Raw genomic sequence first — 72,089 nt, 5'->3', positions numbered from 1 at the left:
AAGACTTGCTCGTTTGACGAATCCTCCACAACTTGAATACAGAAGTCCTTCTCCTTTGCAATTCAAAGAATACACATTTAACGAGCAAGGGAAGATGATCTATTCTTCTGAGGAGTCCACATCACCTACACCTACTCCATCTCCACCTTCACATACACCCTCACCTTTGGTTTCGTCCAACTGTACACCACCTCATTCACCACCACCTGAAGAAGACAAGGAAGAGAAAATGACATCTATTAGGGAACTCTCCACATCAGTAGTCCAAGGAGGACTCCCTACGAGCATTATATACCCTGCCCCTGTAGAAGGAAGACATGCAGAGTTTGAGTTAAAGAGTGGATTATTGCACAAGCTCCCTATGTTCCATGGCCTTAATATGGAGGACGCTAACAAGCATATCCGAGAATTCCAGTCTGTGTGTACAAACATGCAACCACAAGGAGCAGATGAAAACATTCTTAAGATGAAGGCATTTCCTTTCTCCTTAGCTGACAGAGCCAAACATTGGCTATATGAGCTTCCTGCTGGACGTATCACTTCATGGGACACAATGATGAAGGCCTTCTTGGAAAAGTACTTCCTAGCTTCGAAGGTGATAACACTCAGAAAGAAGATCAGTGGAATCGAGCAAGCCCAAGATGAGTCCTATGCTACCTACTATGAGAGGTTCCATTCCTTACTTGCACAATGTCCTCAACATCAGATGAAGGATGAGAACCTACTTACATGCTTTTACGAAGGACTCCTACCCTTAGAAAGGCAAATGCTTGATGCCGCAGCTGGAGGAGCTTTTGTGGATAAGTCACCTACTGCTGGGAAAGAACTTATAGCGAACCGTGCCCTAAACACACAACAATATGAGGGTATAGGACACCCTATTCGTATGGTACATGAAGTGAGCAAGAATACTGCCATTGAAGACCAACTGAATAAGCTCACCCTCCTTATGAACCAAGTTGTAAGTTCTAAGGGGCCAGGTGCCACAATAGCTTGTGGGGTATGCTCTATGCAAGGGCATGTTACAGATCAATGCCCTCAACTCATTGACAATGGAGGATGGGAGTCTTTAAATGCCATTGGAGGATATCAAGGGGGACCTCAACGTCCTAGGTATGACCCTTATTCAAATACCTACAACCCTGGATGGAGGGACCATCCCAACTTCAAGTGGACCAACAATGAAAACGTTCAGAATCCTCTTGGTGGGAATTTCCAACGCCCTCAAGGGCCTTCCTTTCAAAGGCCTTACATGCCTCCTCAACAGAACTCAGGGAATTCAATGTCTCACTATGATACAACGTTAGAAGCCTTGACTAGTTCTACACAAGCATTGACAAACTCTACACAGGCTTTGATTCAAGGACAACAGACCCATACCAAGGATATTGCAGACCTTAAGAAGCAAACGGGCCAAATTGTGGACTTCATGGGCAAGATTCACGAGACTGGGAAGCTCCCTAGTAACACAATACCTAACCCTAAGGGTAATGTGGAGAATGCTTCAGTTGTTACTACAAGGAGTGGAAGAACATTCGTGGATCAACCTAAACGAACCAAAGATGCCCAAGCAAGCATTGAGATTGAGGAAGAACAAGAGCCCACCAAGTTGGGAATTGAGAAAGACCCTGCAACGTCCAGGGTAGAGGTTAGGACGTCTTCACCTCCTAAGGCAATTCCGGAAAATAAAGGTAACACTTCTAACTTGTCCAATTCGGTTATTGCTAATACATCTTTTCCTTGCATGCCCTTCCCACGCAGGTTTGCCCAATCTAAGAAGGATGAGAGTGACCAAGCTATCTTGGAAACTTTCAAGAAGGTGCAAGTGAATTTACCCCTCATAGAGGCCATCAAGCAAGTCCCCAAGTATGCCAAGTTCCTAAAAGAACTTTGCACCACTAGGAGGAAAAACCGAGAAAAGGAGGTGGTAAAGGTAAGTGAGAACGTCTCTACCTTGATTCAGAGGAAAATTCCTCCCAAGTGTAAGGATCCTGAAAGTTTCACTATTCCATGTACTATTGGTAATTCCAGATTTAAGAATGCCATGTTAAACCTAGGGGCGTCCGTTAATGTTATGCCCTACTCTGTTTATGCAACCCTAGGTTTAGGAGAACTTAAATTTGATAATGTTATCATTCAGTTAGCTGACAGGTCCAATGCATACCCTAGAGGTTTGTTGGAAGATGTGCTTGTGCAGGTTAACCATCTTATCTTCCCAGCTGACTTCTATGTCTTGGAAATGGAGGACTCTCCTGTGAGTTCTACACCACTACTTTTGGGTCGCCCTTTCCTAAGGACGGCTAGAACAAAGATCGATGTGTACGAAGGATCTCTCACCATGGAATTTGATGGTGACATTATTGGCTTCAACATCTTTGAAGCCATGAGGTATCCCCTTGATGTTCATGACTGTTTTTCTATTGATATCTTGGATGATCTTGCACAGAAAATGTTTGATATCATGAATGAGGATACCCTAGCCACTACACTTGAACAAGGAGTAGGGTACACTTTTAATGGCGCCTCCATTCAAGAGGACATGCTTAGGGACACTTGTGAGGACAAAATCATTGAAAACGTGTCCTTCCTTGAGGCATCACCCTTCATAGGTAAGTCTAATTCTTCCTTGTCCATTCAGTTATCCTCTAACAAGACTTTACCTTCAGTGGTCCAGGCCCCAGAACTTGAGCTTAAAATTCTTCCAGACCATTTGAAGTATGTCTACTTAGGAGACAAGGAGACCTTACCAGTGATTGTCTCTTTTACACTTACGGTTTCACAAGAAGAGAGGTTGGTGGAAATGCTGAAGCAACACAAGACCGCCATAGGATGGACATTGGCGGATATCAAGGGAATTAGCCCTACAACTTGCGTCCATAGGATACTTCTTGAGGAGGGGTCTAAACCCACTAGAGAGGCTCAACGTCGTCTCAACCCTCCAATGATGGAAGTTGTGAAGAAGGAGGTTATCAAACTCCTAGATTGTGGGGTGATCTACCCCATTTCAGATTCTAAATGGGTGTCCCCAGTTCAGGTTGTGCCCAAGAAGTCTGGGGTAACTGTTGTGAAAAATGCTGAGAACGAGTTGGTACCCCAGAGGACAGTCACAGGTCACAGAGTATGTATTGATTATAGGAAGCTCAATGCAACCACAAGGAAAGATCACTTTCCTCTTCCATTCATTGATCAGATGCTTGAGCGCCTAGCTGGACATGATTACTACTGTTTCTTGGATGGATACTCAGGCTACAATCAGATTGCCATAGCCAATGAGGATCAAGAGAAGACGACGTTCACCTGCCCCTTTGGGACGTTTGCGTATCGTCGTATGCCTTTTGGACTTTGCAACGCACCAGGTACCTTTCAGAGGTGTATGGTAAGTATTTTTTCAGATTATATTGAGAAAATCATAGAGGTATTCATGGATGATTTTTCTGTTTTCGGAAAAAGTTTTGATGATTGTCTTAATAATCTGGAAGTAATTCTTCAACATTGCATGGAAACTAACCTTGTACTAAACTGGGAAAAATGCCATTTTATGGTTAGGCAAGGGATCGTTCTAGGACATATTATCTCTTCTAGGGGTATAGAGGTTGACAAAGCTAAGGTAGACCTTGTGCGTTATCTTATATTGTAAATCTTAGTTGCTTTTGTGAGAATCGTTTGATTAAATTTGCTTAATAGATATCTTTTGTATTTCAATCTTATGTGGTTCGAAACACTTAGGGTTTTTATATGAATGAGGCTAGATTTAATAACATGAATCAACTTTTTGTTTTGTGTAACTTGAATCGAAAGGTAGTAAAGGTTTTGTGCAAAAACCGAATTTAATTAAAGAGGATTGCAATTAGGTGGACTTTTTCATACTAACTTGCACACTTGAGTTGATAGCCTTTCTATGTGTTTCATGCGTCTAACATGTTATGATTGTCTAGCTTTCTAGAGCTTGAATGCATGTTTGATAGGATTAGTCTTTGTGCTTTCACTTAGGCTAATTAGCGTTGAAAAGTAAAACATGGGAAATTATTTGTTTTGAATATTTCACATGATCAACTCCTTTCTCATGACTTAGATGAACAATATTAGGGTTGAATCGAATTTGATTGTAATTTCAGTTTTGATCTTTGTTTCTCTCATTTCATCCTTGTGTTTGTGTTTGTATAGTTTTCTTTGTTTTCTTTACTTAGTTAATTTTCGAAAACCTAAATCCAAAAACCCCCCTTTTTCGTAAATCTGTTTATACTTTGTTTTATTTCTTTGTAAATAATTGTCTTTGTATTTTTATTGACAGGTGTACCCTCAATCCCCGGATTAGATCGATCCCTATTTACTGTGTACTAACGATGACATTTCAGGGTTAAATTATGCGCTTGCTTTTAGCGTATCATCAGACGACATAAAACAATACTTATGTTGTTTGAAGGCCTTTTTGGCATAGTGAAGCCTTAATGAGCATGTCAAATTAACTGGATCCCAATTACAATCTTCAACACAAACAACCAAATTATGAAAAATTTAACCTTTATGTGAAACATCTACATCCCTAACCATCTATCAATTCACAACATCGCTTGAAAATTTTTTTAGAACAAGCTAAAATATGAAGAGCAATGCAATAGTTCTGGGTGGTGGTATAAAACCTCATTAGAACTAGACATCGAACATTGTCTACTTAAGTTGATATTTTAGAGAAGTTGTTCAAATAACTAAATACCAGTACATTGATTATAAAACCTGTAATCGAAAAATAGTTTTATATATTGAAATATGTTTCAGTTTGAATTTTAAATTGTATGGTTATTAGTTTTAATCCAATCAGACAAGGATCAGAAAGTTATGCAACAATTTCTTTATGGATGGAACTGCTTAACTGTTTTCTTTGATATAAAGATGATTGCAGTGCCTACAATGATCCCTGTTAGAACACCAAACATAAAAAAAAATTGTCCCATTAACAATATGAGATTGAGGGTGGAGAATAAAAATGGATCCTGGCAATGGAACTTATTAGTTTTCTATGCTCTCTTATTTCTGATGTTGTAGTTCAAATTCGTCTGCCACAATATCAATCGCTTTGCATATGTTCATAGTTATTTGTATTCATATATACATGTGTTATGTAATTGAATTCTAATAATTGGTATCAGAGCCAACTATGCTCAAATTACGATTGATACATGTTAATTTTGATAAAGATCCATATGAACACACTTATGATATTGTTGCATATGAATTACATACTCTCTTACTGTGAAACTCACCTTTTTGATCTACTAAATGGTATTTGCATTCTTGTTTCTGTGTGGTTCCACCAGTAGATGTGTGCTTGAGAATTCACCGAGTTGCCTATTTACCGATAGTCCCGTCACCTGTTACGAAAGCCAAGGTTAGGACCGGGGTTATCGGCTATAACCCTCCAATGCCCAAGTCAGTAAATTAATAATGGTACGGAGTAGGGAAAAGAAAGTACTTACTGATTAGGCTAAAATTAGCCTCACAATTTAACCTTTGCAAGAGTATCATATTGTAGTATAGAATAACTGGGGATCGTTCAAGGCCGGGGATTGAGGGTACACATTTACATACCGAAAAATAAGCTAACTAAAATTAGCCTCACAATTTAACCCTACAAGAATGTCAGATTGTAGTATAGAATAACTAGGGATCGTTCAAGGCCGGGAATTTAGGGTACACATTTACATCCCGAAAAATAAGCTAACTAAAATACAAAACAAAAATAAAAGAAAACAAAGTTTGGGGGTTTTTGAAGTTAACGAAAATTAAAGTAAACAAATAAAGAAAATCGATTTAGGGTTTTGAAAAGTCAAGATAAGAAAACGTTAGAAGCTCAGTTATTCACCACCAACTATGACCAAGACAAGTTATGCTTCCTAGTTTATAGAAATCAATCAAGAAACAAGTCGGAGCAGACCGTGTCCCTTATTATTACTTCCCTTTAATTACTTAGTCTACGTGAACGCACAATAGCTAAACCTATCAAACATACAGTCAAGGTATAGAACGCTATCCTATCAAAGACACAATTAATGCCAATTAACATGTTTAAAGCATTAAGATCTTCTGGGAGTTTGATTGATTATAGAGTTGCATTCTAGTGTGGAACGCATACCTGCATGCTCTTCTAATTGTTTGAAACATAAACTTTTGTTCAAAGCCTTGACTACTTGTGAACAAAGAATACAAGATGATTAGGTGAATTGTTTTCTAAGTCCTAGCTCCAATTACATGCTCATATCCTAAGTATGCATTCAAAGAATATAAACGTATAAAACTTCTCAATCATACAGAATCAAACAATCAATCTCAACAACCAAAATTTCAAAACTAAGATAGCAAAACAATAAAATTAAAAACATAGAATATAAATAAAGAAAAGGAAAAAGATGAAAAAGATGGTGGCGAACGAACAAGAAAGAGGGATAGAAGAGAAGGTGAAATGTGTGGTGATCTTGAATTGTGTTGTAGAGGCGTCTATTTGTAGGAATGTCATGCCTTATTTCCTTATTCAACTCTGCTTGCAATTCACTTCTCTAGTTGCTTGAGGTTTCCTTTGATTGTTGTACAAAATCAAGCCGTAATCTTGTACGATTCTTCCAAGACATTTCCTTGATTATTATGGTGTCTTGAACCTTCAAAATTCGAAAGGCATAGCAGCCCTAAAGATTCAACGCCAGCTTCCCTTTGTTGGAATAGGATTCGATTTCTGTTTTTGAAGCATCATTCTTGGATTAGGGTTGACTTGCTATTGCTATGTGTTTCTGTATGGTTCTTGATTTCTCTATGCTCTATGACGTCATTTCTTCTATAATGATCAATCACATTCGAGAAAACTCCAAATAAGTCTCCAAAAAAGATCTCCCAAAAAGTTTCATGAAAAGCTGACAGTTCCTACATTCTCGGGAAGCTTGATTTGAGCATTAATTCCCGCTGCCTTGATGACGTTTCTGACCAGCTTTTGGGCTCATGTTTTAGTACAACATCATGTCTCTAAGGAATGCCAGCCCTTTCTGCAAGATTTCACTTGGAAGGTTGTAAGCAAACTTGTACTGCAAAGCTGATTCTGGAAGGTTGGACTTCCCTTGTAATTTCTGGCCAAAGGAATGATCAAACTGCATTGTTACATCTGTAATTTATGGTTTCTCTTGAATTGCTTCACAAAGTATCTAAAAAGATAACAAAGTTATAACATACTTTTGAAAGGAATTAGCTAAGTAAAATGTAAAGGATTACACATTGTAATCATCGCATTTTATGCTCATGTCACTTACCTAATTTGGAGGTATGTGAGCCTTTATATAGCAATCACCGGGAGTCGTGTCCAGTGGTTTCCGATGTGGGAAGGTTTGCTTCCCCATAGAAAGGTAGTTTGTACCCATGTTAGGCCAATCTCCAAGGGAGGATCCGATGTGTTTGGCCGTCGGTGATCTATTCTGGCATGCTATTCTCGACTCCAGTTAGTCCTTCGAACTTGTGCTTTCGGAGTTTGTGTACCATATGTACGTGGTATGAACAAGTACCTCAAGTCCTTAATATGAGCATTTTATGCGACATTTATATTGTTAGTCTCTGTATTAATCTTTGTTTATTTTCTTTATTTTCTCTTTATTTGTTTACTTTTGTGTTTATTAGGTATTTTGGAGCAAATATATGAAAAGAAGATAATGTTAGTCTCCAGTTAGTCCTTCGAACTTGTGCTTTCGGAGTTTGTGTACCATATGTACATGGTATGAACAAGTACCTCAAGTCCTTAATATGAGCATTTTATGCGACATTTATATTGTTAGTCTCTGTATTAATCTTTGTTAATTTTCTTTATTTTCTCTTTATTTGTTTACTTTTGTGTTTATTAGGTATTTTGGAGCAAATATATGAAAAGAAGATAATGTTAGTCTCCAGTTAGTCCTTCGAACTTGTACTTTCGGAGTTTGTGTACCATATGTACATGGTATGAACAAGTACCTCAAGTCCTTAATATGAGCATTTTATGCGACATTTATATTGTTAGTCTCTGTATTAATCTTTGTTAATTTTCTTTATTTTCTCTTTATTTGTTTACTTTTGTGTTTATTAGGTATTTTGGAGCAAATATATGAAAAGAAGATAATAAAGGGAAAAAGAGGCCTAAATAAGGTAAAGTCCTGGCCCGAGAAAGTGACCTTGATGGATCGAGGAGCCCAATTCATGGAGATTACGCAACAATTAAAGAAGATATTCTCATAGATATTGATGATGACGTGGCGTATTTTCATTGGACAAGTTACGTGGAGAAGCAATTGATTTCGATGAATCCCAAACTTGATTTTAGTATTTTTCTGCTTTCTTTTTCTTCTATGAAACTCTTTGTGCTTTCATTCAAACAATGAGGAACTAATTTCTTAGTAGTTGGGGGCTGTTGAAGCCTCAATCGTGATTGTCTTGCTATGCTATGACTTTTAGTTAGTTTTATTTGTTTAATTGATGAAAACCTAATTTCTATATTCACTTTTCATTCATCATCCCATCATAAAACCGGTTATGCAATTAAGACCAATATTTGCATGCATCTATCATTTAAGCACTCTAAACTACCCTCATTGTTCCACTGGCTTTGATTCTCGTTACTCGTTACTCGTTACTCCTCATACTTTTGCATGAAAAACAGTTTAGTCCAAAATTTTAAAATTAAACAGTTTAGTCCTTATTCTTTCTAATTCTCACACAACATGTCCTAAAATGACTATTATACCCCTCATTTTTTATTTTTTTATTTTTCTCTGTTTTTATTTTTTATTTTTTATTTTTTCTGCCTCTCTCTCTACACACACACACACACACACATATATATATATATATATATATATATATATATATATATAGTGTGTGTGTGTGTGTATATATATATATATATATATATATATATATATATATATGTGTGTGTGTGTGTGTAGAGAGAGAGAAAAAAAAAGTGAGGGGTATAATAGTCATTGTAGGACATGTTGTGTGAGAATTAGAAAGAATAAGGACTAAACTGTTTAATTTTAAAATTTTGGACTAAACTGTTTTTCATGCAAAAGTATGAGGAGTAATGAGTATTTAATCATTTGTTCTCTACCCCTCTCATCCCAATATGATGATCATCACTCTTTATTGAAAAAGAGAGAAAAGTAGTCCTCGCTAAAAGCACAATCGTTAAAATGGTGTAAGAACCCAGTTTTGATGACAAATGCAACAATACCTGCATGAGTGCAAGACTAGCAGAGTAACCAACCACATAAACCTAAAGAAATGTAACAGAGAGTACATTCATTACCATGGCGAGAACAAACAAACAAACAAAAAAAGAGTAATCCACACTTTGTTACACCAATCACCAAGTTCAAAAATCAATCTATTAAGCAAGAACGAGTCAACAAACCAGGAAGGAAAAAAAAATTTATTCAGCTATAAAGGCAGCTGTAACACTGTTATGGAAGTCTTCTCATGGACAGAAAAGCGCCAAAACATTAGGTGCTAAGAATTTTAGATGAGTCAATAAATACGACAGTTCACTTGCCTTAAAAAAAAAAAAAAGAAAAAAAAAAAAGGTAATGTGTTGTAAGTAGATGGACTTGATTTGTGGCTCAAATGGAGTAAAAAACAAAAAACCGAACCAGAACGATTCAGTTCCGTTTTGAACTCTTAAACTCAGAAAACCAAAACCAAAATTCAGATTATGTACAATTCTCGATTTAGGCTAGAAACCGAACTGAAAACAACCGAACCCCCCAAAGCAAGTATGCAGAAATAGAGCACTTGCACATGGTCATAAAGCAAATATTCCAGCTAAAAGAAAAACCGATATATGCTATCAATTGACTCAAACCAGCAGACTAACTGAAACTAGTGCAAAGCTTAGACGTGTTAAATGAATCACCTACTTTCATTACCTCCTCATAATAATATATTATAAGAAATCGAAAAACAAGTCTGGAAATTACATTTGCTCAGAAACTGAAGAATTTGTAAAATAACAAAGAGATAAATTTTTTTTTACAGGAATGAAGATGGAATTCCAGCAAATCATGAAACACAAATCACCTTTCCTTTCCTGATCATCCACAACTGATACAGCATAATGGGAAACAAAAGTAGGGAAGCATGAACAGAGACCAGTTTTAACATGCATGAAGAAGAAATAGAACTGTATAAGAATGTTTCGAGGAACAGAAATAGGGCGGTATAAGAATGCTTCGAGGAACATTGGCCTGTATCCCTCTCACCAAAAAGCTTAACTTGACAAGCTCAATTACGAAACTCTTATACCATTGCAATCCTACTATATATACCGACAACAAGCCAACCTCATATGATCATCATCATCATGCAAAATAAATTTATTAGGGTCTAATAAAAAACAAAGACAGCACCAAAGAACATAAGGTCCAGAAATCCTCCCTGGATATTCTTGTAATATGGTTACTAACAGATTATTTGATTCAGCATTGTAATATAGGCCAAGCATTACAACAGCAACACTAAAAAAGACACTAGCAGTAGATATAATGAGCAGTAAACGAAAATTTTCAAAATTTCCAATTGAGAATGCATCGATTTCATTATATTGTTTAAGCAAAGCAGATGGATACTAAACACCAAACCACCGCATCATATAAAACACAAAAAATGGAAGCATATTGCGATAATACCCAAGTATTTAAACAGAGAAGGTTGTTATACTAGAGTAGGCATCATAAGAAATCCATAATCAGTACGAAATAGATTTAAAGCTACAAATGGCCAACACTGACAATTCCTCAGTCTTAGACATACTCACTGGCAATTGCCGCAAGCACACCACAGTTCCTCAGTCTCCGACGCAATGTTTCCAGCAGCAGAAGCAGCGGCGTTCTTGTGTTTGATCTCCAACACGCGCTTGCAGACCTCACGGTTGTAGGTCTTACGGATCTTCATCTTGACAGCGAGGAAGGCTTCTTGCTCGATGAAGGGAGCCAGGGCTTTGGCCTCGTCGGTGGAGAAGGTGCCGAAGTGTGTCAAGGGAGAGGAGGGACTGCTGAGATTCTTGATAATAAGGCCCATGAAGGGCTTAGGCCTGCCATCATCCGGCAACAACATGGTGCCCTTTCCAGCAGCAGAAGCGCCGGTGTTCTTAGCCTTGAGGACCTCCACCATGCGATCGCTGATCTCCTCGGAGTAGATCGTTCGGATCATCATTCTGGTGGCGGCGAAGGCGTCTTTCTCGATGAGGCGAGCCTCGACTTGGGCCTCGTCGGAAGTGGTGAGGAACTTGATCAGAAGGTTCACGGCGATGTTGCGGACGCCCATGGGCGGCAATAATGGGCTGTAGGTGGAGTCAGAGCTCGGCTTCCGATCCTGTGACTCCTGGACTTGCATGGTTGAGCTTGAATTTCAAAGAGAAAATGTTGGGAGTATTCAGATGTGAGAGAGAAATCCAGTGTGTGCTGTTGTTTCACCGTCTTTCTTCTGATTTTATCTACACCTTCAAAATTAGGGTTTTTTAATGCAATTTCAAAGCCTCCTCCTTTCTTAGAGTTTTGTTCATATGGAAGGGTTCCATTATTTCTTTTTAAGCCCGCCAGTGCTATAAGCCCAATTTTAATCAAATTTAATGATCAAATTGCCCTCGGTCGTGATCAGATCAGCACTTGCTGGAACCTCTCAACTGCTCGCCAGTTCATCAAGCTCCCCCTAGGCTTTGCAAACTCCATCATGACGAACTCGCGCGGAGCTGAATTAGACCGAGTTGCTTCATGCGAATCGATCTGTTCTAGAACTATTCATCCAGTTCAGTACTCACCGGCGGAGTTAGAGAGATAGGCATGTTGTTGTGGAGGAGTACAGATGATATATGGGTGAGAAGAGATTGGGGGAGCTAGCTAGTGATTGTTGATCTCGTTGTCCACGCTCTCATTCACATCGTCATGCTCGTCTTCTCAAAACGGTGGAGGCTGAGAATTGAAGCGAGTGGAACAATGAGGGGTAGTTTAAACGGCAGACGCAAAGATTGGCCTTGCCAAACCGGTTTTATGATGGGATGATGAATGAAAAGTGAAAATAGAAATTAGGTTTTCATCCATTAAACAAATAAAACCAACTAACTAAAAGTCATAGCATAGCAATACAATCACGATTGAGGCTTCAAACAGCTCCCAACTACTAATTAAGAAATTAGTTACTCATTGTTTGAATGAAAGCACAAAGAGTTTCATAGAAGAAAAAGAAAGCAGAAAAATCCTAAAATCAAGTTTGGGATTCATCGAAATCAATTGCTTCTCCACGTAACTTGTCTAATGAAAATACGCCACGTCATCATCAATATCTATGAGAATATCTTTTTTTGCATAATCTCCATGAATTGGGCTCCTCGATCCATCAAGGTCTCTTTCTCGGGCCAGGATTACTAGCTTTACCTTATTTACGCCTCTTTTTCCGTTTATTATCTTCTTTTCATATATTTGCTCCAAAATACCTAATAAACACAAAAGTAAACAAATAAAGAGAAAATTAACAAAGATTAATATAGGGACTAACAACATAAATGTCACATAAAATGCTCATATCAAGGACTTGGGGTACTTGTTCATACTATTTCTGGTGACTTCCCCGAATTGTCAGACAGAATGCTATACCTACTAGCGGGTACCAAGATAACTCTGTGACCCTGTCAAGGAGAACACACAACGTCAGAGGTATAAACCGTACCGGATGGTTTATGCCTCTCCGATGTTGAAGTCAGATCCTATTAGTAATTTGACAGAGTAACAGTAATGAAGAAGAAGTTATTACCCTTTTGAAGGTGGTTGAGTTTGACTTATATACTTGAGCATGGGAAAGGTGTTTCCCATTTCTTTGATGTGGGATGCAACCCATTCCTTTGTAGTTATAGCAGGGTCTGGTGTGTACTTTGAAGAGTTCTACCGGGCAAGCCCGAGGACTTCGTCACCCAAGGTGTTGCCTATTACGAGCACCATCATGGTGGGTACTGGACCCGGCCCATGATGTAGCACTTGGGCGGCCCTGCGGGCCCTGATGATGGTATGAAATCTTGTGGCAGTATGTACTAATATGTACAAGTCCCCCAAGTTCCCGTTCAAGATGTTTCTTGGGTGGGGACTTGAATAAGCTCTGGCACAAGGTTTCAGGGTTCACCGTGCCCATATGGAGTTCCCCAAGTTCCCGATGAAGGAATATATTGGTCGGGTAGTTTTGAATTAGGTCACTGTAGGTAGCTAAGCTACAGTGGTATGAGGGCTTGAGCCTCTTGTACCCGATGGGGTAAAATAAGGGAGGGCTTGAGCCTCTTGTACCCGATGGGGTAAAATAAGGGAGGGCTTGAGCCTCTTGTACCCGATTAGGTAAAATAAGGCTTGAGCCTCTTGTACCCGATTAGGTAAAATAAGGGAGGGCTTGAGCCTCTTGTACCCGATGGGGTAGAGTGAGGGCTTGAGCCTCTTGTACCCGATGGAGTAGAGTGAGGGCTTGAGCCTCTTGTACCAAATTGGGTAAAATGAGGGCTTGAGCCTCTTGCACCTGATGGGATGTTATTAGGACTTGATGCCCTAGTACCCAATGAGATAAACACTTATGCATGCAAGCTACCTGTCGCGTGGGTTCCCGAGAAGATAATAAATGCTTGACTTTTCAATTGTTTGACGGTTGCGTGTGAGGGAAGTGGAAAGAGCGTGTGGGATATCTGACAGTTGGGGGCGTTTAGCCTTCGATGGTTATGATATATATGTCTACCCTTGAATTTAAGAGGGAAAGAGAACAGTTTTCTTTGTCTTTTCTCTTGCTTTCGTTTCAGTCGCTCTTGCCTTCGTTTCTCTATAAACTCGTGGTTTGTGTCTAACGAGTGTGTCGTGGCAGGAGTTGGAGAGTTGGTGTGCGAAAGGAGGCGCAATCATTGAAGAGCGCTTGTTAGGTATGTGTTTCTGCCTGTACTCCTTGTTGAACTCTTGTACATGTTCCATGTTTCTGGGTTTAGGTTCTGGTTTTGTTGTGTTTGTTGTTTTTGCATTATGCGATAGCGAAATTTTCTAGCGTTTCTGGGTTTTCTGGGTTTAAAGTTGAAGTGGGGAGTGATCCGAACTTCACTAAAGCCCTAGATCCAAATACTTAGGCTGACTCCTATGCCCTTTGTTTCTGACTCCAGATAACGGTGCATAATTCAACGAAATTTTGTTTGTAGGCTATAATGGAATTAGGAACAAACACCGAGGCTGGGGGTGCGAGATCTTCTCATTAAGCCTCTGCAAGGAAAGTTGAGGTAGATATAGACCGGTACCTAGAAAGGACCGTTGCATAGATCTAGGGCTGAGGATACGGCGTCTTCTACAGGGATGATGTCAGTCAGTACCGGAAGTAGTAGTGGCTCAGAGAGTGAGGGAAGTTCGGATTCTGGAGATATGGAGGTGACGGTTGCTATACCAGAGGGGAAACCTAAGCCAAGATACACGTTGGTAGACAGGACCGTCTGTGATGAACCCGGTAGGAGCATGACGATGAAGGAGATCAATTTGATGAGGCGGAGATGGGGAATACCTGATCAGGTGAAGCTAAGACCCCTACATCACGGTAAGATGGCCTCCAACCCTCCCCCCGGATGGGTCGCGCTCCACGAGAAATAATTTTATCAAGGGTTGTCGCTACCGCTACCCCGGTGCCTGCAATACCTACTCAGGATGCTGAACTTGTCGCCGGGGCAGTTGACACCAAATGCGTGGAGGCAGATCTTAAGTATGATAGCGACGTGGGATCTCTGCGACATGGGCCAAGGTACCATGACTTTTACAGCCCGAGACTATGATCCCTTGGTTACTGACTTGCCCAGCTCCCAGAGTAAGAAGTGGAGGAATAAGGTGTTCCTTGCTAGAGGCCAGTGGCAGATAAAGAACAGTAAGTGGCGCTTAACGGGAACGTTTCAAGCCATCGGGGATCAGGCTTACACGCTATCTGAAGTTGAGAGAAAACGAATAGCAAGAGTGTATGCTGCATGGAACGTCGACCCAGAAGAAAGAAGCCCTTATATGTTCATCCGGTACTTCATACTTGATAGACTGGGGATGGGAAGAGTACCCGGTGAGATGGGCATGCATGGATTCCAAAAATAAAAATAAAATTTTTTTTTTTTTTTTTTTGGTGGATCCCCTAACATTGATCTCTTTGCAGTGAAAGTACCGAAGAAGAAACCTTGAAAGGGAAAACCTGAGGACAGAATGGAAGACGTCAAGTTGATGGATATGCTGAACAACCAAGGGGAAGACTCCCTTCACATTGATGTTGATCTGGTCAACAAGAAGACTGGGCGATCCATTGAAGAGCTGCTATTGGAGATACCGGACGAAGGATTTGGGGACCCAGACCCTGATGCTCCGATCATCAGGAAAGAGGATGCCCCAGCAAGTACGGTTGTTACAATTGTGGCCCCGGAGAAAGGGAAGGCTAAGGCGACGGGGTCACAGGTTTCCCGCTCGAATGGGTCCTTGGAAAGTAGAGAGGGCCTCCTCCCTGGGGACAAAAGGAAAAGGCAGCACCGCTATCGTCACTGGTGCAGGGACAAGGAAGAGGTGACGTATACTGGCAGAGATGTTATGGGCACAGGTGTGAAGAAACCGCGAAAGAGCTAAGTGATCCAGGAGCCGTCCCCCTCGCTAAGCATGTTGTCTCCTGTTGTCCCCCTTATGCCCAAGAAACAATTAAGCAGCTGTTGAGCGAGTACAGGGTTGCAGATGAAAAGTTCGTGCGCTCTATGCTCGGGGACTTAAAGGATATTGATTTAGACCGGGTACGGGCCAAAGACAACACCCCCCAGGAAAACCATCGGTTGGCCGGGGAGTCGATGATGCAGGTAAATCTTCATACTTGCTCATTTCATAAGTTCATTGCTAGTTTGTTTGCCTCTTACTCATGATAGTTTCACAGGCCTTGTTTAATGTCTATACAATCGATGCCAGTGAGGAGGACAGGCAGCTGAAAGAGGAGGTGAGCAACTTGTCGGGGCGCAGGTGAAGTATCTGCTGAGGAGAAAGGCAAGTTGGAGAAAGAGCAGGACTCCCTGAGGCAGAAGGTTAACTCCTTGACCTTGAAAGTGAACGAGCTAGAGGAGACAGAGAAGTGAATCCCAGAGTTGGAAGGCATGGTCGATGGGCTGAAGAATGAGCTAGAATCTCTCTGGGATGTAGAGGAGAGGGCCATCTCCTGGAGAGCCAAGGTTGAGTACCTGGAAGGCCATGTTCCCGAGGTGTGTCGGGAGGCAGCCTATGAGTACAAAGGCTCCCAAGAGTTGGTCAACATGCTCGTAGCTGCCCAAGACAAGTCGATGATCCTTAAGTACTGGAGTGGGTGGCCGCCGGGTACATGGACGAAGAAAAGTTCAAGCGGGGACTCTTGGAGAAGAAGAAAAGGCATTAGGAAGCTGAGGTAGCTAAAGGCAAAGGTGATGCCTTCGGGAGCCACACCGAGGCCCAGGAGTAGGGTTTTTTTAGTTAGTGTTTACTCATATTTTGAACAATTAATGGCCTTGAGCCGGTATTGGGGTACTCCCTTCTATTATTTCCTTTGCTTGGGAGTCCAAGCTTTTGGTGATGGTTCCATGATTTTTTGTTACTTAAATGGAAATGTAGAAAGAGATTAAAATTGTTTCCATTTGTGCCTTGTTTCATCTTTTTATGTTTAAATACTTAATGTTGGAATAAAGTAGTTAACATTGTAGCCAATGGTATCCGAGGTGCCCAGTCGCTAAGTTAAATGTAAGCAATGGTCTGAATAATTCCTTTTTCCATTTAAGTACGACATGATGGCTGATACAAAATAAGTACCCAATGAGTAGCTTGCCATAGCTTAGATGATCAAAAAGCTAGGATAAGATGCTCCGGGAGCTACTTGTAATAGTATCTTAAACGTTAAGTGTTCCATGGGTGGTGGGACCTGATCTTATCCATGTCCCCGATGTAGAAAGTGGCTGGACTAACTTCCTCGATGATCTCATAGGGACCTACCCAGGAAGGGTTCAGTCCCCGTGGTTTCGAGTACACTTGTTTCATAACCCAGTCCCCCAGTTTTAGCGTACGGCACTAGACTTTAGCATCATATATCGAGCTATTCTTCTCTTGTTTGCCAGGTTGCACATGTGAGCTACGTCTCGGAGCTCCTCCAGTAAGTCTGTGTCCAGTTAGAGGCCCTCAGCATTAGTACCCTCATCGAAATGCTCGATTATTCTGCTAGGTATGTTTGTCTCAATGGGGAGGACTGCCTCTGTGCCGAAAGCCATGAAGAAAGGTGTCTCACCGATGGCCTCTGTTGTCGTTGTCCTGATGGCTCATAATGTCTCCGGAGCTTGGAGGCGCAAAGGCCCCTGGCGTCCTCCAATTTATTCTTTAGAATATCCTTGATTATTTTGTTGACAGCCTTGACCTGGCCATTTGTTTGTGGATGTGCCAGCGAGGCATACAGGATCTTAGTGCCCATGTTCTCGGTGTATGCCCATAGTTCGTCGTTATCGAATTATGCCCCCTTGTCCTTGACAATAGTATCCAGGACTCCAAATCGACAATAGATATTTCTCCACAAGAAGTTCTTGACTTTCTCTGTTGTAGTGGCTATTAGGGGTTCTGATAGGAGCATTTTAATGCGACGTTTTAACTGCATTTCCTTACATTTCTTGCGTCATTTCCTTAGTAAAACTCTGTTTAGGAAAGTTTCCATTCTTTGATTGGGAAAGTTCCTATTTGTAGAAAGTTTCCATTTTTCTTAGTTTCTATTTTCCATTTTTAGAAAGTTTCTATTCTTGTAGTTTTCATTTCTCATTTCTGGCAAGTTTCTATTTTTCATTTTTAGTAACTTTCTATTTTTCATTTTTAGTAAGTTTCTATTTTTCAAATTAGGAAAGTTTCTATTTCTCATACTAGTTTCTATTTTCAGGACCTCCGAGCTAAAAAGTGGAAATGAACGCACGAATGGAAAGAGGAGCCTGCGAACATCAAGACGAACAAATATGAGAGATAACGGTCCACACATTTGAGCAGAAATGAAGAAACAAGCTTTCCTAGTGCAACCAGGAAACCCTGCGAAATGGAGGAGAGCTTACCAATGAAGTTTCCAACGCAACTATGAAAAGAAATGAAGAAAATGAAGTGTTTTGCGTTGGAAAATAAGAAGGCTTGAAGATGAAGCAACGAAGCCCAAGAGCACTTTGAATTTTCGGCAAAATGGATCATGGCCCATCATGGCCCAAGAGATTAGGGTTTGTGACGCATGAAGAAACCCTAGGAGAGTTTTGCCGTCCAAAATGAAGAGAGAAACAAGGAGTTGGCGTCCAAAAATCAGAAATTAAAAGGAGATATTCTAGGGAGATTTTCTAGGGCTATTTTTATGGAAATACATCAAGAGATAAACCCTAGAAGATCTTTTGCCGTCCAAGCCAAGAGGAAAAGAAGGAATTGCCGTGATATTCATGAAGAAACCCTAGAGAATTCGGCAAGGAGAGATTCTAGGGGAGAGTTTTAAGGAAAGCCAAAGTGTGGAGACCAAGAAACGGCCAAAAAGGAGTCTAGGTTCGTTCCCTATATTCTCTAAGGAAGTTTGGCCGAAATTGAACTACAAAATCAGAATATATCTTTATATATTTCGGCCAAAAATATTAGGGAATTAAAATGGAGTTTTGTGATTGGTTGAACCATGTCATAGGGCTTATTTGGCAAGCTATTATTGGAGGAAATTATGTGGCATTTTCAGATTAATTCCTTGGGATATTTAGAGGTTTACACGGCTTGGAAAGCAAGGAGGCGTCCACTATATATTCTCACACATTCTCAACGTCAAGGGTTCCTTTCCTTTGTGTTTTACAACTTTAGAAAAAATTCAGAAAAGCTCTCTAGCCTAGCCGTGCTCTTCTCCATCCTCTAAGGCAACCACGAAGTGCAAGCAAGGCCAAGGAAGAAGAAGACAAGCCGTGAACACCATCCATCCTCCACCTTGAAGATTGCTTTCGAAATTCAAGAGATCACATCACCTTTTCGTTCATCACCATCTCCATCTCTTGGTGTAATTCGATTCTTCCTTGTAACTTTGTTTGTATTTTCGTTGGTTATGCCTTAGTTGACACATATGTTTGAACAAGTATTGTTTTCTGAAATTTTATGATTAATAGTTAATTTTCAGATTCATACTTTGCGAATTATGGTTGCTTATGTGTGAGTGTTTGATTAAATTTGCATGATAGAAATCTTTTGTATGTTAATCTTAAAGGGTTCGAAACTTTTAGGGTTTTTATATAATTGGTGCTACGAATTTAAGAACATGAATCAACTTTTTGGTTTTGTGTTCTTGAATCAATAAGTAGTAAAGGTTTTGTACAAAAACCGAATTTAATCAAAGAAGATTGCAATTAGGTGGACTTTTTCATACTAAGTTGCACATTTGAATTGATAGCCTTTCTAGATGCTTAATGCGTTAAACATGTATGATTGACTAGCTTTCTAGGGCTTGAATGCATGTTTGATAGGATTAGTCTATGTGCTTTCACTTAGATTAATTAGCGTTGAAAGTAAAATATGGGAAATTGTTTGCTTTGAACGTTTCACATGATCAATTCCTCTTGCATGACTATGATGAACAATGATGAACTTGAATCAACTTTAATCATGGGTTTCGATTTGATCTTTGTTCTTGCATTCCATTTATATTTTTTATGTTTTAGCATTTTAATTATTTTGTTAACTTAGTTTAATTTTCAAAAAAAAAAACCCAAAATCAAAAACCCCCTTTTTATTCGTAAATAATGTGCATGTGTGTAAATATTATACTTTGTTTTAATTTTAATTGTTTAATTGTTTGACAATGACAGGTGTACCCTCAATCCCCGGAATAGAACGATCCCTATTTGCTTATACTACTAACGATATTTCAGGGTTAAATTATGCGCTTGCTCATAGCGTATCAATTTTTGGCGCCGTTGCCGGGGATTGAAAAATCATTTGTCATATTGTGAATATATTGTTTTGTTTATATTGTTATCGTAAAAAAAAAAAAAAAAAAAAGAAAAAAAAAAAAATTTCGGAAAAAGCACTTGTTTATATTTGAACGAAATTTAGTTAGTTAATTACTTAGTTAATTAATTATTTAGGTTGTTATTTATATTGTTGAATACTAGTTTAATTGTGAGTTGTAAATTAAAGAAGGAATAGGTGAAGTCGTGTTTATTAATATTGGCCTAAACCCCTTATTGGTACCTAGTTCAGGTCCCTTAAGGTTGAGGGCGGCCTTTATTAACATTCATTGAACTGTCTAACACACTTAGGACCTTTTACATCCTAGTAAGAATATCCTATGTGAGATGGTGTCTAGGCTGGGGACAACGTTCATGACGGGTTCTGGATTCAGAAGTGCTACAAATGGGCGTAAACCTCAATGAGGGAGTAGCCTATGCCAAAATGGATCCTACCTCTTGTGTTCGCCCTCCCCTACCTGGCCATTTCAGTAAGGTTGCCCAACGGATGTAGGAGGGACTTTGTGTCTAGACGATTATACTTGGGCCGCACGTCCACTTGATTTACCGCTTGGAATTAAATTTGATATCAATAGTATTTATAACAAAAAGAAAATGTAAGAAATTGTTGTGGCACTTAAGGTATATTGGATTAAACATAATCTTGGAAGGGTAGCTGTTTCAGCCCCATTGCACAACGAGATTCCCTGTTCCCGTACCTAAGTGTTGAAAATAATTGTAAATAAAAGATTCAAAAAAAAAAAAAAAAAAAAAAATTGTGAATAGTGAATAGTGACGTTTTGTATTTGTTTGGTTTGAAAGTTTTGTCTAATTTTACTTGTAAAGAAGAGGAAAACAATGAAAATTGAATTATGAATATTGTTAATTATTTAATTGTTGTGAGTGTGTAAAATCGTATGAGTAGACAAGGGCCCTTTTGTTAATATTGGCCTTAACCCTTCATTGGTACCCTTCTAAGGTCTTATGAGGTTGAGGGCGGCCTTTATTAGCATTAGGAGAACAGTCTAACACATGAGTACTTTCCAAACTGAGTAAGGGGCATTACAGATGGTGTCTTAGGTTGAGACCCTGGGTGATGGGTTCAATTGGATCTCAGAGATACTATAGACTGTGCGTAAACCACAATGTGGAAGTAGCCAATAGGGGCGTAAACCTCAATGAGGGAGTAGCCTCCGTAGTATCACCAAAATGAGTCCTCCCTCTCACTTACCTCTTAATCTGGCTATCTGGCCTTCTGAAACCACGGAAAGAGACTTATGTCTAGGCGACTATCCCTATATCGTAGCTCACCAATAGTAGTGGTTTCTATTGGGCTCGACTTACAACTTGGAATCAATTGAGTTATTAACGATGTTTATAAGTTCTAAAAAAAAAATAGTAATAAAATACTTGTACATACCCTTCACATGTAAAGTGTTTTGTTTTTACTTCTCTTACTTGTACAAAGTGTAAGTCTCTTTTGTTGCATTGTGAATAGTGACGTTTTTGTATGAAAATATTAACTTGTATTTTGTTTGTTTTCGTAAGTTACTCACTTCTGTACATCTTAATGTTGTTCAGGAATTCCATGAATGTCCGAGTCCTCTAAACTCCCTACCATACGAGAGATTGAAGAAAGGCTCGCTCGTTTGAAAAATCCTCCTACACTTGAGTACAGAAGACCTTCTTCCTTGCAATTCAAAGAGTACAAGTTTAACGAGCAAGGGAAGAGAATCTATCCTTCTGAGGAATCTACATCACCTACACCTACCCCATCTCCTCCTTCACGTTCACCGTCACCTGTGATTTCGTCTAACTCTACACCACCACCTACACCACCACCTGAAGAAGTTCAAGAAGAGAGAATGGCATCCATTAGGGAACTATCCACAGCAACAGTTGAGGGAGGACCCCCTATAGGTATTGTGTACCCTGCCCCTGCTGCAGGAAGGAATGCAGAGTTTGAGCTGAAGAGTGGATTATTGCACCAACTCCCTAAGTTTCATGGGCTTCCTATGGAGGACGCCAACAAGCATCTTAGGGCATTTCAGGTTGTGTGTTCTAATATGCAACCACAAGGAGCAGATGAGAACATTCTAAGGATGAAAGCATTTCCATTTTCCTTAGCTGACAGAGCCAAAGATTGGCTATATGAGATTCCTGCTGGACGTATCACCTCTTGGGACACTATGAGGAAGGCCTTCTTGGAAAGATACTTCCCAGCTTCCAAGGTCATCACACTCAGGAAGAAGCTTAGTGGAATTGAACAAGCTCCAGATGAATCCTATTCTGCCTATTATGAGAGGTTCAATTCCTTACTTGCTCAATGTCCTCAACATCAGATGAAGGATGAGACCCTACTGACATGCTTCTATGAGGGACTCTTACCCTTAGAGAGGCAAATGCTTGATGCTGCAGCTGGAGGAGCTTTTGTGGACAAGTCGCCTGCAGAGGGAAAGGAACTTATTGAGAATCGTGCCCTCAACAGTCAACAATACGAGGGTGTAGGGCACTCCATTCGAAAGGTACATGAAGTGGGTAGGAACAATGCCATTGAGGATCAACTGAATAAGCTCACCTTGCTCATGAACCAAGTCATAAGTTCCAAAGGACCTAGTGCATCCATAGCTTGTGGGGTATGCTCTATGCAAGGGCATGTTACTGATCAATGCCCTCAACTCAATGAAAATGGAGGATGGGAATCTGCCAATGCTATTGGAGGATACCAAGGGGGATTTCAAGGAGGATATCAGGGAGGACCTCAACGTCCTAGACATGACCCTTATTCCAATACTTATAACCCAGGATGGAGGGACCATCCCAACTTCAAGTGGACCAACAATGACAATGTTCAGAATCCTCTTGGTGGTAACTTTCAACGTCCTCAAGGGCCTACCTTTCAACGTCCTCAAGCTCCTTACATGCCTCCTCCTCAACAGAACTCTGGGAATTCCAATTCCCATTATGATAAGACGTTGGAAGCCTTGACTGCTTCTACACAAGCCTTGACAAACTCTACTCAGGCTTTGATCCAAGGACAACAGACCCATACTAAGGACATTGCAGAACTCAAGAAGCAGATGGGCCAAGTTGTGGATTTCATGAGCAAGATTCATGAGAATGGGAAGCTCCCTAGTGTCACAATACCTAATCCTAAGGGTAATGTGGAGAATGCATCAGTTGTGACTACAAGGAGTGGAAGGCCATTTGTGGATCAACCCAAGCCACCCAAGAAAGCCCAAGTAAGCATAGAGATTGAGGAAGACCATGAACCCACAAAGTTGGGTATTGAAAAGGACCCTGCAACGTCCAAGGAAGAAGTCAAGGCGTCCTCACCACAAAAGGCCAAACCGGATATTCAAGGTATTAATTCTAACTTATCCAATTCGGTTATCACTAACCCTTCTTCTTCTTGCATGCCCTTTCCACGCAGATTTGCTAAATCCAAGAAGGATGAAAGTGACCAAGCTATCTTGGAAACTTTCAAGAAGGTACAAGTAAACTTACCCCTCCTAGAGGCCATCAAGCAAGTCCCTAAGTATGCCAAGTTCCTTAAAGAGCTTTGCACTACTAGGAGAGTGAACCGTGAAAAGGAGGTGGTAAAGGTAAGTGAGAACGTTTCTGCCTTGATTCAGAGGAAGATTCCTCCAAAGTGTAAGGATCCTGGAAGCTTTACTATTCCATGTACTATTGGTAACTCCAGATTTAAGAATGCCATGCTAGATCTAGGTGCATCTGTTAATGTTATGCCCTACTCTGTTTATGAAACCCTAGGTCTAGGGGAACTTAAATCTGATAATGTTATCATTCAGTTAGCTGACAGATCCAATGCATACCCTAGAGGTTTGTTGGAGGATGTGCTTGTGCAGGTTAACCATCTTATCTTCCCAGCTGATTTTTATGTGTTAGAAATGGAGGACTCCCCTGTGAGTTCCACTCCTTTGCTTTTGGGACGTCCTTTCTTAAGGACAGCTAGGACAAAGATAGATGTGTATGCAGGTTCTCTCACCATGGAGTTTGATGGTGACGTTATTGGCTTCAACATTTTTGAAGCCATGAGGTATCCTCTTGATATAAATGACTGTTATTCTATTGATATTTTGGATGACCTTGCCCAGAAAATGTTTGAGGCCATGAATGAGGATACCCTAGCCACAACCCTCGAACAAGGAGTAGGGTACACAAAAGGTGGTGCCATTATCTCAAAGGAGGAATTGAAGGACACTTGTGAAGGAAAGATAATTGAAAACGTCTCCTTCCTTGAAGCATCCCCTTATGTAGGTAAGTCTAATTCTCCTTTGTCCATTCAGTTATCTACTAACAAGACTTTACCTTCAGTGGTCCAGGCCCCAGAACTTGAGCTTAAACCTCTTCCAGACCATTTGAAGTATGTCTACTTAGGAGACAAGGAGACCTTACCAGTGATAGTGTCCTCTGCGCTTACGACTCCACAAGAAGAGAAGTTGGTGGAGATGCTGAAACAACACAAGACCGCCATAGGATGGACATTGGCGGACATCAAGGGAATTAGCCCTACAACTTGCGTCCATAGGATACTTCTAGAGGAGGGGTCTAAACCCACTAGAGAGGCTCAACGTCGTCTCAACCCTCCAATGATGGAAGTTGTGAAGAAGGAGGTTATCAAACTCCTAGATTGTGGGGTGATCTACCCCATTTCAGACTCCAAGTGGGTCTCTCCAGTTCAGGTTGTGCCCAAGAAATCTGGGGTAACTGTGGTGAAGAATGCTGAGAACGAACTGGTGCCCCAAAGGACAGTCACAGGTCACCGAGTGTGCATTGATTATAGGAAGCTCAACGCAACAACAAGGAAAGATCACTTTCCTCTTCCATTCATTGATCAGATGCTTGAGCGCCTAGCTGGACATGACTACTACTGCTTCTTGGATGGCTACTCAGGCTACAATCAGATTGCCATAGCCAATGAAGATCAAGAGAAGACAACCTTCACTTGCCCCTTTGGGACGTTTGCCTATAGACGTATGCCCTTTGGCCTTTGCAACGCTCCAGGTACCTTTCAGAGGTGTATGGTAAGTATCTTTTCAGATTATATTGAGAAAATCATAGAGGTATTTATGGATGACTTTTCAGTCTTTGGAAAGAATTTTGATGATTGTCTTAATAATCTGGAAATAATTCTCAAACGTTGCATGGAAACTAACCTTGTACTTAATTGGGAGAAATGCCATTTTATGGTTAAGCAAGGAATAGTTTTAGGACATATTGTCTCTGCTAGGGGAATAGAGGTCGATAAGGCCAAGGTTGACATTGTGCGTTACTTACCCTCTCCCACTTCTGTGAGAGAGATTCGTTCTTTCCTTGGCCATGCAGGTTTTTATAGGAGGTTTATTAAGGACTTCTCCAAGATTTCGAGACCTCTATGTCAACTGCTCCAGAAGGATGTGCCCTTTCACTTTGACAAGGAATGTCAAGCTGCTTTTGACAAGCTTAAGGAGTTGTTGACGTCAGCCCCCATCATGCTACCTCCAGATTGGTCCTTGCCCTTTGAGTTGATGTGTGATGCCTCTGACTATGCAGTTGGAGCTGTTTTGGGGCAAAGGAAGGACAAACGACCCTATGCCATCTATTACGCCTCAAGGACTCTAAATGATGCCCAAATGAATTATTCCACTACAGAGAAGGAGCTCCTTGCAGTTGTCTTTGCCCTTGAAAAGTTTCGTTCCTACTTACTTGGTACCAAGGTAATTATTTATACTGACCATGCAGCTTTGAAGTACTTGATGACCAAGAAGGAGGCGAAACCAAGACTTATCAGATGGATCCTACTCTTACAAGAGTTTGACGTTGAAATCAAGGACAAGAAGGGTAGTGAAAACGTGGTAGCTGACCACTTGAGTCGTTTGGTACATGCAGAAGACCCTCTCCCTCTGGTGGAGACGTTTCCAGATGAGCAGCTTTTTGGACTTCAGGTAAGTGAACCATGGTATGCTGATATTGTGAACTATATTGTTTCTAGGAAGATTCCTGATACCATGTCACGTGCTCATAGAGATAGGCTTAAGAAAACTGTTAAGCAATATGTTTGGGATGAACCTTATTTGTGGAAATATTGCTCTGATCAACTGATTAGGAGATGTGTGCCTGAACATGAACATAATGCCATACTTTCGTTTTGCCATTCTAAAGCATGTGGGGGTCACTTTGGGTCTAAAAAGACTGCTTTTAAGGTGTTAGAGTCTGGGTTCTTTTGGCCAACGTTATTTAAGGATGCACATGCATATTGTTTAACTTGTGATAGATGCCAACGAACCGGAAATCTAAGTTCTAGAGATCAAATGCCATTGTCCAATATCATAACTGTTGAAATATTTGATGTCTGGGGCATAGATTTCATGGGACCTTTCCCTTCATCTTTTGGGTTTCTATATATCTTACTTGCAGTGGACTATGTTTCCAAATGGGTGGAAGCAAAGGCCACTAGAACTAATGACTCTAAGGTTGTTGCAGATTTTATCAAGTCTAACATCTTTAGCAGGTTTGGAATGCCTAGAGTTCTCATTAGTGATGGTGGATCCCATTTTTGCAATCGGACGATTGAGGCCTTGTTGAAGAAATATGATGTTACACATAAGGTTTCTACACCTTATCACCCCCAAACTAGTGGGCAGGCTGAGGTCTCAAATCGTCAGATCAAGGGGATATTGGAAAAGACTGTGAACCCCAACAGGAAGGATTGGTCCCTCCGCTTGGAGGATGCTTTGTGGGCCTACAGAACTGCATACAAGACTCCCATAGGTATGTCCCCATATCGTATTGTCTATGGCAAACCTTGCCATTTACCTGTGGAGTTAGAGCACAAAGCTTGGTGGGCTGTGAAGCAGTTTAACATGGATATTGATGAAGCTGGGCTTCATAGGAAGCTGCAGTTGCAAGAGTTAGAGGAGATTAGGAATGATGCTTTCGAAAGTGCCAACATCTATAAAGAAAAGACTAAGGCATTCCATGATAAAATGATTCGAAGGAAGACTTTTGTTGTGGGTCAAAAAGTTCTTCTCTTCCATTCTCGTCTAAAACTCTTCCCAGGTAAACTTCGTTCTCGTTGGATTGGACCTTTTGTTATCACTAATGTGTTTTCTCATGGAGCTGTGCAGATAAAGAGTGAACAAACAGGTAACGAGTTCAAAGTGAATGGCCATCGCTTGAAGCCTTACTATGAGGCCTTTGTGGAACACGAAGTGGAGGAAGTACCCCTCCAAAACGTTCCACCTCTTGAGGATTAAATGGAGGTACAAGTCTAGGCTGAAAGACTATAAACATTAAGCGCTGCTTGGGAGGCAACCCAATTCAGAAGTAGCTGTGGAGGAGCCTTCAACGCAGATTTGCTCTTTTTCCTCCCTACTTCTTTATTTTATGCTTTTTGTTTGTCTTTGAACTTTATTTTCGTAAATTCCATCTCTATATGCTTAAGTGTTTCATTGCATGCTTATAATTGCTTACATTGAGGACAATGCAATATTTAAGTGTGGGGGAAGGGATTTACATTTTTGTCTTTTATTTTGAGTCATATATATTGAAAAATACAAAAAAATCGAAAAATGTCATAAAAATAAAAAAAAATTTCGTTGCTTTTGTTTTTGTTTTGAGTCTATAGGATGCCCTTTCAACTGTCTAGGATGATTCTATATCTCTGAAATCATGACTAAAAGAGGATCACAACATTGAGATGATTTTTAACATGGTATTCTTTGGTTAATTGAGATATATGAAAAATGTATGCATGTGTAGTGGATATGGATCTCGTGACCTTGGTACAGAATATGAGCATGTTAGGATGAGTTTTGATTCATAAAACCCATGTGAGATATTTGAGCCATGTTCCTTTTTCTTGGAGTGAAAATGAAAATATATTCTTAATTTCTTGGCGATGTTTTGATGATCTCATTATTCTTTCATCTTGATTGACTGCTTGCCATAGATTAAGTTTAATGGACTAGAGATGCTAGAATTCGCTCTTGTGCTTGTTGAGACGTAATATCAATACATGGCCCTGATTCTGGAAGGGATAGAGGTTCTCTAGGAATTACCACCATTGCCATATAAACTTGTGTCCCTATTTGTGCCCGTCGTGGGACCCCCCTAGATAAGCCCCTTTGAGCCTACATTAAGCCTTTTCGTTCATCACTTTAAAATCCTTAACCATGAAGCTTAGTATAGTTACAACTCTACCCTTTGTTCTAAGAACTTAGTAGAGCTAACTTTTGAGACATATTACATGGGTTTGGTGTTAAAGATGAAGATTGAGAAGAGGTGAAAGTTCAAGTGTGGGGGTAGACTTGTCCATGAAAAGAAAAAAATATGAGAAAGCCGTAAAAAAAAAAAAAAAAAAATGAAAAGAAAGAAAAAATATATACGGCTAAAAAGAAATAAAAAGAAAGAAATGTTTATGGATTTTAGTCCCCCATACTTAGTGATTTCGGAGTTTACTTTAAATTGAAGGCCCACTACAGAAAAATTTGGCCTTTGTCCATTTCACTAGGGTCAAGGGAAGTTTACATTGAAGATTGGGCCCAACATGAAGACATTTGGCCCTTTTATGTGACCTATATGGGGAAGTGACGTTTTTGCAATGCCTTGGTGGAATTTCGAGATCTCTACATTCATATGAGCTCTACTAGGTTTTTAGGACACTTTGATAAATCCTTACCTTTCGTTTCTTTAAACCTTGAGCCTGAGCCCCATTACAATCCTTGAGAGAGAGGACCTTCTTGATCCTTAAGATGGGACAGCCCTTGATGTGGAGATGAGTTACAAGAGTTGAACCTATGGCAGTCCATTCGTGCAAGTAGTTGATATCCTTCATGAGATCTTTAAAAGAATATTTATGTGCTTTCGTTTCTTTATATGTGATACACTTGTTTATCTTTCACATATACTTGAGTGAATAAGCTTTTAAGCATTGCCATGATCTGAGAAAAGAAAGAGGGATATACTTGTGAGATTTGAATCATACTTGTCTGAAGCATGCTAAGCTTAAACCCATCACCATTGTTACAACCAAGTCCTACTTGTGTATGTGTGGATTATATGTTTTAATTAATTCTCGAATGCCTAAACATTGATTCTTGGTGAAGTGCTAATCTTGGTGTGGTGAAAGTAAGAGATTGCTGAGACAAAAAGTTGAAGGGCAATAGAGTCTTTGTTTGTTTGAGTCTTTAATTTTCGTTGAGTCTTAGTGTGTGTCTTTGTTTGATTTTGCTAAGGGACTAGCAAAAGCTAAGTGTGGGGGAATTTGATAGGAGCATTTTAATGCGACGTTTTAACTGCATTTCCTTACATTTCTTGCGTCATTTCCTTAGTAAAACTCTGTTTAGGAAAGTTTCCATTCTTTGATTGGGAAAGTTCCTATTTGTAGAAAGTTTCCATTTTTCTTAGTTTCTATTTTCCATTTTTAGAAAGTTTCTATTCTTGTAGTTTTCATTTCTCATTTCTGGCAAGTTTCTATTTTTCATTTTTAGTAACTTTCTATTTTTCATTTTTAGTAAGTTTCTATTTTTCAAATTAGGAAAGTTTCTATTTCTCATACTAGTTTCTATTTTCAGGACCTCCGAGCTAAAAAGTGGAAATGAACGCACGAATGGAAAGAGGAGCCTGCGAACATCAAGACGAACAAATATGAGAGATAACGGTCCACACATTTGAGCAGAAATGAAGAAACAAGCTTTCCTAGTGCAACCAGGAAACCCTGCGAAATGGAGGAGAGCTTACCAATGAAGTTTCCAACGCAACTATGAAAAGAAATGAAGAAAATGAAGTGTTTTGCGTTGGAAAATAAGAAGGCTTGAAGATGAAGCAACGAAGCCCAAGAGCACTTTGAATTTTCGGCAAAATGGATCATGGCCCATCATGGCCCAAGAGATTAGGGTTTGTGACGCATGAAGAAACCCTAGGAGAGTTTTGCCGTCCAAAATGAAGAGAGAAACAAGGAGTTGGCGTCCAAAAATCAGAAATTAAAAGGAGATATTCTAGGGAGATTTTCTAGGGCTATTTTTATGGAAATACATCAAGAGATAAACCCTAGAAGATCTTTTGCCGTCCAAGCCAAGAGGAAAAGAAGGAATTGCCGTGATATTCATGAAGAAACCCTAGAGAATTCGGCAAGGAGAGATTCTAGGGGAGAGTTTTAAGGAAAGCCAAAGTGTGGAGACCAAGAAACGGCCAAAAAGGAGTCTAGGTTCGTTCCCTATATTCTCTAAGGAAGTTTGGCCGAAATTGAACTACAAAATCAGAATATATCTTTATATATTTCGGCCAAAAATATTAGGGAATTAAAATGGAGTTTTGTGATTGGTTGAACCATGTCATAGGGCTTATTTGGCAAGCTATTATTGGAGGAAATTATGTGGCATTTTCAGATTAATTCCTTGGGATATTTAGAGGTTTACACGGCTTGGAAAGCAAGGAGGCGTCCACTATATATTCTCACACATTCTCAACGTCAAGGGTTCCTTTCCTTTGTGTTTTACAACTTTAGAAAAAATTCAGAAAAGCTCTCTAGCCTAGCCGTGCTCTTCTCCATCCTCTAAGGCAACCACGAAGTGCAAGCAAGGCCAAGGAAGAAGAAGACAAGCCGTGAACACCATCCATCCTCCACCTTGAAGATTGCTTTCGAAATTCAAGAGATCACATCACCTTTTCGTTCATCACCATCTCCATCTCTTGGTGTAATTCGATTCTTCCTTGTAACTTTGTTTGTATTTTCGTTGGTTATGCCTTAGTTGACACATATGTTTGAACAAGTATTGTTTTCTGAAATTTTATGATTAATAGTTAATTTTCAGATTCATACTTTGCGAATTATGGTTGCTTATGTGTGAGTGTTTGATTAAATTTGCATGATAGAAATCTTTTGTATGTTAATCTTAAAGGGTTCGAAACTTTTAGGGTTTTTATATAATTGGTGCTATGAATTTAAGAACATGAATCAACTTTTTGGTTTTGTGTTCTTGAATCAATAAGTAGTAAAGGTTTTGTACAAAAACCGAATTTAATCAAAGAAGATTGCAATTAGGTGGACTTTTTCATACTAAGTTGCACATTTGAATTGATAGCCTTTCTAGATGCTTAATGCGTTAAACATGTATGATTGACTAGCTTTCTAGGGCTTGAATGCATGTTTGATAGGATTAGTCTATGTGCTTTCACTTAGATTAATTAGCGTTGAAAGTAAAATATGGGAAATTGTTTGCTTTGAACGTTTCACATGATCAATTCCTCTTGCATGACTATGATGAACAATGATGAACTTGAATCAACTTTAATCATGGGTTTCGATTTGATCTTTGTTCTTGCATTCCATTTATATTTTTTATGTTTTAGCATTTTAATTATTTTGTTAACTTAGTTTAATTTTCAAAAAAAAAAACCCAAAATCAAAAACCCCCTTTTTATTCGTAAATAATGTGCATGTGTGTAAATATTATACTTTGTTTTAATTTTAATTGTTTAATTGTTTGACAATGACAGGTGTACCCTCAATCCCCGGAATAGAACGATCCCTATTTGCTTATACTACTAACGATATTTCAGGGTTAAATTATGCGCTTGCTCATAGCGTATCAATTTTTGGCGCCGTTGCCGGGGATTGAAAAATCATTTGTCATATTGTGAATATATTGTTTTGTTTATATTGTTATCGTAAAAAAAAAAAAAAAAAAAAGAAAAAAAAAAAAATTTCGGAAAAAGCACTTGTTTATATTTGAACGAAATTTAGTTAGTTAATTACTTAGTTAATTAATTATTTAGGTTGTTATTTATATTGTTGAATACTAGTTTAATTGTGAGTTGTAAATTAAAGAAGGAATAGGTGAAGTCGTGTTTATTAATATTGGCCTAAACCCCTTATTGGTACCTAGTTCAGGTCCCTTAAGGTTGAGGGCGGCCTTTATTAACATTCATTGAACTGTCTAACACACTTAGGACCTTTTACATCCTAGTAAGAATATCCTATGTGAGATGGTGTCTAGGCTGGGGACAACGTTCATGACGGGTTCTGGATTCAGAAGTGCTACAAATGGGCGTAAACCTCAATGAGGGAGTAGCCTATGCCAAAATGGATCCTACCTCTTGTGTTCGCCCTCCCCTACCTGGCCATTTCAGTAAGGTTGCCCAACGGATGTAGGAGGGACTTTGTGTCTAGACGATTATACTTGGGCCGCACGTCCACTTGATTTACCGCTTGGAATTAAATTTGATATCAATAGTATTTATAACAAAAAGAAAATGTAAGAAATTGTTGTGGCACTTAAGGTATATTGGATTAAACATAATCTTGGAAGGGTAGCATTGCACAACGAGATTCCCTGTTCCCGTACCTAAGTGTTGAAAATAATTGTAAATAAAAGATTCAAAAAAAAAAAAAAAAAAAAAAAAAAAAAAAAAAAAAAAAAATTGTGAATAGTGAATAGTGACGTTTTGTATTTGTTTGGTTTGAAAGTTTTGTCTAATTTTACTTGTAAAGAAGAGGAAAACAATGAAAATTGAATTATGAATATTGTTAATTATTTAATTGTTGTGAGTGTGTAAAATCGTATGAGTAGACAAGGGCCCTTTTGTTAATATTGGCCTTAACCCTTCATTGGTACCCTTCTAAGGTCTTATGAGGTTGAGGGCGGCCTTTATTAGCATTAGGAGAACAGTCTAACACATGAGTACTTTCCAAACTGAGTAAGGGGCATTACAGATGGTGTCTTAGGTTGAGACCCTGGGTGATGGGTTCAATTGGATCTCAGAGATACTATAGACTGTGCGTAAACCACAATGTGGAAGTAGCCAATAGGGGCGTAAACCTCAATGAGGGAGTAGCCTCCGTAGTATCACCAAAATGAGTCCTCCCTCTCACTTACCTCTTAATCTGGCTATCTGGCCTTCTGAAACCACGGAAAGAGACTTATGTCTAGGCGACTATCCCTATATCGTAGCTCACCAATAGTAGTGGTTTCTATTGGGCTCGACTTACAACTTGGAATCAATTGAGTTATTAACGATGTTTATAAGTTCTAAAAAAAAATAGTAATAAAATACTTGTACATACCCTTCACATGTAAAGTGTTTTGTTTTTACTTCTCTTACTTGTACAAAGTGTAAGTCTCTTTTGTTGCATTGTGAATAGTGACGTTTTTGTATGAAAATATTAACTTGTATTTTGTTTGTTTTCGTAAGTTACTCACTTCTGTACATCTTAATGTTGTTCAGGAATTCCATGAATGTCCGAGTCCTCTAAACTCCCTACCATACGAGAGATTGAAGAAAGGCTCGCTCGTTTGAAAAATCCTCCTACACTTGAGTACAGAAGACCTTCTTCCTTGCAATTCAAAGAGTACAAGTTTAACGAGCAAGGGAAGAGAATCTATCCTTCTGAGGAATCTACATCACCTACACCTACCCCATCTCCTCCTTCACGTTCACCGTCACCTGTGATTTCGTCTAACTCTACACCACCACCTACACCACCACCTGAAGAAGTTCAAGAAGAGAGAATGGCATCCATTAGGGAACTATCCACAGCAACAGTTGAGGGAGGACCCCCTATAGGTATTGTGTACCCTGCCCCTGCTGCAGGAAGGAATGCAGAGTTTGAGCTGAAGAGTGGATTATTGCACCAACTCCCTAAGTTTCATGGGCTTCCTATGGAGGACGCCAACAAGCATCTTAGGGCATTTCAGGTTGTGTGTTCTAATATGCAACCACAAGGAGCAGATGAGAACATTCTAAGGATGAAAGCATTTCCATTTTCCTTAGCTGACAGAGCCAAAGATTGGCTATATGAGATTCCTGCTGGACGTATCACCTCTTGGGACACTATGAGGAAGGCCTTCTTGGAAAGATACTTCCCAGCTTCCAAGGTCATCACACTCAGGAAGAAGCTTAGTGGAATTGAACAAGCTCCAGATGAATCCTATTCTGCCTATTATGAGAGGTTCAATTCCTTACTTGCTCAATGTCCTCAACATCAGATGAAGGATGAGACCCTACTGACATGCTTCTATGAGGGACTCTTACCCTTAGAGAGGCAAATGCTTGATGCTGCAGCTGGAGGAGCTTTTGTGGACAAGTCGCCTGCAGAGGGAAAGGAACTTATTGAGAATCGTGCCCTCAACAGTCAACAATACGAGGGTGTAGGGCACTCCATTCGAAAGGTACATGAAGTGGGTAGGAACAATGCCATTGAGGATCAACTGAATAAGCTCACCTTGCTCATGAACCAAGTCATAAGTTCCAAAGGACCTAGTGCATCCATAGCTTGTGGGGTATGCTCTATGCAAGGGCATGTTACTGATCAATGCCCTCAACTCAATGAAAATGGAGGATGGGAATCTGCCAATGCTATTGGAGGATACCAAGGGGGATTTCAAGGAGGATATCAGGGAGGACCTCAACGTCCTAGACATGACCCTTATTCCAATACTTATAACCCAGGATGGAGGGACCATCCCAACTTCAAGTGGACCAACAATGACAATGTTCAGAATCCTCTTGGTGGTAACTTTCAACGTCCTCAAGGGCCTACCTTTCAACGTCCTCAAGCTCCTTACATGCCTCCTCCTCAACAGAACTCTGGGAATTCCAATTCCCATTATGATAAGACGTTGGAAGCCTTGACTGCTTCTACACAAGCCTTGACAAACTCTACTCAGGCTTTGATCCAAGGACAACAGACCCATACTAAGGACATTGCAGAACTCAAGAAGCAGATGGGCCAAGTTGTGGATTTCATGAGCAAGATTCATGAGAATGGGAAGCTCCCTAGTGTCACAATACCTAATCCTAAGGGTAATGTGGAGAATGCATCAGTTGTGACTACAAGGAGTGGAAGGCCATTTGTGGATCAACCCAAGCCACCCAAGAAAGCCCAAGTAAGCATAGAGATTGAGGAAGACCATGAACCCACAAAGTTGGGTATTGAAAAGGACCCTGCAACGTCCAAGGAAGAAGTCAAGGCGTCCTCACCACAAAAGGCCAAACCGGATATTCAAGGTATTAATTCTAACTTATCCAATTCGGTTATCACTAACCCTTCTTCTTCTTGCATGCCCTTTCCACGCAGATTTGCTAAATCCAAGAAGGATGAAAGTGACCAAGCTATCTTGGAAACTTTCAAGAAGGTACAAGTAAACTTACCCCTCCTAGAGGCCATCAAGCAAGTCCCTAAGTATGCCAAGTTCCTTAAAGAGCTTTGCACTACTAGGAGAGTGAACCGTGAAAAGGAGGTGGTAAAGGTAAGTGAGAACGTTTCTGCCTTGATTCAGAGGAAGATTCCTCCAAAGTGTAAGGATCCTGGAAGCTTTACTATTCCATGTACTATTGGTAACTCCAGATTTAAGAATGCCATGCTAGATCTAGGTGCATCTGTTAATGTTATGCCCTACTCTGTTTATGAAACCCTAGGTCTAGGGGAACTTAAATCTGATAATGTTATCATTCAGTTAGCTGACAGATCCAATGCATACCCTAGAGGTTTGTTGGAGGATGTGCTTGTGCAGGTTAACCATCTTATCTTCCCAGCTGATTTTTATGTGTTAGAAATGGAGGACTCCCCTGTGAGTTCCACTCCTTTGCTTTTGGGACGTCCTTTCTTAAGGACAGCTAGGACAAAGATAGATGTGTATGCAGGTTCTCTCACCATGGAGTTTGATGGTGACGTTATTGGCTTCAACATTTTTGAAGCCATGAGGTATCCTCTTGATATAAATGACTGTTATTCTATTGATATTTTGGATGACCTTGCCCAGAAAATGTTTGAGGCCATGAATGAGGATACCCTAGCCACAACCCTCGAACAAGGAGTAGGGTACACAAAAGGTGGTGCCATTATCTCAAAGGAGGAATTGAAGGACACTTGTGAAGGAAAGATAATTGAAAACGTCTCCTTCCTTGAAGCATCCCCTTATGTAGGTAAGTCTAATTCTCCTTTGTCCATTCAGTTATCTACTAACAAGACTTTACCTTCAGTGGTCCAGGCCCCAGAACTTGAGCTTAAACCTCTTCCAGACCATTTGAAGTATGTCTACTTAGGAGACAAGGAGACCTTACCAGTGATAGTGTCCTCTGCGCTTACGACTCCACAAGAAGAGAAGTTGGTGGAGATGCTGAAACAACACAAGACCGCCATAGGATGGACATTGGCGGACATCAAGGGAATTAGCCCTACAACTTGCGTCCATAGGATACTTCTAGAGGAGGGGTCTAAACCCACTAGAGAGGCTCAACGTCGTCTCAACCCTCCAATGATGGAAGTTGTGAAGAAGGAGGTTATCAAACTCCTAGATTGTGGGGTGATCTACCCCATTTCAGACTCCAAGTGGGTCTCTCCAGTTCAGGTTGTGCCCAAGAAATCTGGGGTAACTGTGGTGAAGAATGCTGAGAACGAACTGGTGCCCCAAAGGACAGTCACAGGTCACCGAGTGTGCATTGATTATAGGAAGCTCAACGCAACAACAAGGAAAGATCACTTTCCTCTTCCATTCATTGATCAGATGCTTGAGCGCCTAGCTGGACATGACTACTACTGCTTCTTGGATGGCTACTCAGGCTACAATCAGATTGCCATAGCCAATGAAGATCAAGAGAAGACAACCTTCACTTGCCCCTTTGGGACGTTTGCCTATAGACGTATGCCCTTTGGCCTTTGCAACGCTCCAGGTACCTTTCAGAGGTGTATGGTAAGTATCTTTTCAGATTATATTGAGAAAATCATAGAGGTATTTATGGATGACTTTTCAGTCTTTGGAAAGAATTTTGATGATTGTCTTAATAATCTGGAAATAATTCTCAAACGTTGCATGGAAACTAACCTTGTACTTAATTGGGAGAAATGCCATTTTATGGTTAAGCAAGGAATAGTTTTAGGACATATTGTCTCTGCTAGGGGAATAGAGGTCGATAAGGCCAAGGTTGACATTGTGCGTTACTTACCCTCTCCCACTTCTGTGAGAGAGATTCGTTCTTTCCTTGGCCATGCAGGTTTTTATAGGAGGTTTATTAAGGACTTCTCCAAGATTTCGAGACCTCTATGTCAACTGCTCCAGAAGGATGTGCCCTTTCACTTTGACAAGGAATGTCAAGCTGCTTTTGACAAGCTTAAGGAGTTGTTGACGTCAGCCCCCATCATGCTACCTCCAGATTGGTCCTTGCCCTTTGAGTTGATGTGTGATGCCTCTGACTATGCAGTTGGAGCTGTTTTGGGGCAAAGGAAGGACAAACGACCCTATGCCATCTATTACGCCTCAAGGACTCTAAATGATGCCCAAATGAATTATTCCACTACAGAGAAGGAGCTCCTTGCAGTTGTCTTTGCCCTTGAAAAGTTTCGTTCCTACTTACTTGGTACCAAGGTAATTATTTATACTGACCATGCAGCTTTGAAGTACTTGATGACCAAGAAGGAGGCGAAACCAAGACTTATCAGATGGATCCTACTCTTACAAGAGTTTGACGTTGAAATCAAGGACAAGAAGGGTAGTGAAAACGTGGTAGCTGACCACTTGAGTCGTTTGGTACATGCAGAAGACCCTCTCCCTCTGGTGGAGACGTTTCCAGATGAGCAGCTTTTTGGACTTCAGGTAAGTGAACCATGGTATGCTGATATTGTGAACTATATTGTTTCTAGGAAGATTCCTGATACCATGTCACGTGCTCATAGAGATAGGCTTAAGAAAACTGTTAAGCAATATGTTTGGGATGAACCTTATTTGTGGAAATATTGCTCTGATCAACTGATTAGGAGATGTGTGCCTGAACATGAACATAATGCCATACTTTCGTTTTGCCATTCTAAAGCATGTGGGGGTCACTTTGGGTCTAAAAAGACTGCTTTTAAGGTGTTAGAGTCTGGGTTCTTTTGGCCAACGTTATTTAAGGATGCACATGCATATTGTTTAACTTGTGATAGATGCCAACGAACCGGAAATCTAAGTTCTAGAGATCAAATGCCATTGTCCAATATCATAACTGTTGAAATATTTGATGTCTGGGGCATAGATTTCATGGGACCTTTCCCTTCATCTTTTGGGTTTCTATATATCTTACTTGCAGTGGACTATGTTTCCAAATGGGTGGAAGCAAAGGCCACTAGAACTAATGACTCTAAGGTTGTTGCAGATTTTATCAAGTCTAACATCTTTAGCAGGTTTGGAATGCCTAGAGTTCTCATTAGTGATGGTGGATCCCATTTTTGCAATCGGACGATTGAGGCCTTGTTGAAGAAATATGATGTTACACATAAGGTTTCTACACCTTATCACCCCCAAACTAGTGGGCAGGCTGAGGTCTCAAATCGTCAGATCAAGGGGATATTGGAAAAGACTGTGAACCCCAACAGGAAGGATTGGTCCCTCCGCTTGGAGGATGCTTTGTGGGCCTACAGAACTGCATACAAGACTCCCATAGGTATGTCCCCATATCGTATTGTCTATGGCAAACCTTGCCATTTACCTGTGGAGTTAGAGCACAAAGCTTGGTGGGCTGTGAAGCAGTTTAACATGGATATTGATGAAGCTGGGCTTCATAGGAAGCTGCAGTTGCAAGAGTTAGAGGAGATTAGGAATGATGCTTTCGAAAGTGCCAACATCTATAAAGAAAAGACTAAGGCATTCCATGATAAAATGATTCGAAGGAAGACTTTTGTTGTGGGTCAAAAAGTTCTTCTCTTCCATTCTCGTCTAAAACTCTTCCCAGGTAAACTTCGTTCTCGTTGGATTGGACCTTTTGTTATCACTAATGTGTTTTCTCATGGAGCTGTGCAGATAAAGAGTGAACAAACAGGTAACGAGTTCAAAGTGAATGGCCATCGCTTGAAGCCTTACTATGAGGCCTTTGTGGAACACGAAGTGGAGGAAGTACCCCTCCAAAACGTTCCACCTCTTGAGGATTAAATGGAGGTACAAGTCTAGGCTGAAAGACTATAAACATTAAGCGCTGCTTGGGAGGCAACCCAATTCAGAAGTAGCTGTGGAGGAGCCTTCAACGCAGATTTGCTCTTTTTCCTCCCTACTTCTTTATTTTATGCTTTTTGTTTGTCTTTGAACTTTATTTTCGTAAATTCCATCTCTATATGCTTAAGTGTTTCATTGCATGCTTATAATTGCTTACATTGAGGACAATGCAATATTTAAGTGTGGGGGAAGGGATTTACATTTTTGTCTTTTATTTTGAGTCATATATATTGAAAAATACAAAAAAATCGAAAAATGTCATAAAAATAAAAAAAAATTTCGTTGCTTTTGTTTTTGTTTTGAGTCTATAGGATGCCCTTTCAACTGTCTAGGATGATTCTATATCTCTGAAATCATGACTAAAAGAGGATCACAACATTGAGATGATTTTTAACATGGTATTCTTTGGTTAATTGAGATATATGAAAAATGTATGCATGTGTAGTGGATATGGATCTCGTGACCTTGGTACAGAATATGAGCATGTTAGGATGAGTTTTGATTCATAAAACCCATGTGAGATATTTGAGCCATGTTCCTTTTTCTTGGAGTGAAAATGAAAATATATTCTTAATTTCTTGGCGATGTTTTGATGATCTCATTATTCTTTCATCTTGATTGACTGCTTGCCATAGATTAAGTTTAATGGACTAGAGATGCTAGAATTCGCTCTTGTGCTTGTTGAGACGTAATATCAATACATGGCCCTGATTCTGGAAGGGATAGAGGTTCTCTAGGAATTACCACCATTGCCATATAAACTTGTGTCCCTATTTGTGCCCGTCGTGGGACCCCCCTAGATAAGCCCCTTTGAGCCTACATTAAGCCTTTTCGTTCATCACTTTAAAATCCTTAACCATGAAGCTTAGTATAGTTACAACTCTACCCTTTGTTCTAAGAACTTAGTAGAGCTAACTTTTGAGACATATTACATGGGTTTGGTGTTAAAGATGAAGATTGAGAAGAGGTGAAAGTTCAAGTGTGGGGGTAGACTTGTCCATGAAAAGAAAAAAATATGAGAAAGCCGTAAAAAAAAAAAAAAAAAAATGAAAAGAAAGAAAAAATATATACGGCTAAAAAGAAATAAAAAGAAAGAAATGTTTATGGATTTTAGTCCCCCATACTTAGTGATTTCGGAGTTTACTTTAAATTGAAGGCCCACTACAGAAAAATTTGGCCTTTGTCCATTTCACTAGGGTCAAGGGAAGTTTACATTGAAGATTGGGCCCAACATGAAGACATTTGGCCCTTTTATGTGACCTATATGGGGAAGTGACGTTTTTGCAATGCCTTGGTGGAATTTCGAGATCTCTACATTCATATGAGCTCTACTAGGTTTTTAGGACACTTTGATAAATCCTTACCTTTCGTTTCTTTAAACCTTGAGCCTGAGCCCCATTACAATCCTTGAGAGAGAGGACCTTCTTGATCCTTAAGATGGGACAGCCCTTGATGTGGAGATGAGTTACAAGAGTTGAACCTATGGCAGTCCATTCGTGCAAGTAGTTGATATCCTTCATGAGATCTTTAAAAGAATATTTATGTGCTTTCGTTTCTTTATATGTGATACACTTGTTTATCTTTCACATATACTTGAGTGAATAAGCTTTTAAGCATTGCCATGATCTGAGAAAAGAAAGAGGGATATACTTGTGAGATTTGAATCATACTTGTCTGAAGCATGCTAAGCTTAAACCCATCACCATTGTTACAACCAAGTCCTACTTGTGTATGTGTGGATTATATGTTTTAATTAATTCTCGAATGCCTAAACATTGATTCTTGGTGAAGTGCTAATCTTGGTGTGGTGAAAGTAAGAGATTGCTGAGACAAAAAGTTGAAGGGCAATAGAGTCTTTGTTTGTTTGAGTCTTTAATTTTCGTTGAGTCTTAGTGTGTGTCTTTGTTTGATTTTGCTAAGGGACTAGCAAAAGCTAAGTGTGGGGGAATTTGATAGGAGCATTTTAATGCGACGTTTTAACTGCATTTCCTTACATTTCTTGCGTCATTTCCTTAGTAAAACTCTGTTTAGGAAAGTTTCCATTCTTTGATTGGGAAAGTTCCTATTTGTAGAAAGTTTCCATTTTTCTTAGTTTCTATTTTCCATTTTTAGAAAGTTTCTATTCTTGTAGTTTTCATTTCTCATTTCTGGCAAGTTTCTATTTTTCATTTTTAGTAACTTTCTATTTTTCATTTTTAGTAAGTTTCTATTTTTCAAATTAGGAAAGTTTCTATTTCTCATACTAGTTTCTATTTTCAGGACCTCCGAGCTAAAAAGTGGAAATGAACGCACGAATGGAAAGAGGAGCCTGCGAACATCAAGACGAACAAATATGAGAGATAACGGTCCACACATTTGAGCAGAAATGAAGAAACAAGCTTTCCTAGTGCAACCAGGAAACCCTGCGAAATGGAGGAGAGCTTACCAATGAAGTTTCCAACGCAACTATGAAAAGAAATGAAGAAAATGAAGTGTTTTGCGTTGGAAAATAAGAAGGCTTGAAGATGAAGCAACGAAGCCCAAGAGCACTTTGAATTTTCGGCAAAATGGATCATGGCCCATCATGGCCCAAGAGATTAGGGTTTGTGACGCATGAAGAAACCCTAGGAGAGTTTTGCCGTCCAAAATGAAGAGAGAAACAAGGAGTTGGCGTCCAAAAATCAGAAATTAAAAGGAGATATTCTAGGGAGATTTTCTAGGGCTATTTTTATGGAAATACATCAAGAGATAAACCCTAGAAGATCTTTTGCCGTCCAAGCCAAGAGGAAAAGAAGGAATTGCCGTGATATTCATGAAGAAACCCTAGAGAATTCGGCAAGGAGAGATTCTAGGGGAGAGTTTTAAGGAAAGCCAAAGTGTGGAGACCAAGAAACGGCCAAAAAGGAGTCTAGGTTCGTTCCCTATATTCTCTAAGGAAGTTTGGCCGAAATTGAACTACAAAATCAGAATATATCTTTATATATTTCGGCCAAAAATATTAGGGAATTAAAATGGAGTTTTGTGATTGGTTGAACCATGTCATAGGGCTTATTTGGCAAGCTATTATTGGAGGAAATTATGTGGCATTTTCAGATTAATTCCTTGGGATATTTAGAGGTTTACACGGCTTGGAAAGCAAGGAGGCGTCCACTATATATTCTCACACATTCTCAACGTCAAGGGTTCCTTTCCTTTGTGTTTTACAACTTTAGAAAAAATTCAGAAAAGCTCTCTAGCCTAGCCGTGCTCTTCTCCATCCTCTAAGGCAACCACGAAGTGCAAGCAAGGCCAAGGAAGAAGAAGACAAGCCGTGAACACCATCCATCCTCCACCTTGAAGATTGCTTTCGAAATTCAAGAGATCACATCACCTTTTCGTTCATCACCATCTCCATCTCTTGGTGTAATTCGATTCTTCCTTGTAACTTTGTTTGTATTTTCGTTGGTTATGCCTTAGTTGACACATATGTTTGAACAAGTATTGTTTTCTGAAATTTTATGATTAATAGTTAATTTTCAGATTCATACTTTGCGAATTATGGTTGCTTATGTGTGAGTGTTTGATTAAATTTGCATGATAGAAATCTTTTGTATGTTAATCTTAAAGGGTTCGAAACTTTTAGGGTTTTTATATAATTGGTGCTACGAATTTAAGAACATGAATCAACTTTTTGGTTTTGTGTTCTTGAATCAATAAGTAGTAAAGGTTTTGTACAAAAACCGAATTTAATCAAAGAAGATTGCAATTAGGTGGACTTTTTCATACTAAGTTGCACATTTGAATTGATAGCCTTTCTAGATGCTTAATGCGTTAAACATGTATGATTGACTAGCTTTCTAGGGCTTGAATGCATGTTTGATAGGATTAGTCTATGTGCTTTCACTTAGATTAATTAGCGTTGAAAGTAAAATATGGGAAATTGTTTGCTTTGAACGTTTCACATGATCAATTCCTCTTGCATGACTATGATGAACAATGATGAACTTGAATCAACTTTAATCATGGGTTTCGATTTGATCTTTGTTCTTGCATTCCATTTATATTTTTTATGTTTTAGCATTTTAATTATTTTGTTAACTTAGTTTAATTTTCAAAAAAAAAAACCCAAAATCAAAAACCCCCTTTTTATTCGTAAATAATGTGCATGTGTGTAAATATTATACTTTGTTTTAATTTTAATTGTTTAATTGTTTGACAATGACAGGTGTACCCTCAATCCCCGGAATAGAACGATCCCTATTTGCTTATACTACTAACGATATTTCAGGGTTAAATTATGCGCTTGCTCATAGCGTATCAATTTTTGGCGCCGTTGCCGGGGATTGAAAAATCATTTGTCATATTGTGAATATATTGTTTTGTTTATATTGTTATCGTAAAAAAAAAAAAAAAAAAGAAAAAAAAAAAAATTTCGGAAAAAGCACTTGTTTATATTTGAACGAAATTTAGTTAGTTAATTACTTAGTTAATTAATTATTTAGGTTGTTATTTATATTGTTGAATACTAGTTTAATTGTGAGTTGTAAATTAAAGAAGGAATAGGTGAAGTCGTGTTTATTAATATTGGCCTAAACCCCTTATTGGTACCTAGTTCAGGTCCCTTAAGGTTGAGGGCGGCCTTTATTAACATTCATTGAACTGTCTAACACACTTAGGACCTTTTACATCCTAGTAAGAATATCCTATGTGAGATGGTGTCTAGGCTGGGGACAACGTTCATGACGGGTTCTGGATTCAGAAGTGCTACAAATGGGCGTAAACCTCAATGAGGGAGTAGCCTATGCCAAAATGGATCCTACCTCTTGTGTTCGCCCTCCCCTACCTGGCCATTTCAGTAAGGTTGCCCAACGGATGTAGGAGGGACTTTGTGTCTAGACGATTATACTTGGGCCGCACGTCCACTTGATTTACCGCTTGGAATTAAATTTGATATCAATAGTATTTATAACAAAAAGAAAATGTAAGAAATTGTTGTGGCACTTAAGGTATATTGGATTAAACATAATCTTGGAAGGGTAGCTGTTTCAGCCCCATTGCACAACGAGATTCCCTGTTCCCGTACCTAAGTGTTGAAAATAATTGTAAATAAAAGATTCAAAAAAAAAAAAAAAAAAAAAAAAAAAAAAAAAAAAAATTGTGAATAGTGAATAGTGACGTTTTGTATTTGTTTGGTTTGAAAGTTTTGTCTAATTTTACTTGTAAAGAAGAGGAAAACAATGAAAATTGAATTATGAATATTGTTAATTATTTAATTGTTGTGAGTGTGTAAAATCGTATGAGTAGACAAGGGCCCTTTTGTTAATATTGGCCTTAACCCTTCATTGGTACCCTTCTAAGGTCTTATGAGGTTGAGGGCGGCCTTTATTAGCATTAGGAGAACAGTCTAACACATGAGTACTTTCCAAACTGAGTAAGGGGCATTACAGATGGTGTCTTAGGTTGAGACCCTGGGTGATGGGTTCAATTGGATCTCAGAGATACTATAGACTGTGCGTAAACCACAATGTGGAAGTAGCCAATAGGGGCGTAAACCTCAATGAGGGAGTAGCCTCCGTAGTATCACCAAAATGAGTCCTCCCTCTCACTTACCTCTTAATCTGGCTATCTGGCCTTCTGAAACCACGGAAAGAGACTTATGTCTAGGCGACTATCCCTATATCGTAGCTCACCAATAGTAGTGGTTTCTATTGGGCTCGACTTACAACTTGGAATCAATTGAGTTATTAACGATGTTTATAAGTTCTAAAAAAAAAATAGTAATAAAATACTTGTACATACCCTTCACATGTAAAGTGTTTTGTTTTTACTTCTCTTACTTGTACAAAGTTTAGTGACGTTTTTGTATGAAAATATTAACTTGTATTTTGTTTGTTTTCGTAAGTTACTCACTTCTGTACATCTTAATGTTGTTCAGGAATTCCATGAATGTCCGAGTCCTCTAAACTCCCTACCATACGAGAGATTGAAGAAAGGCTCGCTCGTTTGAAAAATCCTCCTACACTTGAGTACAGAAGACCTTCTTCCTTGCAATTCAAAGAGTACAAGTTTAACGAGCAAGGGAAGAGAATCTATCCTTCTGAGGAATCTACATCACCTACACCTACCCCATCTCCTCCTTCACGTTCACCGTCACCTGTGATTTCGTCTAACTCTACACCACCACCTACACCACCACCTGAAGAAGTTCAAGAAGAGAGAATGGCATCCATTAGGGAACTATCCACAGCAACAGTTGAGGGAGGACCCCCTATAGGTATTGTGTACCCTGCCCCTGCTGCAGGAAGGAATGCAGAGTTTGAGCTGAAGAGTGGATTATTGCACCAACTCCCTAAGTTTCATGGGCTTCCTATAGAGGACGCCAACAAGCATCTTAGGGCATTTCAGGTTGTGTGTTCTAATATGCAACCACAAGGAGCAGATGAGAACATTCTAAGGATGAAAGCATTTCCATTTTCCTTAGCTGACAGAGCCAAAGATTGGCTATATGAGATTCCTGCTGGACGTATCACCTCTTGGGACACTATGAGGAAGGCCTTCTTGGAAAGATACTTCCCAGCTTCCAAGGTCATCACACTCAGGAAGAAGCTTAGTGGAATTGAACAAGCTCCAGATGAATCCTATTCTGCCTATTATGAGAGGTTCAATTCCTTACTTGCTCAATGTCCTCAACATCAGATGAAGGATGAGACCCTACTGACATGCTTCTATGAGGGACTCTTACCCTTAGAGAGGCAAATGCTTGATGCTGCAGCTGGAGGAGCTTTTGTGGACAAGTCGCCTGCAGAGGGAAAGGAACTTATTGAGAATCGTGCCCTCAACAGTCAACAATACGAGGGTGTAGGGCACTCCATTCGAAAGGTACATGAAGTGGGTAGGAACAATGCCATTGAGGATCAACTGAATAAGCTCACCTTGCTCATGAACCAAGTCATAAGTTCCAAAGGACCTAGTGCATCCATAGCTTGTGGGGTATGCTCTATGCAAGGGCATGTTACTGATCAATGCCCTCAACTCAATGAAAATGGAGGATGGGAATCTGCCAATGCTATTGGAGGATACCAAGGGGGATTTCAAGGAGGATATCAGGGAGGACCTCAACGTCCTAGACATGACCCTTATTCCAATACTTATAACCCAGGATGGAGGGACCATCCCAACTTCAAGTGGACCAACAATGACAATGTTCAGAATCCTCTTGGTGGTAACTTTCAACGTCCTCAAGGGCCTACCTTTCAACGTCCTCAAGCTCCTTACATGCCTCCTCCTCAACAGAACTCTGGGAATTCCAATTCCCATTATGATAAGACGTTGGAAGCCTTGACTGCTTCTACACAAGCCTTGACAAACTCTACTCAGGCTTTGATCCAAGGACAACAGACCCATACTAAGGACATTGCAGAACTCAAGAAGCAGATGGGCCAAGTTGTGGATTTCATGAGCAAGATTCATGAGAATGGGAAGCTCCCTAGTGTCACAATACCTAATCCTAAGGGTAATGTGGAGAATGCATCAGTTGTGACTACAAGGAGTGGAAGGCCATTTGTGGATCAACCCAAGCCACCCAAGAAAGCCCAAGTAAGCATAGAGATTGAGGAAGACCATGAACCCACAAAGTTGGGTATTGAAAAGGACCCTGCAACGTCCAAGGAAGAAGTCAAGGCGTCCTCACCACAAAAGGCCAAACCGGATATTCAAGGTATTAATTCTAACTTATCCAATTCGGTTATCACTAACCCTTCTTCTTCTTGCATGCCCTTTCCACGCAGATTTGCTAAATCCAAGAAGGATGAAAGTGACCAAGCTATCTTGGAAACTTTCAAGAAGGTACAAGTAAACTTACCCCTCCTAGAGGCCATCAAGCAAGTCCCTAAGTATGCCAAGTTCCTTAAAGAGCTTTGCACTACTAGGAGAGTGAACCGTGAAAAGGAGGTGGTAAAGGTAAGTGAGAACGTTTCTGCCTTGATTCAGAGGAAGATTCCTCCAAAGTGTAAGGATCCTGGAAGCTTTACTATTCCATGTACTATTGGTAACTCCAGATTTAAGAATGCCATGCTAGATCTAGGTGCATCTGTTAATGTTATGCCCTACTCTGTTTATGAAACCCTAGGTCTAGGGGAACTTAAATCTGATAATGTTATCATTCAGTTAGCTGACAGATCCAATGCATACCCTAGAGGTTTGTTGGAGGATGTGCTTGTGCAGGTTAACCATCTTATCTTCCCAGCTGATTTTTATGTGTTAGAAATGGAGGACTCCCCTGTGAGTTCCACTCCTTTGCTTTTGGGACGTCCTTTCTTAAGGACAGCTAGGACAAAGATAGATGTGTATGCAGGTTCTCTCACCATGGAGTTTGATGGTGACGTTATTGGCTTCAACATTTTTGAAGCCATGAGGTATCCTCTTGATATAAATGACTGTTATTCTATTGATATTTTGGATGACCTTGCCCAGAAAATGTTTGAGGCCATGAATGAGGATACCCTAGCCACAACCCTCGAACAAGGAGTAGGGTACACAAAAGGTGGTGCCATTATCTCAAAGGAGGAATTGAAGGACACTTGTGAAGGAAAGATAATTGAAAACGTCTCCTTCCTTGAAGCATCCCCTTATGTAGGTAAGTCTAATTCTCCTTTGTCCATTCAGTTATCTACTAACAAGACTTTACCTTCAGTGGTCCAGGCCCCAGAACTTGAGCTTAAACCTCTTCCAGACCATTTGAAGTATGTCTACTTAGGAGACAAGGAGACCTTACCAGTGATAGTGTCCTCTGCGCTTACGACTCCACAAGAAGAGAAGTTGGTGGAGATGCTGAAACAACACAAGACCGCCATAGGATGGACATTGGCGGACATCAAGGGAATTAGCCCTACAACTTGCGTCCATAGGATACTTCTAGAGGAGGGGTCTAAACCCACTAGAGAGGCTCAACGTCGTCTCAACCCTCCAATGATGGAAGTTGTGAAGAAGGAGGTTATCAAACTCCTAGATTGTGGGGTGATCTACCCCATTTCAGACTCCAAGTGGGTCTCTCCAGTTCAGGTTGTGCCCAAGAAATCTGGGGTAACTGTGGTGAAGAATGCTGAGAACGAACTGGTGCCCCAAAGGACAGTCACAGGTCACCGAGTGTGCATTGATTATAGGAAGCTCAACGCAACAACAAGGAAAGATCACTTTCCTCTTCCATTCATTGATCAGATGCTTGAGCGCCTAGCTGGACATGACTACTACTGCTTCTTGGATGGCTACTCAGGCTACAATCAGATTGCCATAGCCAATGAAGATCAAGAGAAGACAACCTTCACTTGCCCCTTTGGGACGTTTGCCTATAGACGTATGCCCTTTGGCCTTTGCAACGCTCCAGGTACCTTTCAGAGGTGTATGGTAAGTATCTTTTCAGATTATATTGAGAAAATCATAGAGGTATTTATGGATGACTTTTCAGTCTTTGGAAAGAATTTTGATGATTGTCTTAATAATCTGGAAATAATTCTCAAACGTTGCATGGAAACTAACCTTGTACTTAATTGGGAGAAATGCCATTTTATGGTTAAGCAAGGAATAGTTTTAGGACATATTGTCTCTGCTAGGGGAATAGAGGTCGATAAGGCCAAGGTTGACATTGTGCGTTACTTACCCTCTCCCACTTCTGTGAGAGAGATTCGTTCTTTCCTTGGCCATGCAGGTTTTTATAGGAGGTTTATTAAGGACTTCTCCAAGATTTCGAGACCTCTATGTCAACTGCTCCAGAAGGATGTGCCCTTTCACTTTGACAAGGAATGTCAAGCTGCTTTTGACAAGCTTAAGGAGTTGTTGACGTCAGCCCCCATCATGCTACCTCCAGATTGGTCCTTGCCCTTTGAGTTGATGTGTGATGCCTCTGACTATGCAGTTGGAGCTGTTTTGGGGCAAAGGAAGGACAAACGACCCTATGCCATCTATTACGCCTCAAGGACTCTAAATGATGCCCAAATGAATTATTCCACTACAGAGAAGGAGCTCCTTGCAGTTGTCTTTGCCCTTGAAAAGTTTCGTTCCTACTTACTTGGTACCAAGGTAATTATTTATACTGACCATGCAGCTTTGAAGTACTTGATGACCAAGAAGGAGGCGAAACCAAGACTTATCAGATGGATCCTACTCTTACAAGAGTTTGACGTTGAAATCAAGGACAAGAAGGGTAGTGAAAACGTGGTAGCTGACCACTTGAGTCGTTTGGTACATGCAGAAGACCCTCTCCCTCTGGTGGAGACGTTTCCAGATGAGCAGCTTTTTGGACTTCAGGTAAGTGAACCATGGTATGCTGATATTGTGAACTATATTGTTTCTAGGAAGATTCCTGATACCATGTCACGTGCTCATAGAGATAGGCTTAAGAAAACTGTTAAGCAATATGTTTGGGATGAACCTTATTTGTGGAAATATTGCTCTGATCAACTGATTAGGAGATGTGTGCCTGAACATGAACATAATGCCATACTTTCGTTTTGCCATTCTAAAGCATGTGGGGGTCACTTTGGGTCTAAAAAGACTGCTTTTAAGGTGTTAGAGTCTGGGTTCTTTTGGCCAACGTTATTTAAGGATGCACATGCATATTGTTTAACTTGTGATAGATGCCAACGAACCGGAAATCTAAGTTCTAGAGATCAAATGCCATTGTCCAATATCATAACTGTTGAAATATTTGATGTCTGGGGCATAGATTTCATGGGACCTTTCCCTTCATCTTTTGGGTTTCTATATATCTTACTTGCAGTGGACTATGTTTCCAAATGGGTGGAAGCAAAGGCCACTAGAACTAATGACTCTAAGGTTGTTGCAGATTTTATCAAGTCTAACATCTTTAGCAGGTTTGGAATGCCTAGAGTTCTCATTAGTGATGGTGGATCCCATTTTTGCAATCGGACGATTGAGGCCTTGTTGAAGAAATATGATGTTACACATAAGGTTTCTACACCTTATCACCCCCAAACTAGTGGGCAGGCTGAGGTCTCAAATCGTCAGATCAAGGGGATATTGGAAAAGACTGTGAACCCCAACAGGAAGGATTGGTCCCTCCGCTTGGAGGATGCTTTGTGGGCCTACAGAACTGCATACAAGACTCCCATAGGTATGTCCCCATATCGTATTGTCTATGGCAAACCTTGCCATTTACCTGTGGAGTTAGAGCACAAAGCTTGGTGGGCTGTGAAGCAGTTTAACATGGATATTGATGAAGCTGGGCTTCATAGGAAGCTGCAGTTGCAAGAGTTAGAGGAGATTAGGAATGATGCTTTCGAAAGTGCCAACATCTATAAAGAAAAGACTAAGGCATTCCATGATAAAATGATTCGAAGGAAGACTTTTGTTGTGGGTCAAAAAGTTCTTCTCTTCCATTCTCGTCTAAAACTCTTCCCAGGTAAACTTCGTTCTCGTTGGATTGGACCTTTTGTTATCACTAATGTGTTTTCTCATGGAGCTGTGCAGATAAAGAGTGAACAAACAGGTAACGAGTTCAAAGTGAATGGCCATCGCTTGAAGCCTTACTATGAGGCCTTTGTGGAACACGAAGTGGAGGAAGTACCCCTCCAAAACGTTCCACCTCTTGAGGATTAAATGGAGGTACAAGTCTAGGCTGAAAGACTATAAACATTAAGCGCTGCTTGGGAGGCAACCCAATTCAGAAGTAGCTGTGGAGGAGCCTTCAACGCAGATTTGCTCTTTTTCCTCCCTACTTCTTTATTTTATGCTTTTTGTTTGTCTTTGAACTTTATTTTCGTAAATTCCATCTCTATATGCTTAAGTGTTTCATTGCATGCTTATAATTGCTTACATTGAGGACAATGCAATATTTAAGTGTGGGGGAAGGGATTTACATTTTTGTCTTTTATTTTGAGTCATATATATTGAAAAATACAAAAAAATCGAAAAATGTCATAAAAATAAAAAAAAATTTCGTTGCTTTTGTTTTTGTTTTGAGTCTATAGGATGCCCTTTCAACTGTCTAGGATGATTCTATATCTCTGAAATCATGACTAAAAGAGGATCACAACATTGAGATGATTTTTAACATGGTATTCTTTGGTTAATTGAGATATATGAAAAATGTATGCATGTGTAGTGGATATGGATCTCGTGACCTTGGTACAGAATATGAGCATGTTAGGATGAGTTTTGATTCATAAAACCCATGTGAGATATTTGAGCCATGTTCCTTTTTCTTGGAGTGAAAATGAAAATATATTCTTAATTTCTTGGCGATGTTTTGATGATCTCATTATTCTTTCATCTTGATTGACTGCTTGCCATAGATTAAGTTTAATGGACTAGAGATGCTAGAATTCGCTCTTGTGCTTGTTGAGACGTAATATCAATACATGGCCCTGATTCTGGAAGGGATAGAGGTTCTCTAGGAATTACCACCATTGCCATATAAACTTGTGTCCCTATTTGTGCCCGTCGTGGGACCCCCCTAGATAAGCCCCTTTGAGCCTACATTAAGCCTTTTCGTTCATCACTTTAAAATCCTTAACCATGAAGCTTAGTATAGTTACAACTCTACCCTTTGTTCTAAGAACTTAGTAGAGCTAACTTTTGAGACATATTACATGGGTTTGGTGTTAAAGATGAAGATTGAGAAGAGGTGAAAGTTCAAGTGTGGGGGTAGACTTGTCCATGAAAAGAAAAAAATATGAGAAAGCCGTAAAAAAAAAAAAAAAAAAATGAAAAGAAAGAAAAAATATATACGGCTAAAAAGAAATAAAAAGAAAGAAATGTTTATGGATTTTAGTCCCCCATACTTAGTGATTTCGGAGTTTACTTTAAATTGAAGGCCCACTACAGAAAAATTTGGCCTTTGTCCATTTCACTAGGGTCAAGGGAAGTTTACATTGAAGATTGGGCCCAACATGAAGACATTTGGCCCTTTTATGTGACCTATATGGGGAAGTGACGTTTTTGCAATGCCTTGGTGGAATTTCGAGATCTCTACATTCATATGAGCTCTACTAGGTTTTTAGGACACTTTGATAAATCCTTACCTTTCGTTTCTTTAAACCTTGAGCCTGAGCCCCATTACAATCCTTGAGAGAGAGGACCTTCTTGATCCTTAAGATGGGACAGCCCTTGATGTGGAGATGAGTTACAAGAGTTGAACCTATGGCAGTCCATTCGTGCAAGTAGTTGATATCCTTCATGAGATCTTTAAAAGAATATTTATGTGCTTTCGTTTCTTTATATGTGATACACTTGTTTATCTTTCACATATACTTGAGTGAATAAGCTTTTAAGCATTGCCATGATCTGAGAAAAGAAAGAGGGATATACTTGTGAGATTTGAATCATACTTGTCTGAAGCATGCTAAGCTTAAACCCATCACCATTGTTACAACCAAGTCCTACTTGTGTATGTGTGGATTATATGTTTTAATTAATTCTCGAATGCCTAAACATTGATTCTTGGTGAAGTGCTAATCTTGGTGTGGTGAAAGTAAGAGATTGCTGAGACAAAAAGTTGAAGGGCAATAGAGTCTTTGTTTGTTTGAGTCTTTAATTTTCGTTGAGTCTTAGTGTGTGTCTTTGTTTGATTTTGCTAAGGGACTAGCAAAAGCTAAGTGTGGGGGAATTTGATAGGAGCATTTTAATGCGACGTTTTAACTGCATTTCCTTACATTTCTTGCGTCATTTCCTTAGTAAAACTCTGTTTAGGAAAGTTTCCATTCTTTGATTGGGAAAGTTCCTATTTGTAGAAAGTTTCCATTTTTCTTAGTTTCTATTTTCCATTTTTAGAAAGTTTCTATTCTTGTAGTTTTCATTTCTCATTTCTGGCAAGTTTCTATTTTTCATTTTTAGTAACTTTCTATTTTTCATTTTTAGTAAGTTTCTATTTTTCAAATTAGGAAAGTTTCTATTTCTCATACTAGTTTCTATTTTCAGGACCTCCGAGCTAAAAAGTGGAAATGAACGCACGAATGGAAAGAGGAGCCTGCGAACATCAAGACGAACAAATATGAGAGATAACGGTCCACACATTTGAGCAGAAATGAAGAAACAAGCTTTCCTAGTGCAACCAGGAAACCCTGCGAAATGGAGGAGAGCTTACCAATGAAGTTTCCAACGCAACTATGAAAAGAAATGAAGAAAATGAAGTGTTTTGCGTTGGAAAATAAGAAGGCTTGAAGATGAAGCAACGAAGCCCAAGAGCACTTTGAATTTTCGGCAAAATGGATCATGGCCCATCATGGCCCAAGAGATTAGGGTTTGTGACGCATGAAGAAACCCTAGGAGAGTTTTGCCGTCCAAAATGAAGAGAGAAACAAGGAGTTGGCGTCCAAAAATCAGAAATTAAAAGGAGATATTCTAGGGAGATTTTCTAGGGCTATTTTTATGGAAATACATCAAGAGATAAACCCTAGAAGATCTTTTGCCGTCCAAGCCAAGAGGAAAAGAAGGAATTGCCGTGATATTCATGAAGAAACCCTAGAGAATTCGGCAAGGAGAGATTCTAGGGGAGAGTTTTAAGGAAAGCCAAAGTGTGGAGACCAAGAAACGGCCAAAAAGGAGTCTAGGTTCGTTCCCTATATTCTCTAAGGAAGTTTGGCCGAAATTGAACTACAAAATCAGAATATATCTTTATATATTTCGGCCAAAAATATTAGGGAATTAAAATGGAGTTTTGTGATTGGTTGAACCATGTCATAGGGCTTATTTGGCAAGCTATTATTGGAGGAAATTATGTGGCATTTTCAGATTAATTCCTTGGGATATTTAGAGGTTTACACGGCTTGGAAAGCAAGGAGGCGTCCACTATATATTCTCACACATTCTCAACGTCAAGGGTTCCTTTCCTTTGTGTTTTACAACTTTAGAAAAAATTCAGAAAAGCTCTCTAGCCTAGCCGTGCTCTTCTCCATCCTCTAAGGCAACCACGAAGTGCAAGCAAGGCCAAGGAAGAAGAAGACAAGCCGTGAACACCATCCATCCTCCACCTTGAAGATTGCTTTCGAAATTCAAGAGATCACATCACCTTTTCGTTCATCACCATCTCCATCTCTTGGTGTAATTCGATTCTTCCTTGTAACTTTGTTTGTATTTTCGTTGGTTATGCCTTAGTTGACACATATGTTTGAACAAGTATTGTTTTCTGAAATTTTATGATTAATAGTTAATTTTCAGATTCATACTTTGCGAATTATGGTTGCTTATGTGTGAGTGTTTGATTAAATTTGCATGATAGAAATCTTTTGTATGTTAATCTTAAAGGGTTCGAAACTTTTAGGGTTTTTATATAATTGGTGCTATGAATTTAAGAACATGAATCAACTTTTTGGTTTTGTGTTCTTGAATCAATAAGTAGTAAAGGTTTTGTACAAAAACCGAATTTAATCAAAGAAGATTGCAATTAGGTGGACTTTTTCATACTAAGTTGCACATTTGAATTGATAGCCTTTCTAGATGCTTAATGCGTTAAACATGTATGATTGACTAGCTTTCTAGGGCTTGAATGCATGTTTGATAGGATTAGTCTATGTGCTTTCACTTAGATTAATTAGCGTTGAAAGTAAAATATGGGAAATTGTTTGCTTTGAACGTTTCACATGATCAATTCCTCTTGCATGACTATGATGAACAATGATGAACTTGAATCAACTTTAATCATGGGTTTCGATTTGATCTTTGTTCTTGCATTCCATTTATATTTTTTATGTTTTAGCATTTTAATTATTTTGTTAACTTAGTTTAATTTTCAAAAAAAAAAACCCAAAATCAAAAACCCCCTTTTTATTCGTAAATAATGTGCATGTGTGTAAATATTATACTTTGTTTTAATTTTAATTGTTTAATTGTTTGACAATGACAGGTGTACCCTCAATCCCCGGAATAGAACGATCCCTATTTGCTTATACTACTAACGATATTTCAGGGTTAAATTATGCGCTTGCTCATAGCGTATCAGGTTCAGCCTCTACCCACTTAGTTTGGTAGTCTACTGCTGGGATGGCGTATTTGAATTGTCCCATCATTGTCGTAGGGAGTTTACCGATGAGGTCCAGTCCTCATTGGCAAAAAGGCCACTGTGCGAGTAAAATAGAAAGAGCAATCGGCGGTGCCCTGGGGATGTTGGCGTACATCTGGCACTTATGGCAGGAGTTGGAGACAGCCTCCGCCAATGCTGACATTGTTGGCCAGAAATACCAGGCATGGAGAGCCTTGTGTGCCAAGGATCGGGCCCCTGCGTGGTTACTGCAGACTCCCCCGTTGATATCCTTCAGTATCATGTGGCCTTCATCCTCCGTGACGCACTTAAGGTTAAGGAAGCTATGACCCTTTTATACAATTTGTTGTTCATTATCGTGTACCAGACTGACCTGAGTTGTAATCCCCTAGCCTTGACCTTGTCTTCCGGGGTAAGGCCGTCAACCATGTACTTGAGTATCAGGTCCATCCATGACTGTGTGGTCCCGATGGTGAATATCTCTGATACTCTCTTTGAAGTGCTTGGCTTGTCCAACGTTTCCACCTTTATGGCACCGTAGGCAGTACTAGGCGGGGCTGCTGCGAGCTTAGTGAGGGCATCTACCTTATTATTCTTTGCTCTTGGTATCTGAATAATTGTGAACGTGGTGAACCGTTGCACCAATGTCTTGGCGTGTTATGTTCCCGGTAGGTAAAATGAGTGCTCAATGGTGTTAGCCTCTTGTACTCGGTAAGGTTGGAGTGAGGGCATGAGGCTCCAAAGGGTTTTGGGCCTCTTATACCTGATGGGTTGAATGAAGACTTGAGCCTTTTGTATCTGATTGTATAACTGAGGGTGTTAACCTCTTGTACCCTGTGGGGTTGAATAGAGGGCTTGAGTCTCTTATACTGAAGGGGTTGAATGAGGGCTTGAGCCTCCTGTACCCGATGGGGTTGAGTGAGGGTTTGAGCCTCCTGCATCCAATGGGGTTGAAGTGAGGGCTTGAGCCTCTAGAGGGTTTGGACCTCTTATACCCGATGGGGTTAAAGTGAGGGCTTGAACCTCCAGAGGGTTTGGGCCTCTTATACCCGATGGGTTGAATAAGGGCTTGAGCCTCTTGTATCCGATTGGATAACTGAGGGTGTTAACCTCTTTACCTGGTGGGGTAACACATGTGCATGTGAGACATGTGGTTCGGCAGTTACCGAGGTGGTAATAAATGCGCGTCTCCTCAGTTGTTTGACGGTTGCGTGGATTGGTAGTGGAAGGAGTGCGTGGGACACGTGTCATAATCTGACGGTTTTGGGGCATTTCAGTTTCGATTGTTGTGATTGAATTTAAGAGGGAAAGTTGCTTTCTCTTCTTCACTTTTCGCTATTTCTTCCTCTTCCTCAGAGAACCCTCTGCAACTATTCTTGTAAGTGTCGATTTCTGGAGATAGGAGGCAATCGACTGTAGGCGTTTAGTCTGTTGGAAAGCTTGAAAGGAGGCGAGCGACTACGGTACGTGAAAAAGGTAAGAGACTCCTCCTTAACTTGTGAAATTGCGGTGTGTATGTTTTGATTTATATGGTTTTTTTTTTTTAATGGGTTTTTGTTTTGTTACGGATATGATATTTGATTTCTTTGTTTTGCGTTTGCAATTGTGAAACTGTTGTAGTAAGTAGAGTGGACTAAGATGCAATCCTTGATTTGGGTAGCAATCTGTAGATGGTGATTTTGGGTGTTTTGAGTTTATGGGGTTTCTGGGTTTTCTGGGATTTATTGTTTCTGGGTTTTGAAGTTGGAGTGGGGAGTGATCCACACTCCAGCGGAGCCCTAGATCCGTAATTCTAGGCTGACTCCTTTGTTTCTGATTCCAGATACCGGACTTAATCAAGGCTAGGGTACTCGTTGGCTTAAGACGGAATCAGAAACAAGAGCTGTTGGTGGGGGAGAGGAGTTATCTTACCAAGCCTCCGAGAGGTAGGCGGAGGTCGACATAGATCACTATTTGGCAAGCAGCGATACCGGGGAGGTTCTAGGGCCTAGGAGATCGGGTCCTCCACAGGAGTGGTCTCAGAGATTGAGGGAAGTGCGCAGGGAACTGAGGGTGATCAGAGAATCCAAGGTCCGGGGATGGGGTAACTGTTGCCATCCCTAAAGGTATACCGAAACTGAGGTACACGCCAGGGAGAAGCATGATAATGGATGAGATCAAATCCTTTAAATGGAGGTGGGGAATACCGGATCAGGTGGGGATTACCTTAGTAGTAATATTTGATATTACCTTACACATGTATTCCACTTTAATGTGCCTACTAATGGTGTATAACTTGTAAATTGCATATGATGTGGATCAATCAAAAGCGATGACAAGATGAAAAATGAATTTAGAGAAACTGATCGTTGGATGGGAAAATTGGAATATTTCATGGTTGTTTTAAAAAATTTAGCCAATTTCATATTTTTTCAACTTCGATCCACTTGGTCAAATATAGTTACCTTTATAACCCTATATTTATATATCAAATTCCTTAAAGAGCAATCCCATCAAGATATATGAAACTGGGAAAACCGACCATAGGGTAAGAGGATTGGAATATTTTATGCATGTTGTCAAAAATTCAGCCATTTTTGTTATTGTTTCGACTTTGATCCATTTGGTCAACTGATTATGCGCTTATACTTCCCTAAGGGAAGCCGAACCATGATAGGATAAAAATTCCTAAATTTTTACATTGATTGATTTAGCTCATACCCACAAGAGTGTGAGAGCTGACATATCGAAAAAAGAAGTTGGGAATGAGCGGTTATGTGCATATTAGTTTTATGTGGTATTAGGGTTTAAGGTTGACGTACTAGATCGAGATCCAAACGACGACAAAAATAGCTGAAATTTTTACCATAACCATTTCTTATTATCATGCTAACATCCAACGGTTAATTTTATGAAATTCTATTTCCTCCATCTTGTTGCTTATGGAAGGTATACTTGGTTCATATAACTAATAAACAAGTTAAACCACAATAGTATGCATATAAGGATTTTGTGTGATCCAAAAAATCGAAACTGAAAATTGATAAATTTGACACTACCCATCTACTTAAAGTGTATTAATAGGTATTATGTAAAAAAATTAACCCGATCCTCCATCATTTCGACACCAAATAAAGTGGTCAACCCTTTATACACATATACTTCCCTAAGGGGAGCTGAACCACAAGGTGATAAAATTTTCGAATTTTTTACATCGGTTGATAAAGCTTATATCCATGATAGTGTGAGAGCTGACATATCAAAAAAAGAAGTTGCGAATGAGCGGTTATGTGCATATTAGATTTATATGGTATTTAGGGTTTAGGGTTGACCTAGTAGATCGAGACCCAAATGACGACGAATATAGCTAAAATTTTGACTATAATCATTTATTCTTATCATGATAACATCCAACGGTTGATTTTGATAAAGTATATTTCCTCCACATTGTTGCTCATGGAAGGTATACTTTTAGACACAACTAATAAACAAATTAAATCATATTAGCAAACATATAAGGATTTTGTGCGATCCAAAAAATAAAAATTGAAAATCGATAAATTTGACATTACTCATCTATTTGTAGTGTATTAACAGGTACTCCGTAAAAAAATTAACCTGATCCGCCGTCATTTCAGCATCAAACAAAGCAGTCAACCCTTTATATGCTTATACTTCCTTAAGGGGAGCTGCACCATGAGAAGATAAACTTCCCAAAATTTTTACATTAGTTGATATAGTTCATACTCACGAGAGTGTGAGAGCTGACATATCGAAAAAAAAAAAATTGCAAATGAGCGGTTATGAGCATATTAGTTTTATGTGGTATTTAGGCTTTAGGGTTGACGTAGTAGATCGAGCCACAAACAACAACAAAATTAGCTGACATTTTGACCATAACCATTTCTTCATGTGATGATAACATCCAACGGTCGATTTTAATAAAATCTATTTCATCCACCTTGTTGCTTATGGAAGGTATATTATTTTATACGACTAATAAATAAGTTAGACCACATTAGTAGACATATAAGGATTTTGTGCGATGCAAAACATCGAAACTTGAAATCGATAAATTTGACCTTACCCATATATTTATAGCGTATTACTAGGTACTGTGTGTTTGGCTCCAGTTTTGTTGCAGCTGGTCAACAGTCTCTTTTCTGCGCGGGCGTGCCAGCACCGTTCGGGTGCGGTCATCGGGGGTGTCCCTTGACCTGACTTCTTTTGAGCGATTGTGGACGAGGAGAGCACCAACCTCGTCGCGGGATTCTTTGTGTCTCGTGGTGAGGACTTTTGCTAAGCTTCTTCAAAATCACACAATCGATACTCGACGTCGTAGATCGAGCAGAGCGAAAATCACTGAGAAGTGGGGAGAACTTGCTAAAGCGTGACTTTAGCTTGGCTGGTTTGCGAGGGCGTTACCCTTGCTTGGCTGGTTCCTTAACCGTTGTGGTCGCGGTACTACAGTCGGCTCCCGAGGAGACTAGGACCGAAGCACGTTGACAGAGGGTTTAGTAGCACTGACAGTCGGCTCCTGAGGATTCTGGGACTGGAGTGTGGTCACCGGTAAGAGAATGAGAGGGGTTGCTCTGGAGAGGCTTGGATAATCGTAGAGATTGATTGATGAATTGTCTGTCTTGTTACTTCGTCGTAGCCTCTATATATAGGCTACCTAGGCCATAGTGGTTGGCCTTAAACAAATCATGATGGGTTTTCCATTTAAGCACTAATGGAATCATGATAGGTTTTCTAACTAAGCACTAATGGAATTATGATAGGTTTTCCAATTAAGCACTTATGGAATCATGATAGGTTTTCCAATTAAGCACTTAATGGAATCATGATAGGTTTTCCAATTGGCCACCATGAAATGTAGTTGAATGCTTCCCCACGTGCATGCCATATTCCTTAATTGAATGGAGTATGAATATTCGCATGGGCGTGTCTTTTCTTGCAACTTGCATAATCTTCCATAATTCTGCAGGTAGGCTTTATATAGCCTCTAAATAATATATTTCGAACTTGTCGACAATATATAGCTTGAGCCACTGACATTGGCTCAATTTCTCCAAGACACGCCTTGTCAGGTCAAAATGCTCATTTTGGGTTCAAACATTGCCCCCGAGACCTCGAAGTCAAAGGTCTTCATCTTGACTGAAGAGGTCTTGAATCAGCACTGCTCTTATAATGTCGTTGCTCCAAAGCCACTTGTATTGGCTTGACTGAAATTACTTGACTGATTTCATATAGGCCATAAAGCTTGAATGCGACAATCTGAATTGCCTTTGTCATGAACTAACGCTTTCTTTGCCAACTTTATTGCCCCCCATGTATCTGATGTCTGGTATGCAGTGAATTGGCCAATAAAGCCACAGATTGGCTTTCCAAGGCCACAACTTAATTGATAATTAAGATGGCCATGGCTTAATTGATGATATGCATGACAACGTCCAGAGTCATGAAAGCCACATGCATGATAATTGAGTTGACCATTTTGAGCATATTTTTGATCACTTTCATGACCGTGGTAGCGTCCAGTAGCAAGACCGCATCTCTCTTGGCCAGATTCTCTTGGAGGCTTTTCTTCTATCTTGCTTTTCCGGAGAAACCCAGAAACAAACAGTTTCAAGTTCTCTCTTTCCTCCAAACTTCATCTTCCATTTCCGAACAAACCCAGAAATGGCACCCAAGAAACCATTCGTTATCGATCAGGCAGATGAAATCACTGAGAAAGCCGCATTCACCTGGCGGACTAACATGGTGTTCAATGCAGAATCAGATCGGAGAGGAGAGAAGTCGACTGATGGGCTTTGGTGGAGGTGATAATCAAGCGAGTTTGGGTCCCACACCTCACGATCGTTTGCCAGATGATGCTATGACCTATTATGGGCTTCTCATCCGCCGTCCCATAGCGGCTCTTCGGCAGGTGCCCGGTGATTTTAGCAGTTGGGGGCCAAGGAGGAAAGTGGGTTTCTGGCCTACCATCGCTCCCGAGGAAAATGTTTGGTATCAGGAGGTCCGAGCGAGAGATTTGGCCCGTTGGGATGCGGTGGGTATCACCCAAACCATCGATCTATGCTTCTGTCTTTCCCATAATACCAGCCCTGCACTGCTAGCCGCCACTCTTTGCTTCTGGAACACCTCTAGCAATACATTTGATTTCCGGTTTGGGCAGATGAGCATAACTCTGCTGGATGTTCTTACCATCATGGGGTCGCCCATTGACTTTGACCCCTATGTGCATGGTCAGTTTGATGGCATTTAATTTCCTTTGAGAATGGATATGGCTGGTCGGGGGCATCGCAGCAAATCCTACCCATTCTGGCGCGACTATTACTGCACCCAGCGTGACCACACAGGAGGTATCGCATTCCTAGAATTCTGGTTTTGCAAATTTATCTTTTGCACTTCTTCCAATAAACCTACTAGACCTTGGAATTCTCTGGCCACTGCTCTCTACAATGGTATTTGTGTTTGTAACGCCCCAATTTGCACCTCTCCAAATTGGTTACGTTACAGTGCCGCGAATCTTTAGAATCACAAGCTAAGAAAGCTTAACTCATGTCCTAAAGAGACGCAAGGCAATTTAACTAAGAACCAAAAGTTTTGAAATGGTAAGAGTTGGCGGAATGCGTAAAGTTTAAAGCGAGGTGAAATTGAAAACTTTATTCCTGTTTACTAAAAGAACAACATTATAACTAAACAATGTCAAGAGGGACATTACTACTCAATTGAAACAAAAATGAAAGGACAACATTGAAAATAAATTCTAGTTTGGTTCAAACCATTTGAATACGAAGTGAAGAAGCTTAGCAAAGATTGACAAATACACGTTAACATTCACCTCAATCAAACAATGACAATTTAGTAGAGGTGAATAAAATGTGAAGGTAAATATACCGAAGAGTCAAGTAAAAATGTAACACCCAGCTCAGTCCCGAAATCCTCCTCAATCCTCGTGCACAGTACCTGCAACACCAACTATAGTAGGGGTGAGCTTTCGTCCTCGCTGCTCAAACATCAACCCTAGCTAGGTTTTAAAACCAAATGGTAATTGGCGCCAGTTGAGTAAAATATAATAAAATTAAATGAAGGAATTCCCAATATGAAACCGTGTGAAAACAAATGAGTACCCGGGTAAAATCAAACCTGATGACCGATCTAATACTAGCCAACTACATCATCACCGAAGATGTAAATCTTCAACAACAGGTGAAGAGTAGCAAGAGTGTCCATTTATGCCGTACCACCTAGATCTAGTGTCACACCTCAAGGATGTCAGACACCATCCCGTCCATACAGCCCCTCCGGAGGTTTAGGGGATCGAAACCCAAGGAAGTCGCTATGCCCCGCTCACTCTCAAGTCATCTCATTAACTCAAGTGTTAAATCTTAAAAACCACTTCAAACCATAAAACAATGTATAAAACAAAAGAGCACTAACTAGGGTGAAGCCTCCCTACCTGGAATCCTTGATGTGTAACTCCCAGCAAGTACCACAGAACCACTCTTCAAATCACTTGAGTTCTTGATCCTATTATAAACATGCAAACCACCATCAGTCCTAATAACATTTCTCCATTAGACTAAATCACTCCAATAGAGACTGAGCAATAGCTAGAGCTTCACCATGTGTGGGCTTATTCTGAGAAGAAAACATTGATCAGAATGTTCTGAACAGAATGCTTAGAAAATACTGGTTTATAGTCACTTTCGAACAAAGACAAAACCTTTTCTAAGCCTTTCGAACTGAAGTTAAGTTTCAGGCATGCTTTGCATGTCTAATCTAACTTACTGAAGATCGAGGACAGAAAACAAGTGTAAAGGTTCTCAAATCAATTGTTTGTAACAATAAGCTGCAAGTTTGAGAAAATTCCAGGAAACTGGTAACAAGCAAGAAAATTTTACCAACAATTAGTCTTTCAGTGATTTCAAGCAAAACTTTCCAGATTTAAGTAGACATGCACAGCTACTACTTTGCAAAGTTTCATGCAAATCGAAGTTCAAATGAAGGTTGAACAAGAATTTAAAATTGACAGAAACGCTGATTCTGCAGAAATCCTGAAACAGTGCAGTAACTTCAAAATAGCACAAGTATCTCATTTTAAATCCATTTTTCTTGAAACCAAGCTCAAAATGATCATTGAAGAGTCTATTTTAAGCTGTTAAAAACTGAGAGTAAAACAAGAAGTATAGATTTTTCGAAAATCATGGAATAGCCCACTGGTTCAGCTTGGTGTTGTCTTTGAGGCAGAACATCAAACACTTGGAGTGCAGTAATTGAACTTTGGTCTCTTCCAGTCCTACCCATCCTAATGGGTTTACCAAAACGTAATAATCAAAAGTGCATTCCATTACAACCTTGAATAGCTTTAAGAACTGGGATTTAACAAAAAGTAGAAGTTCTTACCGAAAGGAAAGAAAATTTCTGGTATTGAAGCAAAATAGAGAGAAGCTCAGTGGTTTGAAATCTCAAAGTCCTCCATTTGTTCTGTCATAGTGAAATATGTGAATTAGAGGAGGTTTACAAGACATGCAAGGCAATAGAAGACCTGGAGCTACGAAATTGGAAATGTGCAGAAGGAGGTTTGATCAATCCGATCTTCATACCTCTTAACATGAGGAGAAACAGGGCATAGAGGAAAAGTAGCCACTGATTTTCGACCTTAGCTAGAAGAAAGCAAAGTAGCAGGTTTAAGTGTTTCTGAGCATAAGAGGAGAGCTGGAGTGAAATGGAAAGAGAACAAAGGTAGCTTGGTTTCGTTAACTGAGTGGTTTGTTGTAAAAGAGTCTAGGTAATGAATATATATAGGTGACATTTTAAATAAACTAAATAAACATAGGCTAAAGGACTTTTGTTAATGAAATATGCTGAAAAGGTAAGAAATAGATTAAAAGCGGGAATTATTTGATTTCTAGTCGAAGTAAAAGAAATATGACGAAATGGGAGAACATGACTATGACTCATTTAAAAATCAGGATAGGTATTCATCAAGGCTAAGTGTCACGGGCCGAACTTTGCAATACGCAAAGCGGACCGTGCGGCACTTGCTAGCAAGCAAGTCAGCCAAGTGAGTACCTTGCAAGGAACAATGAAAGCCACACGATATTAAAATAGTGCTAGTGACAAGCAAGAACACAATTATATGAATGTTGGGGCAACCACAAAGAACAATGAATAATCGAAAGGAAAGATCAAAGAGCAATCTCACGGGGCACAGATGATTGAATAATTCCTCTTTTATTGATGGTAAGACGGTAAGGGAGGCAAAAGTACATGTGCTTACCTATACTAGTTCCGTAGTCCAAACTATGCCGACTAGGAACCCCTCCCTATAGAGCATATCGGCCTTACATGAACCTGGCAGGAGGAAACATGAAAAAGGCCGAGGAGACTAATTGCTAAATAAAATAAATTACATAATTTGTAAATTACCAAAACAACCCTAGCACGCAAGCAAACCAACCAAAGGCTTAACTAATGACCCTGGACAAGGTTGCTTGCGGCATTACAAGTGCGGCCCCTAACACTAAGGAATGCTCACTTTTGACTAGGTAACTCCCTAAGCTAGTTCCTAGGATTCAAGGCTCTCACAGTGTTGGCCTTGGGCAACCTATATTGGGTGCGTTATATCGCTCCCTTTATAAAGTCGTAATGCGCCCCTTCGATACCGACATTAGTGGCCCTTTCTGGATTCTCGTCTTTTGGCTGCAAATTTATTTCCCTCGCTTCCGTCCGCGGTGATATTCCAAAGGATCCTCCAGTCGATTCCCTTTTGGGGAATTGGCTTTGCCGCAACGTAAGGTATCGAGCTCCACCCTACTCCGAGTGTTTTATTTACTTGTACTTGCTGGAAGAGATGTCGGACCCAAAAATAGTCTTTTCTAGGCGATTCCCTCCTCCCCTTGATGATGGCTTTCTGCCCAGTGGATGGGATCATAGCGAAAGAGCCCTCCTGGCCTTTCGTCGTGCCATCTCCTGCTTGGATATTCGTCTTGCCACCGACCGCATAAGCTACGAGCTCTATGCCCCTAACCACTTTGCTCGCCAATTTGGGTTGGCCCAGTTGGTACCCTGGCCTCTGGTTGACTCTGCCAATTACTACACCTCTTGGCGGAGATTAGCCCCGCCTGGGTCTGCCCCCTTTCAGAGTCAGTTTACTTTAATAGTGATTCCCCCTAGGATCAGAGCGTTGTACCCCCTCAACAATGTCGACGATGATTATGCTGATTGGTGGAAAGAAGTGTCTGTGAACTGTTGGGACCTGCCATATGACGAACTCTTCGCCCTGATCTTTCGTGGCATGAGTAGTCCTGGTCCAGAGGACCGCGAGATTCTTGAGCGCTTCTCCAACCTTGCAGCACAACCCCCGCGACCTATTCTACCTTCTCGCTCATCACGTCCAGGGATAAAAATCCACGAGCCTGGGGCAACAGTAAGTTTTCGTCTTTCTTCATCATTCCTTTTCCTTGTCTTGATTTTCCCATTCTTATTCCTGAGTGTGTTTTGCAGCGAATTACCCGGAGCAGGACAACCTCTGTTCAGGTCGGGAAACAAAGGGCAATAGCAAATGAGACTCCTGAGGGTGAGTCTTCTCATGATGAAGATCCCGCTGAGGTAATTTGGTTAAGAACAACGATCCTAAACTTGTATATTTGGTGCTTCCCCACTTTTTGAGTTGTGATTCTTTTCTTGTACAGGCCACTGCTGTCTTAGCTCGTAAACGCGATCGAGCTCAATTCGTCGAAGAGAGTTTTGAAGATGACGAACCTCTGAGAATGCGATTGGTAAACTCCGGCCCCGTCTTATCCTATTTAAATTTTAGAATCTAGGCAGGATCTTCACTATGTATCTTTTGACAGGTCCGTTAGAGGACCACTAATCCCTCTCGCCTGAGTGAGGCTGGATCCTCGGTCGCCGCGGAAGAGCCAACTCTCTCGCTAGTTCAAGAATCAACTAGCCCCGTGGCGCCTCTTCCCTCTCCCACATCTACAGAGCATCCGCAAGGTCCTACCATTCTAATAACGATCTCCGATGACGACTCCCTGGAGCATGAAAGCATGGAAAGCCACTCTGAGGCTTCTGCCGCTTATAAGGAACTAATGACGACAAAGATTCCCGCGGCACTAGAGGTCCAAGAGGTGAATGAAGCGGGGCCTCTTCCTCTTGGTGACCACGTACCAGATATCGACCCGACAGCTCGAGAGGTAAGCCACTGTTGGCCAATGCTTTCCATTTCCCTTTAGATCCAAACCCGCTCTCCGACATTTCTGAACCTGACCAGGATTCTGTTTGTACCGAGGAGGTGGTCCTTGATGCCTTAAGCTCTGGCCGGCGGGACGTACATCCCAGGTTTGGGGGATGAGGCGAGCAGTGGTGGTCTCTTGATTTCGGAAATAGACGAGGCGAGCGTTGAGGCCGAAGGTTCTGCTCTCAGAGCTGCTCGTTTCCAACACTCTACTGATGAACCTCGCATTGAATTTCCAGAGTCTCCAGCAGCTGAGATGTCGGACCAAGCTAAGGGGGTCGTTGAGGGAAATTATGCTGAAGATGAAAGAATTGAGGAACCAATCGAACTTCTAGCATTGATGACTTATGATTGTGCTGTGAATCCTCCGCCTCTTCCTCCTCCTCCCACTAGGCTTGAAAAGCTAGCTTGAATCCTTGAGGAAACTCCTCCTACCGCAGCTGAACTAGCGAGGACAGAGCTTCGAAACCTTTTGGGATAGCGGCGGCTGGGGCCTGAAGAACTCCCCAGGATCTGGAAAGCCATTGTGTTCCTTCGTCGAGAGCATGCGGTCAATCTAACTCAGCTCGACACTATAGAGAAGCTATTGAAAGACCTTGACATGGCCCGCACTCGCCAATCTGCCGTGGAGGCTCGAGCTCGTGCGGTCCGCGTGGTACGGAATAACCTCGCTAGTCAGATGGTCTTCGCAGCACCTTGAATGATCGGGCCACTCGCATGGGGGAGATAAGGCTCCAGAAGTTAGACTTAGAAGCCCAGATCCGACATCTCCAAGCTCGTTTGGCCCATGTGAACAACGAGCTCAGTGCGGAGGAAGCCCAACTGGACGCTCCCTTGGCTGCCTCCGAAGAAATGACTCGCCACTTGGCCCAAGTTGAAGAACGAGCCTTGTTGATTGAAAACGGGGCCCTTGCTGCAGGCCTCCAGGTTGAGGTGCTTTGTGTGAAGCTTGATTTTGCGAGCCGGCCACTTTAGGCCTCTTATGACTTATAGTAGTGATTTCCTTAGGCCCAATTGTAGTACAAAATATATATATATATATATATATATATATATATATATATATATATATATATATATATATATATATTCTTCTTGTAGTACCGACAGCATCTATATTTCTTAACTAATATTTATCTTTTGGATCCACTTGCTGGCCTCAACTCAAAACTCTTGGTTTTATCTTCTTAATGATTCTTTAACTTCGCATTAACTAACTGTTGAAAACTCCACCGTGAGAAGATAATATTGAAAATGGAACAGTTACCTCCTCGAAAACCGCTCGGTTCCCCCACGCGCCAATAATTCCTTCTTTTTCGAGATTTAGGGCAATTTAATCAAGATTTACTGACACTTAGTTTGACTCTTCGACTGTTCATCCAAGGGTGGAGATTTGCATGCCCTGTTCCTATAAATAGGTGAATTCTGGGGATGGGAACGTTCACGCCAAAAAACCTTCCTTTGAGTTTCAAATCCTAAACAATACCCTTCCTTCCTCTTTCTTTTGCCCCTTCCCTTTTTACGAACAACTTTCTGTCAACTTCAGTCCTTCTCTCTCAGATATTTCTCTGATCTCATTTCCTCTCTTCACTTCACAACTCTCACATGCCTATATCTTCCTCCACATTATAAACCCAAATCCCCAATCCCAAAACCATTTCATCAACTCCAATATTTCTAACAGCAATCTTTCTTAATTACTCATCATCACCACTCTTCAATTCTCGCATTTTCGCAACCCACCACCAATGGAACCACAAACCCAGCAACCAACCGAGGATGGAGGAACCAAAAAAGCAGCCGGGAGAAGTGGTAACATGCTTTGCAAGCGGAGCAGTACCAGGTGGACTCCCACTACAGATCAGATAAGAATCCTCAAGGAGCTTTACTACAACAAGAGAGTTAGGTCCCCAACTGCAGAGCAGATTCAGAGGATCTGTCTCCAGCTGAAACGATACGGAAAGGTTGAGGGCAAGAACGTCTTTTATTGGTTCCAGAACCACAACGCTCGGGAGAGGTAGAGGAAGAGGTCCACTTCGGATGTTCATGTGCCCATGCAAAGATCAGGGCTTGTTGGTAATGGTAATGGTACCAATTGGAAACCTGAGGATCAGTATATTAACTTCAGATCTTCTGCATCTGCTTCTGCTTCTTCAGCTGGTGTGATTACTTTTAACGGGCAGATGGGGAACTATGGTGGTTATGGATCTATGAACATGGAGAAGAGTTTTAGGGATTGTTCAATCTCAGCTGGAGGGGGAACTAGTTCTACTGGTGTTGGTAGATCCATTAGTCACAATTTTGGGTCATGGGTCGGCTGCAGTGTTGACCCATATTCCTCCTCATCCTACACTACTAGTACTAGTACTACTTTCTTTGACATGAATGAAGAACAAACTTTCATGGAACAACGAGGAGAAGATCACCAGGAGATTGAAACCCTTCCACTGTTCTCCATGCACGGTGAGGACATCTTTGGCAACATGAAGACTACATTTGAGGGAGGTGGCGGCTACAACGGTGGCTCTTGCACTTCCCTTAAGCTCAGCCTCAACTCCTACGGCTCGACCCTATTTTCCCGCGAAGGTGTTTTCTCTGAGAGAGAAAAGACAAAGCTCAAAAAAAATTTCGGAGCCGCTGACTCGGATCCAAATGTCCAACTTCAAACTTCGGATCGAGGACCTCCAAGCCCATTTAGCCTCTGTTAAGAATGCGATTGCTGCAGAAAAAGCCCAACTCGATGAACCTTTGGCTGCTTTTGAAGAAATGGGCCGCAACCTGGCCCGTGTCAGAGAACGGGCCACTCAGGCCGAAGCTGGTGCAATTGCGGTGAACCTCCGCGTGGAGGAACTTTGCTTGAAATTGAGCTTCGCGGGCCAATCTTTGTGGGCCTCCTCGAAAACCGTTCGGTCTCCTCACGTGCTACTAGTCCCTTTTTTCCCGATATTTGGAATCACTAATCTCAATTTACTGACATCGGTTTGACTCTTTAACCATCCATCCAAGGGTGGGGATTTGCCTGAAGTCCCTATAAATAGTTGTATTTTGGGCAGGGAATACTCACAACAAATCTTCTGAAATATTCAAGAAATGGCCTTTCAATCCTTGCTTCTCTTTCTCCTTCTTCACAAATCTTCCCCTCATGAAATGGCCTTTAGCCTCTAAATTTTAGGCTTTATGGCGTAATCTCAAGCCTGGGTTAGGCCTTATGGCGTAATCTCAGGCAACCCCTTGTTTCGGCCTTCTGGGAGTCTGGATGGAAAATGTCAGGCTTCATATTGGTTTAGAAACACGAGGGGGCTCCAAGTGTGGGATCTCCGGTCATGCGAGATCATCTTTGTTAGAATCCCACACGCGGAGCGAAACGGGGAAGGGAGGAAGGCAACTTTGTGGTTCGTCTTTCCTCCTATGTTTCCTTCCTTCTGGACCCGGCCCGTGTTGTGCCCTCCAGATGGAAGGGGCTTTAGTTATCACCTCCTTCTCCCCCTCTCTCTTCTTGACAGAATCTTGGAGGGATGAGGAGGGATGGACTCTTTGAAGGAATGGGTTCAAGCTACAGAATGGTTGTTTCCATACTTCACGTCCAACTAATGGTGGTTACCAAGGCTAAAGGGGGTGCAGAGACTCAAGCCGATATTCGGTTCCTTCACTCTCTTCCCCTCCCGGAGATAATGGCGTGGCTCAACCCGACGTTGGATTCCGTAGCTGCTTCCACTTGAGGGGGCTTGGATGCTCCATCTTCTTTCACTAGAGTCTCCCCTTCTCATGGATAATGGCGTTGGCCAAGCCTATGTTGGATTCCTCTGCCGCTTCCATGTAAAGGGGGCGCGGGGGCTCCGTTCCTCTTCTTTTTCCTTCCCTGAAGTCTGCCCCTCCTTGGGATAATGGCGTGGCTCAAACCGATGTTGGATTCCTCTGCCGCTTCCATTTGAAGAAAGATTCAGAACATATCTGAAGACTCTTGTTTTGTAATCTAGCCACTTTTGGCTTTGTAATGAATGTACTGCTTTTAGCCGCAAAGCCACTTTATGAATACAATACTATTTTCTTATCCTGATATTCAAATATCCGTGAGGAGCCAATAATTGTGTTTCGCAAGGCCCCAAATATAGGCCCCCATAGTTGTATATTGAAAATAATATGAACTTTTAAAATATGCTCCGTGTCAAAAAGAGCCTCGCGGTGAAAGTTTTGAGAAAATCCACACCTCAACCCTATTTTCCGCGAAGGTGTTTTCTCTGCTAGAGAAGAGACAAAGCTCAAAAAAATTTCCGAAGCCGCTAACTCGGCTTAGTATAGTGTTACCCCCTAGTCTAGCTAGGCGAACTCAATTCGTTAACTCTCCTGTAGGCCTCTGTGCTGCTTCGAGAATAAACAGGAAGGGCCTCCAAAATGATATCTTCTCCAGCAATTCTTTGAGGAGAAATCTCCTCGAAGCAGATCTGAGTAAGGAGAAATTTCCTTGAAGCAGATCCAAGTAAGGAGAGATTTCCTCGAGGTTGAGTCTCTGTTTCATCACTTCAGCTCCTCATCTTGATGTTCAGCTTCCTCTTTGCTCAGCAGGTGACGGTTTGCTCTGATACTTTTGAACAATCCAATTAAGACCGCAAAGATTGGTCCTTTGGTGCCCCCCAGTTTTGATGTCTGGAACGAATCATGTCCAGCATAATTATTAGTGTAGGACATCAAAACTTAAATGTGCCCCCCAGTCCGAATATGTCTTCTTCACAGAACGCCTCTCTCAGGCATTCAAACAAACACCTTGTATGCATAGCTCATGGTCTCAGACTTTTGATGAAAGCTCAACAGAAAGACCCACAAAGATCAATTTATCAGCAGAGTACAGTCAATAACTACTTATGGGGGATCAAGCTCAATTCTTCGCGGCAGCAGGGGGAGATTACTCTGGATTGGATATGGAGTCTCTTGCAGTTCAATCTTTCTTTTTCTTGCCGGCGGAAAAACCTCTCCCAGAATCCACTTTAGCATCGAAAACCCCTCCTCTTGGTTCTGCTTTGACATCTGCCACTATGGTTGGCATTCTCCATTAAAGCCCATTCGCTGGCCTTTTGGATCGACTCCTCCTCAGTTGTATCTTGTCGACGAGGCTTAAGCTCATGTAGTCATTTCCCGCCAGAAAAGCCTTGGCGAAAATGTTCCTCGCAAACATTCACTGATTTCTGGCTTATTTCGCGAACTTCCTCTTTTTTGTTAGGACTAAATTCAGTTTAACCCCTCCAACTTTAGGGCAAACATCAGTTTGGTCCCTGATCTTTTTTTTTAATCATGATCGTCCCTGCACTTCTAATTTTCATCACCGACGTCCAATTTTTAAAATTGGGTCCAAACATGACGTCACGAGCTGAGTTGGCTCCGACATGAGGGCCCACTGTACATACTTTAAACCTAAAAAAAAGGGCAAAATGGACATCTCCCATTTAATATAATTTCTTTTTTCTTTTATTATAAATTAATTTAATTTCTATTTTTTTTCTCTTCGTTTTCTTTGTATTTTCTCTCTTCTGCTTCGCTTTGCATCTCTCTCATCTCTCCAAAGCCTAAAACAAAATCGATCCAACAGCTTCTCAATCCTCCTCCGTCCTCAAGGTTAAGATTCCGGCCACCGCACGCCCTCCTGCACCTTCTCCTCAATTGCATCTGGACTCCAACGCCATAAACTCTCAAACCTCGAAATCCCCGAATTCCCAGATTTGCAACTCGCCCAGCTTTGGGGAGGCCGGTGTGATCCGTCAGCTCCCGTCGAAGCCGTCTGGGAAAATATCAAGTCACGGCGGCAATCGAGTTGAATGGTGGCTGAGATTTAGTGGCCTGAGCTGGATCGATGGGGCAGAAGTCGGCGGCAGAAATAGGGATGGAATTGGGGCTGAATTTCAGGCTCTGATTGATAGGCGGAAGTGAAGCAGCTAGAGAAGCAGGCGC

The 72,089-nt window shown here is 40.6% G+C and overlaps 1 protein-coding gene and 1 pseudogene across 1 annotated transcript; both read left to right on the top strand.

The window, feature by feature from the left end:
* The first annotated feature begins 15,233 nt into the window (after nt 1-15,233).
* LOC133711554 (uncharacterized) lies at nt 15,234-66,561 on the top strand. The gene is made up of 8 exons (XM_062137658.1): nt 15,234-15,618; nt 15,932-15,999; nt 24,634-25,824; nt 36,283-37,473; nt 47,914-49,838; nt 65,431-65,518; nt 65,602-65,620; nt 66,227-66,561. Exons 1-8 carry the CDS (start codon nt 15,234-15,236, stop codon nt 66,559-66,561), a joined length of 5,202 nt encoding a protein of 1,733 aa, XP_061993642.1.
* Nucleotides 66,562-67,897: 1,336 nt separating this feature from the next.
* Nucleotides 67,898-68,857, top strand: LOC133711552 (protein WUSCHEL-like; annotated as a pseudogene).
* The last annotated feature ends 3,232 nt before the right edge of the window (nt 68,858-72,089 follow it).

The sequence above is a fragment of the Rosa rugosa genome, chromosome 5, assembly GCF_958449725.1.
Source record: "Rosa rugosa chromosome 5, drRosRugo1.1, whole genome shotgun sequence".
NCBI classification, from domain to species: Eukaryota; Viridiplantae; Streptophyta; class Magnoliopsida; order Rosales; family Rosaceae; genus Rosa; species Rosa rugosa.
This window is presented reverse-complemented; position numbering and strand designations above follow the sequence as displayed.

Coding starts and splice junctions, on each gene's coding strand:
- LOC133711554 (XM_062137658.1), top strand. CDS start 15,234: ATGGAAGACGTCAAGTTGATGGATATGCTGAACAACCAAGGGGAAGAC. Junction 15,619..15,931: donor CAGAGATGTTATGGGCACAG/GTGTGAAGAAAC, acceptor TACTCATGATAG/TTTCACAGGCCTTGTTTAAT. Junction 37,474..47,913: donor TACTCTTACAAGAGTTTGAC/GTTGAAATCAAG, acceptor GAAGTTGTGAAG/AAGGAGGTTATCAAACTCCT.